Raw genomic sequence first — 69,274 nt, 5'->3', positions numbered from 1 at the left:
ATACCAGATCTGGGTTGGCATTTATGGCATAAGTTAAACCTTAACTGTCAAACTAAAATACTAAAACAACCAAAAGATATAAATGTCTCAGTTCCAAAAACAATCACAAAAAAGAAACTGACAGCAACAGAAACCCACATTTGTACACAGATAATAAATAGTAATGTAATCAGATAAATCTATCAATCGTGATCAACAAAAATGACCCAATAAACCAAAAAAATAAAATAAAAAAAAAAGCATACCCCACTAGCAATCACAACCCCAGTAACAACTGGCACAAGAGCAGCGTAGGTGACCCAAGCCTCCCTCTTAAGGGTCAGCAAAAACGCAAACAGCGCCGTGAAAAACGGCGTCGTGGCGCCGACAGCCTGGTTGAACGACACCGCAAGGTACCTGAGGGAGATGTTCCCACCCACCACCGACGCACAAAAGACAATGCTCAAAGTCGCAATCTTGAGGAACTGGGAGCGAGATTTGATGGCCTGGAGGGGTACGAGCTTGAGGAAGGCAATGGAAATGTAGCTGAGGATGGCGCAGGCTGCCATGTGGCACATTGTGAGGAAGATTGGGAACCTGAAACCATAGTTGGAGAGCAAGAACTTGTTGAGGAGGAGGACGCCAATGTTGGCGGAGTACCAGAGGATGACGAGGGAGGATATGAAAAGCGCTTGCTTATTGGAAGACATTTTTACAAGATTTTTGGCTCAAACTCAAAGGGTGTCTGGATTTGAAGGAGGAGAAGCTCGCATTTGAGCTTCGACGGAAAATGCGTAATGGCTTTTCTTTTCTTTCTATTTTCCGCTTTTCTATTTTTACTTTGTTAATTTGATTTTGATGGAATGTTTCTGTTGTGACTTGCGAGTGTTGGAGAATTATTGTTGGGATGAGCACAAGACTGATTCGTGTGTTGTGAGTACTTTCTCTCTAAAAGCTTGTGCTTTTTTTCTCTTGGTTGCTTCGATCGATCTACAAATGTTTTTTTTTATTTGTATTTTTGAGTACTGACGTGGATGAAAAATACAATAAAAAAATTATTTCTGTTAAGACTCAAGAGAAATGTGATATAAATGTAAGAAATTCCAGAATTCTTACAATAAATTCTACTTTTTTATTTAACAATTATCCCATATTATTCATGTGACACTCTCCATTATTTTTGTTGTTTTATTTTTTTAAGGGAAAAGTTTACATATATCATCAAAATACCATTGCACTGTCAATATCTTCTCGAACTATCAATTGTGTTAATGTCTTACTTAAATTATCAAAAAAAAAAAAAAAAAAATGCCATTGGATCCCAAAGAGCAAAAAGAAGGAGATCATGATTTTTTTCAAATAAGACAAAAATATCTTTATAAATTCAAAAAAAAAAAAAAAAAATCCCAAAGCGAGCGATAAGGAGGTGCCCAAACCACCCGATTTATATATGTATTGTTGTAATTACGTGAAACATTTTTGGATATTTTTGGCCATGTATGATTTTCATTAAACCCAAATTGCGTCATGCATTTTTTATTGGAAGTACGTTTGAACAAAAGAAAAATGTATTTTGTTAGCAACAGCTCTTTCTCTTAAAGCACTTTATGGAGCCTAAAAACACGTTTTATGCTTTAAAACGCATACTCAAATATGCTCTAAGAGAAAGCTAGATGAACATTCATACTTGTGCTACAACAGACACTCAAACAATGAGGATAATGAGTAATGCTACATATCAACCCCTCTCATCCCTAAATTTATGTGGCGTGGTTCCCCTAGTTTTCATGCACCAATGGTTGATGGAGTATTACTATACATTACTCCATTATCTCATTCCATCCCTCTAAAATTGATGTGGTGTGATCTCCTATAGCGTGTGGTGTGATCTCCCATAACATGTGAGGCATGAAAATGGGTTTGTTGGTTGGGGACCAAGTCACATCAATTTTTGAGGATGGAGGGTGATGTATAGCATTCCTCCAATAATTATCGGTAGGAGTGCAAATAAGATTGGAGGAAGCCCCGAAGGGGTGGTGTTTGGGACAGTAATGTGGCAGAAGCAACACTATTCTTGGCGAGCAATGAGTCCAAGCATGTGAGTGGCCTCCACTTGGTTTTGGATGGGGGTCATAGCATGACCAATTACAAAGCTATTAGGGACAGCAAAGAAATGCATTATTCTTAAAAACCCAATATCATATTAGTTCAATTAATTTGATCATTTGTGCAATTTTTTCAAATTCAATTTGTTTGATTTTATTTGCACTTGTAATGTATCTCATCCAACCAAGCTTCGTGTTGTAACAACAATAAAATAGAAATCTCAAATTGGTTCACGGTAGATTTATGAGTTAACAAAGAAAAATGAGGCCATATCAGAATCCCATGCAATTGGGGCTCATGCAAATTTGAGGGGATGCTCATTCGAAGAGACCACCCACCCTAATTCCACCATCCACCAAACAAATTGCAGCTAAATAATGAATACTAATATATTGTAGTTCGTCACCATAACATTTACAATAAATCAAGAATATGCAAACGTATGAAGTAGTGTAACTAAATTCATTAAGAATCTCTTATGTGTTCATGTGTCTTATCATCATATGTGTGGCATGGCAAGAAGTGAAGGTCCTTATATTCATGCTAATTATGTGGCAAGAAGTAGAGTTACACAATGCTAAACATAAAAACACGACGACTAGCTGACTTATCAATTATTATATTGGGGAAATTAACTCCGTCAAGACTACTACTTGCTCCGATCCATTAGCAATAGTAGCACCACAATCAACACCATCATCCCCACTAGCACCATCAACATCAAGAACAATATATCTATCAGCACGATAAGCAACATCATAAAACATATCACCTTGATGATTATATTTGAAGAAATGAAGTCTATGGTATAGAACATATCCAAGATTCTGAAGTGCTGATTGCAATCTTGTTATTATATTTAGTTGCACTTTCTTCTGAAACTCATAAACCACTTCACCAAACTTTGTCCTATCATTGACATTGTAAAACAATGGATCACACATATGATAACAACTTGCTTTTCTAACATCACTTAAGCCCTTGGAAAAATTTTCCCAAAAAAACTACTTGAAATCAAGTGGAAGATCATTAAAATTAAAGTGATCCCTGATGATCATATATACCATGGCATGGAAATGCTTTGAAATTGTCATACAAATATATGATTTCCTCCAATATCTCTACTTTGTGAGTAAAAAATTTTCCACATTTATTGTTTTTGTTAGATCATGTTGTACACATTTTTTTTTTGACTGCCAAAACTTGTAAACTATGCATAAATAAATTAGAAGAAGCTAATTACGATAGGAATTATTTTTAAAAAATCCCAAATAATATATATTTTTTGTTTTTATTAAAATCTTTGTAACTGATTATGCCTATTTTATTTTTATTTTTGTAACCAATTATGCCTATTAAAAAAAAAGGTAAAGTCCAGATATTCCCTCAAACTACCATCTAATTAACAATGTCCCCCAAAAACTTTCAATTGCGACAATGTCCCCCCAAATATTTGTAAATAAGACAAAAATATTCATCATTACTCATTAAGGAGGACATTGACAATTTTTGGTAGTTTGGAAAAAATTTAGGAATATTGTTAATTGAGTGGTAGTTTAAAGGGATACGTGAACTCTTCCCTTAAAAAAAACTAATCACAAACAAAATTTAACATCACTTTAATTGCAACCTGAATTCGGATTTGTTTTGAAAATTTTGGAATACAAATACGTCTGATATGCTCAAACTTGTCTCTGCATGAACAATTCATATCTTTTCCAAAAACATTTCTTTCACTGATAACCAAAAATTTAAATTGATGCAGCCATTCAGTTCAGACGTGGCATTCTAAAATTTGGTTTAAGAGGATGACGGATGACCCATTTAATTGCAAAGCTATACAATTTCACGTTCATGTCTTGCTTAACAGACACAAAAAATTACAAATATATATATATATATATATATATATATATATATATATATAAGGGTCTCCAGGTTTTTTATTTTTAAATGTTATTATTTTTTTATTTTATTTCTAAGACAGGCAACAAAGACATTTTTTGGACATAAATAAAATACAAGTCTATCTCATAAAGCACCAAGAAAGAATAAATTGTATTTCAACCCACAACAACAACCGGATGAGAAACGACATGGATTACTAAGGGTTTGTTTGAGTTTACGATTTTAGAAAGTGTGATTTTAAAATATGTGAGTTGAAAAAGTAATTTTTAAAAATGCAATTAAGCGTTTAGCAAAATCGCAATCACACACTAAATCTTTTACTAAGAAACGGGTACCAAACTAATGTGAAGTTCATTCATTAAAGATAATCATACCAATTAATCAAGAGAAATGTTATGAGTACAAATAAATGAGTCAGCATAAACTTTTGTCATAAATGATAAAAACATTTGTCACCATTTCTAATGGTGAAGGAAAAACACTACCCACAACTCCGGCCACCCGCTATCACTAAAAAATGACTAATTAACTTGAAATTTTCTTAAAATTTATTATAAAACTCAGTTTCACATAGTAATTAGATAATGTGAGACTTAACACTCATGACTATTTTTATAAATTACTCATTATATGTAAGTTAGTTACTTCTCATATTCTCAATATGAGACCGATGTGTTACATACATTACTAACCTTCCTAAACTCTATGTTTTTCATCTTGGCCCAACTTTAAGCTAAAAATGTGAAGTTAGAAATCATCATCGCTAATCATGAAAGTTATGTTCTACATGCGTGCATTCCGAGTTTGACCTCTCAAACAAGATATTCGAGTCAAGTCTCACCCGTTTAAACTTGGCTCAGCTCGAATATAGTCATTCTTAGGAGTAAATATTTTCTATAGGAATGGAATCAGGGGATTGGGGGGGCCACTTTTGAAATTCTTTCATATATACATAAAAATAAAATTTAACCTCTGACTCATCTTTTGGCCCTCCAATAAATTTTTTTTGAATTGGTCCACCTTGGGCCAAAACAAATCGTTAAGAAAAAAATAAATTAAATTGACCTCAGGTTTGCTAGGACCTGGGATTGCCTCTAAACAAAATGTGTTTGATGCCCAAGATGTGCAGCTTCGCACATGTTGGTCTTTGAAGTAGATTCCCGGAAGTTTTTTTAGTCCCACACCGAAAGAATAGAAGCAGCTAAAAGTGAACACTGACTATAAAAGAGAGACGGAGGCTCCAAACAAAGCATACCTTTCTCGGCCTTTTGGCTAAGATCAAGTGTAGTATCTGTTCTTATCAGTTTAATATCTGATACGTGGCCCATCGGGCCACATGATATTAAATTAATTTTTTTTGGGGGAAGGCCCGTCACAGTAGCTTGCTATTGGGGCCTTCGAGTGTCGCCCATGCGTTGCACTATTGCACGGGCCTGGCGCACCCCACCCAATTCTAGTGCGAACTTTCTTCTACGTTATTTGGGCTGATGAGCACTGAATAATTTCTTGGCACTAAAGGCCCGTATCGTGAGCGAAAAAAGTTAATAAACCCGAAGCACAGCGGTAGGTCTTGCACTGTGTTTTACTTTCTTAAACTGTGTTTTACTTTCTTAAAGATGGTTATAAGTTGTGGATTTAGCTCGGGATCAGAAATCTCTTCAATTCTCTGCAAAAAGTGCCAATTTCTATGCTTCCGATCAATGTAAAGCTTACTTTCCTTGAACTTATTATAAATTTTGGGTAAAGCTTTCTTTCCTTTTCCTCACCAAACTTACTTCGTAGCTATGAAGTTGGGTTACTTAGCCGGTTGTCAAGGGAAATCAGGGTCAGCTGAAGAAAAGGGCAAATAAAGACATGTTAAGGTTTCGAACCCACCACTCTCCCCCTCAAAGTTTAAGAAATCAAAGCTAGTAGAGTTGATATGTTACCTTATATAATATAATATCGCCTAAGGATTTGTTTTGAATTGCGTTTGAAAAATAAAATTTTTAAGTAAAAAAAGGTTTTTGGACAAATTTCATTTTAAAATTTTTGTTAAAAGTATATTTTGGCTATTTTTAGACTTTTGATTTTCAAAAGTACTTTGAATTTTTTTTACCAAATGCGTGTTTTTTTTTTTTTTTTTTCCCTTCAAACGAGTTTTTAAAGTATTAATTGCACTTTTGAGATTCACAAACATAATTTCAAACGGGACCTAAACCAAACATGTTGTCCATCCATTTGAGGCTTTGAGCCATATAAGAGTGGAGTTTTTTTAGCAGCATATTGGTGTCAATAGCAGCGTGAGAGTGGAAGGACGCTTTGCTTCAATTTAGTTTAGGATTGTTGTTGCTAGAAACTAGTAACTCAGCTTCTAAAGGTTATCTGGAGAAAGCAGGTTAACAACAACTATCGTTAATGTAATTTGTTTATAGAAATAGTGGCATAAACTTACGACTCATGTTCTAAATATTCTTCCTTTCACCATTTCTACAAGCATTTTGTTTTTGACAGAAACACAGGGGGCGGGACCCAAAAGTTACCGAGCCGACCCAAGGTTTTGTGTGGTATTCCATCAAGCAATTATGTATTGCCTGCAAAATTCAGGCTGGTCAACATTGCAAAGATGCATTCACTTTCCTTGGATCAAGTGATCCAAAGAAGCTTTTGTGGAGGCTGACGGATCTTCCCTTACAGTAGAAGGACCTAGGGATTTTCTTTTATTATGCTGTTGATACGGCTGTCCTAACTCCTGCACCTCAAACTTGACGCTGGAAACTTTTTTAGTCCCACACCGAAAGAGTAAGAGCAGCTGGAAGTGAACACTGGCTATAAAAAAAAGACGGAGACGTTGACTGAATCATACCTTTTTCGGCCTTTTGGCTAAGATCAAGTGTAGTATCTGTTCTTATCAGTTTAATATCTGATACGTGGTTCATTGGGTCACATGATATTAAATTAATTTTTTATGATGGAGGCCCACCACAGTAGCTTGCTATTGGGGTCTTCGAGCGTAGCCCATGCGTTGCACTATTGCTCGGGCCTGGTGAACACCCCCCTAATTCTAGTTCAAAAGTTTCTCTTAATATTATTTCGACTGCAGAGCGTTGGATAATTTCTGGGCCCGATAAACTGTAGCGGCCCCTTTACGTGGGCCTGGTGTGATTCTCTTCATCTTATTTAATTTGGACCGAAAGGCAATTTTTTATAATTTTTCAACATTAAAGAGAGCAAATTTTAAGACTTGGAGTTGGATGTGTGGACGGTATCGTAAAATGAGCTCAATTTATAGTTGAGGTTCCAAGTCAAAAGAAAAAAAAAAGAAAGAAAGAAAAAGAAGAAGCATGTAGACGTGCCCCAAAAGACTAGCTAGTTGTTAGCTTTTTTTTTTTTTTTTTTTTTTTAATTGAATAAAGAAAGGGTTAAGGGGTTGCGCAAGGCTAGAAGGGACGATACTAAAAACAAAAAAATGGACTCCCTAACAATAGACTCCAAACAAACTAAAGCAGTGCGAAAATAATTACAAAACGAAAGAAATGAGACAAACAAGTGATCCGGTCCTCTCAAAGGGCTGCGCAAGGCATTTTCAGAAGCAAAAGGACATAGATTAAGGCGAACCTATGTGAACCCCCACTTGTAACCAGCAACAACCGTTGGAAGGAGGGTGAAGCGATAGAAGCAATACTAAAGTTCGTAACCAGGACTGTTATAAAGAGATGAACTAACACAAATTAAGTTACAAAAGTCTCTGCTAAAGAAACAAACCAATAAAAAGTTAGGAGACAGTAACCCACAAAATACAAGCAACAAAATACGAAAGTACATAAGAAATACAACATGAAAGCAACAAAAAGACCAGAAAACAGTAGCAACAGCCGGGGAGCGGAGTTTTGCGAACACTGGCAGGCGCGTGGCGCAGACTCATTGGAAGGTGAGATCCATGAGCCGGCACGTGGTGGTCGGATCTGGCAAGAGGAAGTGGCGTTGGGAAGTTGAGAGGCCGAGGAACAAGGTGGACTGATGCATGATGGTGGGAAACCGATCGAAGATGCTAGATTTAGTTTTGAGAAAACTAGATCTAAAAACCCAACCAGTTTCGAGGAGGCGAGTGGCGCTGCATGTATAGTGGTGAATGGACGGCGATGGAGTGAAGGTTGAGCTGAGTGAATGAAGGAGGCCTGAGCTCCTGGTCTTGTCGGATTGCACAACAACAAAAACAACAGGGAAAAAACAACAAAACCGAGAAATATAAATAGAGGAGAATGGAGAAAAACTCCATATCTCCTCCCCAGAAAAATCACACTAAGGAGGCGGCTACTCTCACCAGGGAGATGGAAGAAGAAAAAAACTTAGGTTTTTAAAATTTTTCTAGAGAGGCTTGAATGCTAAACATGATTGATTTGTAAATGTTGTAGAAATTTCTGTGGACATAAAATTTAGACATTTGCAAAATCCTAAGAGTCTACAAGATAGTTTATCAAAGTTAACGTATGACCTTATGAACATAGTTCTTGAGCATGATATACCTCTAATAGGACATGTGCTGCTGTCATCAATTTTTAACCATGCACTAGGAAGAGCTAATTTGATGTACACATAAGAATGACACTGCAGTTAATCATTTGTGTTAAGTGCTAATGGGTGTTAAACTTGCAGGGGCAAGTAAACATGAAGTGCAATTTTGAGCTGAAGTCAAGCAAGAATATGGAGAATGAGCTATCAAGAGGCTAGTAAGTACTTATCATCATTCAAGAAAATTACCAAAAATAGTTCAATCTTTGATTCGACCAAGACTTTACGTGTAATTGATGTGCTATAGCCTAAAAGATGTACATGGGCAAGTAGAAAGCAGGCAAAACTTATTCTGATAACCCAAACAATCTTCTTAATTAGGTCTTACTAGCTAACTTTTCCCTTTCAACATCATTCAAATCAAAATCTCTCTCTCTGACATAAGAAATCAAATTTAGTCTTTGTTTTTAAGTGATTTTAATTTAATCTTTGGATTTTCAATTTCAACAATTAAATTTTTAGGTTTTTCTATGATTTATGCTAATTTACTGTTCAATTTTTTTTTTTTTTTTTTTAAAAAAGAGAATTCATATCAGTCTCATTCATAAAAATCATTATGAACATAAAGTTTTTACAAGCAACCATAACCAAAGCTATAAGGTTATAAACTTCACAGATGACGTATTACATTCCAGACCCAAAATCAATCCACTAACCTATGACTAATCTACATATTAATTTACTGTCCAATTAATTAATGGCACGCCATATCAAACTAATCAATTAATGCTATGTAGCCCTCATCTGACATGTCATGTGTCAATATGTGCCACAAGTTCGTGCCTTGTGGCACAATTGGTTGGCCACATCTTTTTTTTAAATGTTTTTAACTTTTTATTTTGGGTATATTTATTACTTGGGAAAATTATAGTTTACCCCATCAAAGTTGGCAGTGTTTTTCAATTCGAACATCAAAGTTTCAATTTTTGCAATCCACCCCCACAAAGTTTCAATTTTTTTTTTTTTCAATTTGACTAATATTATCTCAAAATTCTCATATTGCCCATGATTTTTATTTTTATTTTTTATGAAAAAAAAAAATTTTGGGGTGCAAAAATGGCTAGATGGGCAAAGGGGTGGCTACGGCCACCCTGAATTTTTTTTTTTAAAATAAAAAAAAAATAAAAATTAGGGGCAATATGAGAAGTTTTGAATACAATTGGTCAAATTGCAAAAATTTAGAACTTTAGGAGGGTGGATTGCAAAAATTGAAACTTTGGTATTCGAATTGAAAAACGCTGTCAACTTTAGGGGGTAAACTGTAATTTTCCCTTATTACTTAAAAGCAACTATGAGTCTATGCCACATAACATGTATAGTTGGCATATGATATATCAAACGAGAGTTATGTGGTATTAATTAATTGGTATAACACAACATACAATTTAACTTCTTTTTTTATGATGAGGATCCCCTCTAAGGTAGTGCCATTTAGAGTACCAATTTAATTACAATTACACTTAGTTTATTTGTATATTATATGTATCATAACATGTAATTAAACTAAGGGACCTGTTTAAAGCTAAATGAAAACTTAAGGCCTAATTATCGAAATTTAAAACTTGAAAAACTTTAAAAAAAAAAAAATTACGGAACTTATAAATTTAATGTTTTGCATATAATTATTCATGTAGCTCAGATAAAGCAAACATTAGGGTGTGTGTGTGGTTTTATTTTATTTATTTTATTTATTTTTTTCAATACGTGGGAAGGTTGTTTGCAAAGTCAATGTTCTAAAAATGAACCACCAGTAAGAGCATCCACATCAAGTTCTCTATTTCTAACATTTCTCTAAAATTTTAACAAAATCTAGGAAAGTCTCATTTATCAAACTCTTTATCAAGAGTTAAATTTAATTAGGGAAACTTCAGTTTAGCCCATTGAACTTCCACGGGATTTGATAAACCCCCAAACTTTCAAATCTCTCAATTTGAACCACTGAACTTTCAATTACTCCCAATGTGAACCCCTTCATCAAAATTTAAACGTTACATGATGTTTATAGCCTTGACGTTTGTATAAAATTTCAACTTTACCATAAATTTCAAAACATTTTTTTATTTTTTTTAAAAAAAAACAAAAATCTGGGATATTTTGGTATTTTTAATGAATAAAATTGACGGAGGAGTCCACATTGAGAGTAATTGAAAGTTTAAGGGTCCAAATTGAAAAATTTGAAAGTTTAAGGGGTTTATCAAATCACATGGAAGTTCAGGAGGTTAAAGTGAAGTTTCCTCAATTTAATTTATGTCATACCCCTCTTCAAATTTAAAGAGACCAAAAAACAAATGTCTTATTATTTTATTTGACCGACACCACTTTTCGTTTTGCTTCCCTCTCCTTTTCTATTTATTTCCCTCCAGAGTTTCATCCCCTCCCCTTTTACTTTTAGTTTTTCTCCCAGTCCATTTTTCTTTTCGTCACACAGCCACAGAACATTTCTCTATCGTCCCCTCTCTCCTCCGCGAGCGGGGATTAGTGCAATGCAGATCTGCACACCATCGTCTTCAAGGTCAGCCAATGCCCATTTCTCTCATCAATCGTTATTGTTTATTCATTATACTGTATTTTGGCTCCTTTTTTGTTATGGTTTCAATGGTTGAATGTTATGTTTGGGGACCGAGAATCCTTGTAGGAAAATAGAAGAAATGAAGAAAAAGATATCTTTTTGAACCTCTGAGCTTATCGTTATCTGGGTCCTGAGTAAAATTGTTCTAGTCCTATTACTTGCTTTGGGTCCATTTAATTCATAGTTAGGATTTCATTTTCTAGTAGTTTCTTACCAAATAGGTTCTATACCTGTTTTCTAAAGTCGAGAAAGATAAGTGATAATGTATGTCTTGTTGTTACAGAGATGTATGTATGCATGCCCTGTTTTCTACATTTATCAATGAAATCTTTTGAATTCAAGATGCAGATGGGTAAAAAAAAATAATTCCATGTATGTGAGCATTCCTCAACGTGAGTTTCATGGTGGTTAGTTTTACCAATAAAAAATAATATGTAGTTAAAGTAGAAAAATATTTAGAGAGTTTGATATTTGGTAGTCTTAGAGCATCTCATAGCTACTGAAAAAGTACCATTTTTTACTTTACCTACTCATTTTTTCGTACATACTCCAACAAATTTTTTATTTTACTATTTATTTTCTTTAAATACTATTTTGTGTGGGAAAGAGTGTGAAAGAACGAGGAGAGAGAGAGAGTAAAAGGAATAAAGGGAGAGAAAAATAATAATAAACAAAGTTTACGGTGTGAATAGTAAATAGGCTAATCAGCCTATTTACTATTCATACTAGAAGGAAAAAAAATGCAAAATAGCTATTCTGCTGGATATGAAAAAAAGGCAATAATAGTCAAATCTGACTATTATAAAGGATTTGTCTAATTTCTTGAAAATGCTCTAAAGTGAATAACTATATCTAAAAAAATACATTTTAAAAGTTAAATTTAACTAAATTTTCAAGAGCTTGATGTAGATGCCCTAAAGAAACAAGTATGAAAAGTGAAAAATAGCTCCTCATTAAGGGAACACATTAAGAAAGGTTGAAACAAAGCCTTTAAATTTGTGATTTCAAAATCTGAAATACTCAATTCCAAAATGATTTATTTTTTAAAATTTGATTGAAAATAACATTTTTTTTTTTTAGTCTTTGAAATCATAATCAAAAGAGAATAATTTCTATAGGATCTTAGCACAAACCAAGGCTTTTGTGCCCTCCAATAAGAAGGCGACACATCAGCGTGGAACACTATAACAAAAATAAGGTGTTCCACATATTTTTTTTTTTTTTAGAATACCTAAAATAAAACACCTTCTAGAATAAACTTTTAATATTTTTCTCCAAAACCACCCCAGCTACCAACTTGCCGCAGGAGACAACGCCAGAGACGACGCCGGATGGTACAGAGAAAGCTGGAGATGACGCCGTCTGGTACAGAAAACGCCGGGTAAGAACAGTGCTCCTCCTCCCTCTCTCCGGTGCCCCTCTCTCTCACCGGCGGCAACAGAGAAAAAAAATCTTCTCTGGTACCGGCGGTGCTCCCTCTCCCTCTCCCTCTCTCTCACACACACTGGCAACAGAGAAAAAATTTCTCTACTGCCGGTGCTCCCTCTCCCTCTCACTCTCTCTCTCTCTCACACACAATGGCAACAGAGAAAAAATTTCTCTACTGCCGGTGCTCCCTCTCCCTCTCCCTCTCTCTCTCTCTCACCGGTGTGTGAGAGAGAGGGAGCAGAAGAGAAAAAATCTCTGTTGCCGCCGGATAGAGAGAGAGTGGCATCAGATGGCGTCATCTTCGGCTTTCTCTGTACCGGCTGGTGTCATCTCCAGTGGCGTCTCCGGCGGTAGGTTGGTGGCTGGGGTGGGTTTGGAGAAAAATATGAAAAGTTTATTCTAAAAGATATTTTGTTTTAGATATTCTAGAAAAAAGATTAGGTGGGACACCATATTTTTGTTATAGTATTCCATGTTGATGTGTCGCATTCTTATTAGAGGGCACCAAAGCTTTGGTTTGTGCTAAGACCCTATAAAATTTATTCTTGGGGAAAATGCAGTTTACCCCCCTGAAGTTTCAGGGGTTTTTCAATTTTAACCCAAAAGTTTAAAAATTGGCAATCTACCCCCCTGAAGTTTCAAAAATTGGCAATTTAAACCCTCCGTTTAATTTTTCCGTCTAAATGGACGGAAATCTGTGAAATTACATCACTACCCTCAGTCTTTTTTAAAAAAATTTCCGTCCAATTTAACGGAAAAATTAAACGGAAGGTTTAAATTGCCAATTTTTGAAACTTCAGGGGGGTAGATTGCTAATTTTTGAACTTTGAGATTAAAATTGAAAAACTCCTGAAACTTCAGGGGGGTAAACTGCATATTCCCCTTTATTCTCTAATCGAAAATACACTCTACCACCATTTTGTTGTTGTTGTTGTTATTACACTCTACCTACCCGTTAACTATAACGAGTGGATGCTATCACTGCTGCTTCTTCATAATGCGAGTGCGAAGGTGTGAGTTGATCGAGGAGGCAAATGGCGAGGCAAGAGTGGGACAAGCTAGCGGGAAAAGTGGTGATGGTGACAGGGGCTTCCTCGGGTCTCGGCCTCGAATTTTGTCTTGACCTCGCCAAGGCCGGCTGCAGAATTGTGGCAGCCGCTCGCCGTGTGGATCGCCTCGTCTCCCTCTGCCACCAGATCAATCACCTCCCTCTACCTCCTTCTTCTTCGGCTTCCGAGCCCAGAAGCCCTCGAGCCGTGGCTGTGGAGCTCGACGTTTGTGCTGATGCTCCCACCATCGAGACCGCTGTATACAAGGCTTGGGACGCCTTTGGCCATATCGACGCCTTGGTCAACAACGCCGGAGTTAGAGGTTTTTTCTTCTTCTTCATCTTGTTTTTTTTTTTGGCTGCCTTTTTGCTTTCTGTTTGGTTGTAAAATAAAATAAAATAAAAAAAGAAATTAAGTTTGCGTTTGGTGGGTACTTTAGGTAATGTGAAATCTCCATTGGATTTGTCCGAGGAGGAATGGAACAACGTTTTGAAAACAAACTTAACAGGAGCCTGGTTGGTATCAAAATACGTCTGCATTCGCATGCGTGATGCAGAGAGGGGAGGAGCAATCATCAATATCTCTTCTATTGCTGGCATTAACCGTGGCCAAGTTTCTGGAGCCGTCGCATATGGTTCTTCAAAGGCAGGCCTAGACGCCGTCACAAAGGTAACATCATTCGACTTTCAATTCTTAATAATTGTTTGGAACAAAAATGGTTACTTGTTTGGGCCGGGTTCCAAGAAGTTGGGGTTGAAGGGGCAAAGAAAAGCCTCACCTCTCGAATTAACTTTTTGTAACTCGGGGAGGCTGTTTTGGTACTGCAGGCTGAGGTCTTTTTGGCTCCAGCCAAGGTAGTAGCCCCGAAATTCATTTGTATAGTTTTCAGAATTTATATGATATTATTATATTTACATTTATGATTGCTAAGTGATCTGTCATAACAGGCCATGGCCTTGGAATTGGGGGTACACAAAATTAGAGTGAATTCGATAGCACCTGGGATTTTCAAATCTGAGATTACTGAGGGTCTTATGCAAAAAGCTTGGCTGCCAAACGTTGTCAGCAAAACTGTCCCTTTAAGAACCTATGGCACCTCAGATCCAGCATTAACATCAATGGTTCGATACTTGATTCATGACTCTTCTGAATATGTCTCCGGCAACATTTTCATTGTTGATGCAGGTAACTCGTTACCAGGTGTCCCCATTTTCTCTTCCCTTTGAAATTCATCTTGTCTAAGGAAGTTCAACTTTGTATTAATTAATGAGATAATTCAGTAGTAATTCTTGCCAAAATTTGTTTTGTTCATTTCCTTTGTAGAACATTCTCTCAAATACCTTAGTGGCTTCTGAGTTACGAACATATATAGCACAAACAAGCTATTTAAAACTTACTCTCATGACACAAACAAGCTTCTTAATTTTTAATTTTTTTTTTTTTTTTATGTGTGCATTAACGAAAAAATTATTACAAAGAACAACAAAATGTTGGACAACTCAATAATAAGTTTCAACACAACCTCAAGTGTGGTGAGCAAAAATTTAAAAAGAATGCATCAAATAAATGATGCAACCTATAGATTCTTAGCACAAAGATCAAGATACTTGGCTATCAATTAAGGTGATTTGATAAGGCGTACCAGAGATGGCACAACCAAGAGGCATAAAAAGGACCGCATAACCTCATAGGTCCAACAACCCATTATGAAGCTCGACACAAAAGTTGCAGCTGCACTCCTAAAGGAAGACCACAACAACATAAAAGATACCGATGAAGGTCGAATAAAAGCCAACAAAATAAGATATCAACACGGGGTCCAAAAAACACCATAAATCGATTTGCAACCACATCCAGAGAGCACCATAAAAGGTCTTAAGGGCATCTAATGCCCTAAAACTACAATAATAATAATAATAAATAACAATATAAAAAGTAAAACAACGCGGTATGACATTTATAGTTGGCATATAACATGTCAAATGAAAATCATGTGGTATTAATTGATTGGCCTGTCATAACATATTTATTAAGAGCAATGCTAAAAACCGGACTAAATTTAAGAACTAAATTGAAATATCATAAAATTTTAGGACTAAATTTAATGTTTCCCATATCATTATTATTATTCATGTAGCTCAGATAATGCACACAGAAGGTTGTTTGTTTTGGCCATTAAATGGCTAAAAATAGAAGCTAATGAATTGGCGGGCTTTAGGGACTAACGACCGCCGACCGGCATTAATAGCGACAGCGATGTTGTGTTAACAAACGTGATTTCTGAGTCATCATTCATTAAGATGAATTTGGGGCAGTTGGGAAATGCGTCAAAGTTGCACCTATCTTTTCTTGCTTGTTAAGTTGGCAACTTGGCAAAGTTGTATTCGGATTTTTATTTTATTTTTTATTATTTTTCAAATTTCTAATAATTTATAGAAGGGTTAAATACTAAATACTCTTATAGGGTTTTACAACTTTTTTTTTTTTTTTTTTTTTTTTTTTCCCCTAGGCTTTGATTTTTATCTCAGGAGGTCCCTGTGATTTTAATAATAGACCAAATTAGTTATTCTGTTAGTTGACTTAACAGAATTTCACATAGACCAATCAGATGTTGACACGTGACACCTCATTAATTTTTTTAAATTAAAAAATGTTTAAAAAAAAAAAACAAAAAGAAAAGGAAAAAAAATTGGGGGTGGCCATCTGGCCGGATGGGGGTGGTTTCAGTGGGTACTGGGGGTGGCCGAAACCCACCCCCAGTGGGTACTGGGGGTGGCTCGGCCACCCCCTTGGGCACCAACGTGGTGGCTCGGCCACTCCCTTGGAGCCAAGGCCACCCCCAAATGGCCAAGGGAGCCACCCCCAATTTTTTTTCCTTTTCTTTTTGTTTTGTTTTGTTTTTTTTTTTAAATACATTTTTTTTTAAATTTTTTTAAAAAAATTAAGTAGGTGTCACATGTCAACATCTGATTGGTCCACGTGAAATTCTATTAAGTCAACTAACGGTCAACTGACAGAATGATTAATTTGCTCTATTATCAAAACCACAGGGACTTCCTATTATAAAAATCAAACTCTAAGGGGATAAAAAATAAAGTTGTGAAACCCCATGAGAGTATTTAGTATTTAACCCTTTATAGAATCTATTTGTCCTAATAAGTGCTCAGACACGTAAATTTCATTGAAGTTTTCTCACATCTACTCTTTGAATTATTAATAATTCAAATAATAAAATTACTAAAAATCTGTATCCAACAAAATATATCCTAATCCATATACCTTCGGACAACTAATTGTCGAGAGTTTGTACGTTTAAGTGACCGCATACTTTCATTGCAATAAAAATAGGATAAGGTTTTTCTTAAAATTTGGTGGGAAAAAATTCTTCAATTGATATATATTCTTACAATATGTAATTTTCACATCTTTAAGAACAGGAGTGATTGATTTTGTAAACACAGATATGGATAAATTTTTTTCCAAATTAGGTTGGAATAATTTCTTTTAATCCCGTCTAAAAAAATGTCACGTGTTTATTTGCACGTGAGATGCCCATGCATTTTTAAATTATATGTGAGAGTCACATTTTTTATTTTTAATAAATTTTCTGGTAAATTTGTCTTCTTAACTACTAAAAATACATGTTACTTATACGCTAAAGGGTACCATTTTACTGGAAATGACAAACTTCTTTCTTCATCTTCTCCAACGTGTTTGTTACGTTTTCTTCTTTTAACTTTTTCTTTCTGCCATCGTTTTGAGTATAATAGACTAACGTGTGGAAAAGAGTGGCTAGTCAATCATGAATCTCTTTAAGCTCCTTTATTTTTCTTTTTAATTTGGACACTATTGCTAAAAGGAATTCATCTTTTCCCATTATAAGATCCCAACAAAAATTACATTTTTTTTCTTCTGAAATACCGACAAAATTTGCTTGAACTATGGTACAATCCTATAATGGAACTTTGTTCTGCAGAAGTGTGCAATTGTATTGTCTTTGCTTGTCCATACAATACATAAAGGGGAAAAGAATATCACCTTTTGGATTAGCACTAACACATGGTGTGCATCCAAGTATAATAGAATGCTGTTTAATTGTATTCATTTTCCACCTAATCACAGTGTTTAAAATGGTAAAAGAAATCGGATTGGATTCCTTGTTAATCTAAAATTCGAACAGCCTAAAAAAAGGGTGACAGAATTTACATGTCTTGATAAGTAAATTTTACATCTTAAGCTGTCCGAAATAGTCCGATCCCAATCCTCATCCAAAGAAATCACCACATTAATAGAAACATAGGAAGTGATACCTATCATCCCGTGACCATAAACTATATGAAGTTAAAGCATTACCAGTGGTGTCTTTATAATTCTTTTATTTTCTTTTCTTATATATAAAGGAAATATCAAAATAAATAAATAAATAAATAAATACCCACAACAAATACTATGTCGGTTCCTTAAGTATTATGAATACTACAATTTTACCCAACGTGTATGAAACCAAAAAAACTTTGGATTATCAATCTAATATTTTAATATAAAATATTTTTACTTTTTTATTAACTTAAACTTTTGAAAATAACATGTCATTATCATTATAGAAAAAGTAAAACAGCAACACAGCTAAAAAAAAAAAAAAAAAAAAAAAATTAAAAAAAGAAATAGTTGGTCCTTCGGGAAAACCTGGATGCCACGTTGCATATACATCGTTTCGACACGTGCCAAGAAAAGGACAAAATACATTAGTACGAGTGTACGACCTATGGTGTCCAGAAAGCGGGAGCGAAGATTCGTACATCACAAATGCACGTAGTTTCTGTTTTTATTTACCATCTTACCCCATCCCCACGAAAAGACGGATCAGGATCCCCGGCAATACATACAAAATTGCCCATCAGTTTTTTGTTTAAATCCTGACCGTTCTTTACATCTAAGGGTGCAAAACATGACAGCTGTCTTTTGTCTTCTGGAGGAACGCGTTCAAACTTTAAAACAAAAGAAAAACACTTCACGTTCAAATTTCAAAACCCAAAAAAAACCCCACCTCTGCCGCTCCCTTCTTCTTCCTCAGGCCAAGCTAAAAAAAATCCCAGCTTCACCGACCCAGACGACGGTGAGAGAAGCACGTCGTCGAATGGGTTTCCGAAGGGGGCCGTGGTCTACCTGGAGAGGGAGAGAGAAATCAGTGTGAAATAAGAGAAAGGAGGAGAATTAAGAAAAAGTAAAGGTACGTACACGGCACATCTCTTTCCCTCTCGTTCCTCCAAGTTTGGGTGGATTTATGGAAATTTTGGGTGTAATCAAAACCCTTTTTCTTTCGTGATTTGTCAAAAGATCTCCTGTTGTTTTTGGCTGGTTGTGTTTTGTATTCGTAGGTAAGATGTTTGTCAAAATGCCTGAGTGAGATACAGTTTTGTTTTAGTCATATAAAGTTTCTGTAGATTCTATTATTTGAATTAATTTTACTGTTCTCTTGTTAATATTCGCAGGAATTCCATCTTGAAGTCTTTTAGGGTTCAATTTGTCACGAGCGTCTTTCTTGTGTTGGATGTACCAGTGTTCTATCCCATGCTACTAGATTCAAGAAAAAGAAGAAATGGAAAGCTAAAGACCTGTATATCGTTCAAGGAGAAATGTGAAATTTTAGGCAGAATGTTCACTGCTAACTTTCGTTTTGTTTGTAGTTGAGCAAAACCCCATCTTGTGATAGAGTTTTTCCTAAGCGTAAAGGCATGTTGAATTAAGATAAGCACAAGTATTTGGTCATTGATTCATTGCAACTATTTGTTATGTTTTGATCGGTGAATCTTGTAATAAGAGTTTTTTCAAAGTGTAAATGCATGTTGAATTAAGATTTGTACAAGTATTTGGGCATTGATTCATTGCAACTATTTGATATGTTTTGACCGGTGAGCAGATAAATATTTTGCATTTTAGAATTGAGATGACGGAGTGCAGCGGGGAACACGTAATCTCAATTGACAATTTGCGAGGGAACTAAGGTAGCAGTTACGAATTTTCCAAAGTCTCCTTATTCTACAAGAAGTTGTGCAAGAGAGCCTTAGCAAATTGACTATTGATTCAATTATATTAGTAGTAGTTTTCTTATTTATTTCAATAAGTGGATCCTTATTATAAAATTTGCATTCTATATAAAGTTTCCACTCGTGATGCACGCCCGTGTTCTCTCTATCATCACTCAAAACCTAGTTAGCATGAGAAACATCATTTTGATGCACGCTTGTGTTTTTAATATTTTTTAATATTAAAATAATATATTTTAATATTATAATTAAAAATATATATATTAAAAAATATTAAAAAACACAGGCATAATGCACGCTCGTGTTCTTTCTATCATCACTCAAAACCTAGCTAGTATGAGAAACATCATTTTGATGCATGCCCGTGTTTTTTAATATTAAAATAATATATTTAAAAAAAATATATATTAAAAAATACGGGCGTGATGATTAAAAAAATATTAAAAAACACGGGCGTGATGATTAAAAAAATATATATTAAAAAATATTAAAAAACAAAGGCGTGATGCATGCCCGTATTCTCTCTATTATCACTCAAAACCTAGCTAGCATGAGAAACATCATTTTAATGCACGCCTGTGTTTTTTAATATTTTTTAATATTAAAAAAATATATTTTAATATTATAATTAAAAAAATATTAAAAAACACACGCCCGTGTTCTCTCTATCGTCACTCAAAACCTAACTAGCATGAGAAACATTATTTTGATGTACGCCTGTGTTTTTTAATATTTTTTAATATTAAAATAATATATTTTTAAAAAATATATATTAAAAAATATTAATCATCACTTAAAACCTACCTAGCATGAGAAACATCATTTTGCATGCATGGTTATATCCTACGTACAATAAGTAATTAATAGATATAAAAAAATAAATAAATAAATAAAACAAAGAATTATGAAGGTATATTAGACTCTTGGCTATAACTCATGGATCTCCTGCTGTGTGTGTTTCCTTGTGTGATTACTAGAAGCTTCTGGTGCAATAACTTTGAGTCCTTCTTGACAGATGTGGTCTTGAGTGTACGTAGGAGAGGATTGTGGCACAATATCTTCTAGTGTGAATTCCGGCTACCCCGGCTACCGGAAGCGTATTCCGGCTCCCTGAAGCAGATTCTGGCGGAAGGCGGTGGGTTCCGGCAACTCTGACGGCGTCCGCTCCGGCGAACTTTGCCGGTTAAAACTTTTTGCAACTTTTTTGTTTTTTTGTTTTTGTTTTTTAGATTTTTGTTTAGGTTTGAGAAAAAGTAAAAAATATTGTGGCTTTGATTTAGAAAATATAGAGGAATATTCCGAGAAATGACTATTTTAAAGCTTGAGAACTGAAACTCTAAATAATGTCTTTCAGATCTCTCTCAGCGACAAAAATGGACGATTCTCAAGCTGCTGTGAAGTTGCAGAGCTCGTACCGGAGCTTTAGGCACCGGCGCATGTTAGCGGACGCCATTATAATGAAGCACTGGTATTATATATAGTTTGTGTTTTTTTTTTTCCTTGAATGTTAACTGAAAAAAAATGATGATGATGATGATGATGATTAGGAGGCGCCTGGTTCGATTCGCGTCACAGAACAGCAGTACGACTTTCTTCGACGAGAGTTCGAATACTCGGTGGACTCAGATCGGCTTTAATGCTTCTCTGGTCGGCTTTATTTTATGTACTGAAATTCATTTTGTAATCTATATAAAGCAAATGTTATATAAATGGAATAAATAGCATGAAATTCTTTTTCTTTTTTAAACGGAAACTGGCTAACTTGTGGAACCAACCCTGAACTTTTTGAGTAGGTGGGCAGTGAATCGTTTGAAGACGACGAAGCACAAATATTGGCTTTTCGGCATTGGATTGAAGCGGTAATATATAGTCTCTTCCATCTCTTATAAGCCCTCTTTACTTAGTTTATCTCCTCCGTTTCAAATTTATGCAAATTTTGAACTGTACCCTATTTCCTGATTTCATACAAATCTTCAAATATACATATTTTGAACCGAAGATTGATCCACGGCATCGTTATGGGCATTGCTTATATTTGTACTTCAAACATTGGTTGAAGTCCACTGATGATCAGCAATTTTTCTACTGGTAAGGATATTTCATGCTTAAGGGAATTAATGTTCATATCTAATGCTTTGTCAGCTATTTTGTTGATTTAGAGTGTGAAAATATTAATTAAATAATTCAATTTATTATTTTTTTACCGGCTTAAGTTTTTAAGATAGTGATGATTTAATATGGTATCAGAGCAAAAAATCATGAATTTGAATATTGATTTCACAATTTACCCTCAATTTCAGTAAGGGTTAAATACTCCAGACCCCCCTAAGGTTTTTCAACTTTATTTTTTCTCCTCTGGGGTTTCATTTTTATCACAGGAGGTCCCTGTGGTTTTGATAAGTGACCAAATTAGTCCATCCGTTAGTTGACCGTTAGGACTGACACGTAGACCAATCAGACGTCGACACGTGACACATTTTTAATTTTTTTAAAAAATGTATATATATTTTTTTAGGTCCATGTGGTTTTGATAAGTGACCAAATTAGTCCATCCATTAGTTGACCGTTAGGACTGACACGTAGACCAATCAAACGTCGACACGTGACACATTTTTAATTTTTTTTAAAAATGTATATATATTTTTTTAATTAAAAAAATGTATTTTTTTTAATATATATATATATATATATATATATATATATATATATTTTAAAAAAAAATTAAAAAATTAAAAATGTGCCACGTGTAGACGTCTGATTGGTCCACGTGTTAGTCCTAACGATTAACTAACGGATGAACTAACTTGGTCACTTATCAAAACCACAGGGACCTCTTGTGATAAAAATAAAACCTCAGAAGAGAAAAAATAAAATTGAAAAACCCTAGGGGGTCTAGAGTATTTAACCATTTCAGTAAATTCATCCATTCTTATATATTAATATATTAATTTGGAATCCTCATGTGGACCTTCATGTCATCATATATGACCTATATCAAATAATTTGGAATCCTCCCTCATCGGTCTTTGTGGCCTTTATAGTAGTACTAGAGACAAAAGTAAAAAGTTGCTTCCTCGTTTAGAATATGAGCCAACATTGCTAATCGCTAATACTTGCGCTAGTAATTAACTAGTAAGGATTGAGGCAGTTTGTTGCTTGATTACTCCACAGGTTGGATCAAGGAGCTGGGAAAAATATCGATCTGAGTGAATGCCCAAGATCAGAACTCCGAGAACAATGCGTCAAGTACATTAGACCTGTATGTGCTTCCATAGATCAAATTTAATGCTTTTATTTAATGAAATTGACTATCTTTATTCTTTGAAATGAATTTTGTTGCATGATAAATGAATTTTCAAAGGCCCAATTGTTTTAGTGATGACTGTTTGTTTAATGGAATTAGCTAGAGAGGATCCAATATGAATACATCGTTGCTGAGGGGAGAATTATTCACGAGCAAAGTAGACATCACCTTCATACACTAGGAGAGAAGTGGATATTCGTTAGGTGCACCAAGGGGAAAATCTATGTGGGTAAGGTGAGAGATTGAAAAAGCGGGAAAATGTTTTTGTTTCTGTTTTTGTTTGTTGGGACAAGTTTCTCATGTTCCTATTTTTGCAGACAATTAACACATTCTTAATTTGGGTTTGGCGTAGGTTCAGTTTCAATTGAAATTATATCTGTTGAGATTGGGACTCGTGTCTTATGACATGACACAAGAAACACATGTCACAATCTCAACGGGTCTAATTTCAATTAAAATTGGATCCGAGCCAAATCCCATTCTTAATACCTTAAAGAAAGAGAAAGGAAGGTTCCATCATTCTAGCTTCTTGGCTGGAGGTGCTACGACAGTTGCAGGAAGCCTAGAGGCAGAGCATGGAGTTCTCAAGGTACAGTTCTTAGGGAATCATGCATGAGAAAGTTATTGGCAGTGCCAGTAAGTTGCCCGGATCTGAATTCTTAGCTATTTGTTGTCTGAATTGCTTGCAATTCGAATAGTAAATGTAAAAGAGCTCTTATAGAGTCCTCTTACCCAAACATAAACGAGTAGACCTTATAAGACTTACATTTTTTTTGTAAAAATTGCTAATAATTTGAACAACAAAATTATTAGCATTTCTATCCTACTTTGCCCAAGCGGAATCAAATATTTGTTATATAATCTATGGCATCTGATCCTTGAATATTGCTTTGACGTCTCAGTTCATCTCTAATAATAGTGGACATTACCGGCTTGGAAGAAAGACCCTTAACCGCTTTTTATCCTATCTAGAAGAAAAAGGAGTAAACCTTGATGGAGTTCAGGTAACTGTTCCCTCTCATTAGTTTGTCTTTGAAATTTGGAATTGAATGGTCCTGAAAAGCTTGACCAGTTGGAGACCATGATTGTTTGCATTGCTTGTTTTCAGATAGAAACGGTTGAGCTTGTAATTACTTGACGGTATGGTCTGCATTGTTCGAAGGGGAAAACGGCCGGTTGTTGTAGAGGTTTACAGATAAGGGGCAATCAGATTGCAGATATAACGTTGTTAAGCTCAAACCACTTTGAAGACTCACCAGATATTTATCTTCAATAATTATCTTGCTTTTACTACTCTGTTCCATCTTGTTCGTTATGTTATGAGGAACCGCTTGTACCTTGTTTGGGGGGAATAGAAAATTTGACTGCATCTGCATGTTTAGCAAAATTGCCTCTGAAGAAAATTTCTAATTAATGTCGTCATGTGACTTCGGCATTGAACATGTTTAATTCACAAATATTCTCTAGTTTTATACTTGTGACGTTCAAAGAGATTTAAGATACTATAAACAAAATGGAGAGGAGGGTTAATCTACTTCCTAGTTCCTTGGCACTTGCTGTGAAAAGAAGTCCAAAATGTAAGAACCATACACTTCTTCACAAAAAGAAGAAGGAAAATCAACAAATGAAGTACTGAATATAAACGATGATGATAGCCATTGCTCAGAAACTTCATGCTGACCCATCAATATACTTGCTATCTAGTAATTGCTGGTTGGTCGCGAAGGCAGAGATCGCCTTCTCCAGCTGCCCACCAAAGGCCAAAAATGAAACAAATTTAAAAGCTGGTTAGACCAATAATGTGTACCTTTCCGAGAACTTGACATTGAAATGCCAAAAGAGTCACCCTCCAGTATTATGGTATCTAGCTTAAGTTCCAAGGCTGAACAAGCCAACTAAAGAGGATGGATCCCCCGGGGTCGGAGCCCACCATGGCTAAGGCAAAAAATGTCTCTTTGATTGCAACATCAAAATTCACTTTGGCAAAAACCAAAGGAGAGTCGAAAGTCGGATGATATTTTTTATCCAAGTAACAATGGATTGACCTCCGAATTTCAAAGCGTTCATGGGCCAAAGGTAGAGTCTCCAGATGACTCTAGAGAAGTGGCAAAATAGTTTTGGGGCTGAATTGCAAACGGGGGGCAGAGGATTTCTTGATCATCATGCAGAGGAAAAAATCTAGACAGATTGCTATGGGAGGGGATGCTATTCCAATCAGCTTCCACAATAATAGCTTTAGTCTATGGTGGATGTTAAGTTTCTATAAATTCTTCCAATCCTAAACAGAGAGATGATTGTCTAAGGGAGGAGGCTGGAGAGATTTATAGACTGAGCAAGCTAATAAATCCCCATTTTTACTAGGTGTCCAGATAAACTTGTCAACAGCGACAACCTGAGGGGGATGGAACTCATGGTGGAAGCAGTAATAATGATGTAAGATGGAAGAGCAACTGCAACAGATCGATTTGATGATTATGGTGCGGCCAGCTTGGGAAAACAACTTAGCTTTCCAACCATTTATTCTTTAATTCACAATGGAGATAAGGTCTTCAAAGGATTTTTCTTAAACCTCTTGAGAAGGATGAGAAGCTGGAGCCTCTTGAGGTTAAATATTTCCTCAACCGAATGGATAGCCTGAGGTTTGGTGTTTTTGTTGAATAAAATTGAGGATTTGGAAGAATTCACCTTTTGAACAGACCAAAGACAATAGAGATCCAAACAGCTTTTGATAGCAGAAGTTTCAACAGAATTAGCTCTACAAAACACAATCAAGCTACCTGCAAAGAGAAGATGGGAAATCAATGGAGAGTGAGATTTTGATGTCCCTAAGGTTACCCTAGACCTTCTCCATTTCAAGCTTGTTTGCCATTAAACCACAATTTCTCTTCATTGTATGGAAGAGCCCATGAACCAAGATGGAGTTCCTTCTGAATCAGATAATAGATGGTTGGAAACCTAAGTTGCTTTCCTAAGCTAGCCGCACTACTCTTTTGAAATCTGTTTGGCTTTCCAACCATCTAAACAAAGATTCTCATTTGTTTTCCAAGGATAGAGGAAATAGAATTAACTGAGAATTTTGTAACATTCGATCACCAATGATTACAAAGAATAAATTGTACCCACCTCTCTCAAGATTTGGCAAAATGTCAAAGACTTACCTTCTACGTTTAGAAACGGTGCTATGTTCCTTGAAGTTTGATGGTTAATTTCGGTTCGGTCGACATTGGTAGGCGGTCGGTAATCGGTAGGCAGCTAATTTGCCCACCCCTACTCGCGATGATGAGATCAGAATCCTTTTAAAATCCACCTTTCTTTGAGGGGTGTGGATATGGCTAAAGAAGCCTACATGTTTTTCTTTTTGAGAAATTCATTTTTATAGTTTTATGAATTAATATGATATTATTATATTTACATTCACGATTGCTAAGTGTTCTGTCATAACAGGCCATGGCCCTGGAATTGGGGGTACACAAAATTAGAGTGAATTCGATAGCACCTGGGATTTTCAAATCTGAGATTACTGAGGGTCTTATGCAAAAAGCTTGGCTGCCAAACTTTGTCAACAAGACTGTCCCTCTAAGAACCTATGGCACCTCAGATCCAGCATTAACATCAATTGTTCGATTCTTGATTCATGACTCTTCTGAATATGTCTCCGGCAACATTTTCATTGTTGATGCAGGTGCCACGTTACCAGGTGTCCCCATTTTCTCTTCCCTTTGAAATTCATCTTGTCTAAGGAAGTTCAACTTTGTATTAATTAATGAGATAATTCAGTAGTAATTCTTGCCAAAATTTGTTTTGTTCATTTCCTTTGTAGAACATTCTCTCAAATACCTTAGTGGCTTCTGAGTTACGAACATAGCACAAACAAGCCATTTAAAACTTATTCTCATGACACAAACAGGCTTCTTAATTTTCATTAATTTTTATATATGTACATTAACAAAAAAATTACTACAAAGAACAACAAAATGTTGGACAACTCAATAATAAGTTTCAACACAACCTCATAAGTGTAGGTGAACAAAAATTTAAAAAGAATGCATCAAATAAATGATGTGACCTATAGATTCTTAGCACAAAGATCAAGATACTTGGCTACTAATTAAGGTGATTTGATAAGGTGCACCAGATATGACACAACCACAAGGCATAAGAAGGACCGCATACCCTGAGAGGTCCAACAACCCATTATGAAGCCCGACACAAAAGTCGCAGCAGCACACCTAAAGGAAGACCAAAGCAACAGAGAAGACACTAATGAAGGTAGAATAAAAGCCAACAAAATGAGATATCAGCACAGAGTCCAAAAAACACCATAGATCAATCTGCAACCATATCGGGAGAGCACCATAGAAGGTCTTAAGGGCATCTAAAGCCCTAAAACTACAAATAAATAAATAAATAAATAACAACATAAAAATTAAAACTACACCATGTGACATTTATAGTTGGCATATAACATGTCAAACGAAAATCATGTGGCATTAATTGATTGGTCTACCATGACATATCTATTAAGAGCAATGCTAAAAACCGCACTAAATTTAAGAACTAAATTGAAATATCATAAAATTTTAGGACTAAATTTAATGTTTCCCACATTATTATTATTATTCATGTAGCTCAGACAATGCAGACAGAAGGTTGTTTGTTTTGGCCATTAAATGGCTACAAATAGAAGCTAATGAATTGGCGGGCTTTAGAGACTAACGACCGGCATTAATAGCGACAGCGATGTCGTGTTAACAAACGTGGTTTCTGAGTCATCATTTATGATTCGTGAAGATGAATTTGGGGCAGTTGGGAAATGCGTCGAAGTTGCACCTATCTTTCTTGCTTGTTAAGTTGGCAAAGTTGTTTTCGGATTTTTATTTTATTTTTTATTATTTTTCAAATTTCTAATAATTTATAGAATCTATTTGTCCTAATAGGTGCTTGGACACGTAAATTTTGAAATTCTCTCACATCTACTCTTTAGATTATTAATAATTCAAATAACAAAATTACTAAAAGTCTATATCCAACAAAATTTATCCTAATCCATATACATTCAGACAACTAATTATAGAGAGTTTGTACATTTAAGTGACCACATACTTTCGTTGCAATAAAATTGGATAAGGTTTTTCTTAAAACTGGGTCGGAACAAAATTATTCAATTTAATTTATTAAAGTGATATATATTCTTTCAATATGTAATTTGGATAAAGTTTTTATCCAAATTAGGTTGGAATGCTACACATTCTAAAATTTCTTCTCAAAAGTTGGTTCCCAATGATGTGTCACCATCCCATGAGTTGGTGATAAACTTTCAAAAATAATAAATCTCATGAGATAGTGACATGTTATTTAGGAAGAAAATTTGGGATGTGTAACACTTATCTTTCTCTTTCTCTTTCTCTTAACCTCATCTAAAAAAATATCATGTGTTTATTTGCAAGTAAGATGCATATGCATTTTTAAATTATATGTGAGAATCATATTTTTTTTATTTTTAATAAATTTTCTTCAAACTTTGTCTTCTTAACTATTAAAATACATGTTACTTATACCCTAAAGGGTACCTTTTTACAGGAAATGACAAACGTTTCTTTCTTCATCTTCTCCAACGTGTTTGTTACGTTTTCTTCTTTTAACTTTTTCTTTTTGCCATCGTTTTAAGTATAATAGACTAACGTATGGAAAAGTGTAGCTAGTCAATCTTGAATCTCTTTAAGCTCCTTTATTTTATTATTTTTTTTTTCTTTTTAATTGGGACATTATTGCTAAAAGGAATTCATCTTTTCCCGTTGTAAGATCCCAACAAAAATTACATTTTTTTTTTCTTTCTGAAATACCAACAAAATTTGCTTGAACTATGGTACAATCCCATAATGGAACTTTGTTTTTCAGAAGTGTGCAATTGTATTGTCTTTGCTTGTCCATACAATACATAAAGGGGAAAAGAATATCACCTTTTGGATTAGCACTAACACATGGTGTGCATCCAAGTATAATAGAATGCTGTTTAATTGTATTCATTTTCCACCTAATCATAGTGTTTAAAATGGTAAAATAAATCGGATTGGATTCCTTGTTAATCTAAAATTTGAACAGCCTAAAAAAAGGGTGACAAAGTTTACATGCCTTGATAAGTAAGTTTTACATCTTAAGCTGCCCGAAACAGTCCGATCCCAATCCTCATCCGAAGAAATCACCACATTAATAGAAGCATCAGAAGTGATACCCATCATCCCATGACTATAAGCTATATGAAGTTAGAGTATTCCCAGCAATTTCTTTGTAACTCTTTTCTTTTCTTATATATAGAGAAAATGTCAACAAAAAAAAAAAATACCCACAACCGATATTATGTCGGTTCCTTAAGTATTGTGAATACTACAATTTTACCCCGATGTGTATGAAACCAAAAACACTTTGGATTCTCTATCTAATATTTCAATACAAAATATTTCAAATTTTTTATTAGAGCATTCCCAATGGAGTCTGTTCCTTAAGTTTATGGAATATGTCTAAAAAATCACAAAAAAACATTTCACAGCATACTTCATAAATAAACCCTAAACATTAAAGTTACTACAGTAGAACCCAATATTTTGGGTTCCACTATTGCAATCCTTATGATTATTAAAAAAAAAAAAAAATTTGATTCTCTCTTCTCTCCTCTCATATCTCACAATTCTCTCTCATATTTCCTCTCATATATATAATATAATTAAAAAAATAAATATTTTAATGATATAAAAATGACTAAGAAAAGTTATTAGGGTGTATTTTATTATAGAAAAGTAAAAAATAGTTTAAATTCTTAAATATAAAAAAAAAAAAAAAAACAAAAAAAATTACTGTGAATGCTTTTAACTTCAACTTTTGAAATGGACATTATCATTATCATTATAGAAAAAGTAAAACAGCAACACAGTAAAAAGAAAAAAAAAAAAACTGGATGCCACGTTGCATATACATCGTTTCGACACGTGCCAAGAAAAGGACAAAATCCATTAGTACGACCTATGGTGTCCAGTAAGCAAGAGCGAAGATTCGTACATCACAAATGCACGTAGTTTTTGTTTTTATTTACCATCTTACCCCTTCCCTATGAAAAGACACGCACATCATTGTCACAAGCAAAACGGCTCTGATTCCAATTTCATAGTACTGCGGCCCCACTTGTGACCCCACCTACAACAAAGATACGTGGACCCTCCACACCACAACTGATTTTCAGCCCTTCATACACCGATTTTTATTTTAAATTTAAAATTATTAAATTATTAAATTTTAATTATTTATTTTATTTATACGTTTAAAATAGACTATTTTACAATTTAATGAAAATTTTAGGGTATCTCCACGGTATACAACCTCTCACAAGCCAATGAGATGGACGGTCTAGAATCACGAGATTATGCATTTAATACGTCCAAAACAATCTCTCTTTCATTGGTGGGGCCATGCACGTTGCCCGGACGCTAAGAAATTTACTATATTGCCCTCTTAGAAATCAATTATTTCCCACTCTCACACTTTTATTCTCTCACTCTCCAAAAGAGGACGGTCATGGCTTTCAGTCAGAGACTCAGAGCACTTCATCACTCATTTTTTCTCTCTAACTTGGAGATTGCGAAACCCTAGAAATTCATTTTCTCTTTCCTTTTGCTGTTTGGTCTCCGAGAAAGAAGGTACATTTTCTACATTTTCTCCACGCTCTGTGACTTGTTCGGTCCCCGAGAAAAGCAGCTCTCTAGTGGATTTTCCCGGTCTTTTTCGACATTGAACAACAGAAGAAGTTCTCTCTTTTCCTTAAGTCCAGTAATTTGTTACTTCTCTTTAGTTTGGATTTTCTTAAATGATAAAAAAAAGCTCGTTTGGCTATATATATATATATATATATATTCTCTAACTTCTTTTGCGTGTTCATTTTCTTTCTTCTTTGGATGAATGTTTTGCTTGTTCTGTTTCTGTGAGCTCGTTTAATAGTTGGATTTATTGGTTGTTGTGTTGTTGCATCTTTTTCGGATTCATCCTGTAATATTATTAATAATATGATGCTGTTTTGGAGATTCTTAGCACCTCGTTGAGGTTGTTATTTTTTCCTGAATATTTCCTATCAATTTTTCTTAAAATCTTTCCTAATCTTGGCTTGCCTGAATAATTTTTCCTAAATATTTGTTAATTTCTGGGGTTTAATCTTGAAATTAACTTTGTGGATTACTCTTTCTGTTTCAGATAATATTTTGTTATTGCTGTGCATTAGTTTAGACAATATGGATTATTCCTTTCTCTTTTCTTTTTTTGTTACCTTCTACTACTTTATTAAAGGTCTACTACTTTATTAAAGGTTTAACTTAATCATAAAGAAAAATGGTGTAATTTTTGCCTAAATCTGTCTAGTTGTGTTGCCCTGCCCCTAATTAATTTGAGTTATTACCTAAAATTTTTTCTACTATCCTGATTGATGCTTGCCCAATACATTGTTACTTGTCAAAGAAGAAAAGTATGCTCAATACATTGTCTAAATTATTCATCTCGAAGGTGTTAAACAAGTGCACCGTCCGTTGAACACACTTTGTCTTCATAACTAAGCTACTGGGTTTCTTGACACGATTGTGGAAATCTTGAAATCTGGGGTTGAACAGCTTTGGTCAACAAGATTTTCATATGAAATATTGTTTTCCATGTGAAATATTGTTTTTGAATGATAATTTTACTGTTTCTGTAAACTATTTTCTTTTTGAAATAATTGAAATTTGTTGAGGTGTTATATTGGCATCTTTACGAAACCTCCATATTTCTCTGTCAAGTACGTGAAATATCCATTTGCTCTCTTATATTGGTGTATGCATCATGATGTTGTCATTTTTGCATCTCAGGATATTTCTTGAAATTCATGGATTTGGATCTATGGGGCTCATCATATCATCAAGGTTTTCAGATCTCCCTTGTCAATTTTGTATTAGCATTGATCCAACTTGAGTTATACATTGTACTAGTTATGTTATCCTTATTGTAATTTATGTTGTATTCGGATTATTACTTTCTAGTTGCACAGGAAAGCAGTTACAGTACGCTTCCTGGATGGGAATGTGACTTCTACATTGGTTATGGATATGGTATATCTATGTTCCTTACCTTCTTGTCTCTGCATTTTTTTGTTCGTGTTGTTCCTTGTTATATCAATGCACTGTTTCCACATTTACTACCCTTTTCTTGTGGTCGCAGATGTGATAGAAGAAGATGCTTTGAATGAGAAATCTTGTATTCAAGTGTTAAAGATATTGATAACAAAGGCAGATACTGAAATTGATGAACTTGAAGAAGATCTTGTATCCCTTCAAAGTCAACTAGCCTGGGCTGAACATGAGGAATGGCCTGAATTATGCTGTAATGCTCTGACAGAAAAGATTAATTGCCTTGATATTTCAATAAGAAATTTGAAGAATACAGATGAGAATGATATTGAGGTTCAGTTACTAATGCATAGAGAACCTGTTGAGAGAGTACATGAAATAGTGAGGGCTCTACTCAGAAATTATATCCAAGAGAAAGATGAGCAGGTTTGAGTCTGGAAGCTTTCTCATTACTTTTGCCTCAATATTCTGACATGTTCTCTTGTCAAAACCTGACATTAAGTTTAATATACTTTCTTTACACTTTGCAATTTTAATATGAACTGGGTTAACTATAGTCTGTAATGTTCTCCTCAAAACTTAAAAAGAAGTAGGTGCTTTTTCCCAACATTCTTTTCAGATCTACCTTTCTTACCCTCTTTCCTTTTATTATTATTATTTTTTTTTTGTTTTGGGTTTTGGGTTTTGTTTTTTGTTTTTATTCTTTGTGCTCAAGTGATTTAGATAGTTTGTATTCATCTACACTGAACAGCCTCTTGATGCCCTTGCCTTGGACTCAAGCTCAAATGTTCCAAAACATGCTGTTAGCTTATTGGATGAGAATGAAATGTCGAGCAATATTGATTCAAGTATCAGCATAAAGGAAGAAACCAAGGAATCCAGTATTACCGGAAAATGTACAGGCTCAAATTTATCTTTGAAGCTTCAAGAGAAGAAATCAAATGATACAGAAACAATTAAGGTCAACTCAATCCCTTTTTGCTCAAATTTACACTAGTGCATGATTCTCTGCAAGTTTGTTCAAAAGTTTAAAAACTCCAGGAAAAGGTTTTCTGGATTTGAAGACATGGATCAAATGGGTGCTAAACTGCACTGCAACCATTGACTCTTGTTCAGCTTTAGTTTTTTAAGTGCTGTGACCTCTGCTAGCTATCTGTACTTTGTTATGTCTGTTATCATTACTTAGTATATTGGGTTACTCCACACTTTTATTTTGGGACATGTGAATCCATAGCAGTTTTGGAATATTTGAAGCAGGATTAGAAAAAAAAAAAAAATTAAGTCATGTGCCCTTTTGAGTCATTTGATTTTGGCTATTTAGGGATTTCTAAATCCTAAGCCTGAAGTCATTGTTTTCATTTCATTTGTTCATCTTTTTAGTTTGCACTGAAACCAAATTTGACGATAGTAATTTGCAGCTTCATTCTTCTTTCCCCCTATGTTGTGTTGATTATTTTCCTGTATAGGTTATTGCATGAACCTGTCTTCCATTTAGATTACAGTATCAATACTTGTTGCATAAATGATATTGATTTGTGGACGCACTGTTTTTGTTGACAATGATCAGCCTAAAGACAGTACCATAGAAAATTCAAGTGAAGATGCTTTGCTGCATGCAATTGACCACTATAACAAGAAGAAAAAGTTGAGCGGTCCTAATCTGAAAATCATGGGTGAGGAGATTGAAGAACATGAATCCACTCCTATGGTGGATGATATTATTTTAGGGTCATCATCCAACTCTGAGGGAAAGAGAAGAGATCATGGTCAAGAGGTCAAGGTACTGCCCACTCTCTCCTGTCCTTAGTTTACCGGTGCCTATATCCTTTCTCTCTGGTCTTTTTATTTTTGGTAGACCTAGGGCCTTCCCACTTGATCAAAGCTTTAGCTTAATGTTGGATTGCTACACTGAAACTCTCAGATTAGGTGTTCCTAGCGATTTATCACTATCAAAGGGGTCCTTAGTAGATGCTAACCTTTTCTATTCCCTCTTCTTTCCGCTTACAATGAATAGCCTGCAAAAACTATCGGGAAAGGTTCCAGCTCTGATGCTATTAGGGACGCAGCTAGCTGCCCCCTTGGCAAATGTTACTTGAATGTGACTTGAATGTTTGTTTTATTCTTTCTGCTCAAGTGATCTAGATAGTTTGTGTTCTTCTACATTGAACAGCCTCTTGATGCCATTGCCTTGGACTCAAGGTCAAATGTTCCAAAACATGCTGCCAGCTTATTGGATGAGAATGAAATGTCAAGCGATATTGATTCAAGTATCAGCTTTAAGGAAGGAACCAAGGAATCCAGTATTACAGGAAAATGTTTGGCACTTCAAGAGAAGAAATCAAATTATCCAGAAACAATTAAGGTCCATTCAATTCCTTTTTGCTTGAATTTACACATTTGCATGATTCTCTGCAAGTTTGTTCAAAAGTTTAAAAACTCCAGGTGAAGGTTTTCTGGATTTGAAGACATGGATCAAATGGGTGCTAAACTGCACTGCAACCATTGACTCCTCTTGTTCAGCTTTAGTTTTTTAAGTGCTGTGACCTCTGCTAGCTATCTGTACTTTGTTATGTCTGTTATCTTTACTTAGTATATTGGGTTACTCCACACTTTTATTTTGGGACATGTGAATCCATAACAGTTTTGGAATATTTGAAGCAGGACTAGAAAAAAAAAAAAAATTAAGTCATGTGCCCTTTTGAGTCATTTGATTTTGGCTATTTAGGGATTTCTAAATCCTAAGCCTGAAGTCATTGTTTTCATTTCATTTGTTCATCTTTTTAGTTTGCACTGAAACCAAATTTGGCGATAGTAATTTGCAGCTTCATTCTTCTTTCCCCCTATGTTGTGTTGATTATTTTCCTGTATAGGTTATTGCATGAACCTGTCTTCCATTTAGATTACAGTATCAATACTTGTTGCATAAACGATATTGATTTGTGGACGCACTGTTTTTGTTGACAATGATCAGCCTAAAGACAGTACCATAGAAAATTCAAGTGAAGATGCTTTGCTGCATGCAATTGACCACTATAACAAGAAGAAAAAGTTGAGCGGTCCTAATCTGAAAATCATGGGTGAGGAGATTGAAGAACACGAATCCACTCCTACGGTGGATGATATTATTTTAGGGTCATCATCCAACTCTGAGAGAGAGAGAAGAGATCATGGTCAAGAGGTCAAGGTACTGCCCACTCTCTCCTGCCCTTAGTTTACCCGTGCCTATATCCTTTCACTCTGGTCTTTTTATTTTTGGTAGACCTAGGGCCTTTCCACTTGATCAAAGCTTTAGCTTAATGTTGGATTGCTACACTGAAACTCTCAGATTAGGTGTTCCCAGCGATTTATCACTATCAAAGGGGTCCTTAGTAGATGCTAACCTTTTCTATTCCCTCTTCTTTCCGCTTACAATGAATAGCCTGCAAAAACTATCGGGAAAGGTTCCAGCTCTGATGCTATTAGGGACGCAGCTAGCTGCCCCCTTGGCAAATGTTACTTGAATGTGACTTGAATGTTTGTTTTATTCTTTCTGCTCAAGTGATCTAGATAGTTTGTGTTCTTCTACATTGAACAGCCTCTTGATGCCATTGCCTTGGACTCAAGGTCAAGTGTTCCAAAACATGCTGCCAGCTTATTGGATGAGAATGAAATGTCAAGCGATATTGATTCAAGTATCAGCTTGAAGGAAGGAACCAAGGAATCCAGTATTACAGGAAAATGTTCTGGCTCAAATTTATCTTTGGCACTTCAAGAGAAGAAATCAAATTATCCAGAAACAATTAAGGTCCATTCAATTCCTTTTTGCTTGAATTTACACATTTGCATGATTCTCTGCAAGTTTGTTTCAAAAGTTTGAAAACTCTAGGTAAAAGTTTTCTGAATTTGAAGACATGGATCAAATGGGTGCTATACTGCACTGCAACCATTGACTCTTGTTCAGCTTTAGCTTTTTAAGTGTTGTGACCTCTGCTAGGTATCTGGACTTTGTTATGTCTGTTTTTGTTACTCAGTGTATCAGGTTACTCCACACGTTTTTTTAGTACATGTGAATCCATCAGTTTTGGAATATTTGAAGCAGGATCAGAAAACAAAAAAATAAAAATGGGGGTCATGTGATTACTGTTAGCATCACTGGAGAACTATGTACACGCTAGGTAGAGCAACACTGTTGTATTTATTTTTAGGGGTTTTTATGCCCTTTTGAGTCATTTGATTTTGGTTATTTAGGGATTTCTAAATCCTAACCCTGAAGTCATTGTTTTTGTTTCATTTCCTTATCTTTTTAGTTTGCACTGAAACCAAATTTGGCAATATAATTTGCAGCTTCTTTCCTTTTTTCCCCAATGTTGTGTTGATTAATTTAATAAATAGGCTATTATATGAACCTGTCTTCCATTTATATTACAGTATCAATACTTGTTGCATAAGAATGTTGATTTGTTGACGCACTGTTTTTGTTGATAATGATCAGCCTGAAGACGGTACAATAAAAAATTCAAGTAAAGATGCTTTTCTGCATACAATTGACTACTCCAACAAGAAAAAGTTGAGCTGTCCTAATATGAAAATCATGGATGTGGAGATTGAAGAACACAATTCCACACCTACATTGGATGATATTATTTTAGGGTCATCATCCAACTCTGAGGGAGAGAGAACAGATCATGGTGGAAAGGTCAAGGTACTGCCTGCTCCCCTCTCTTAGTTTACTGGTGCTTATATCCTCTCTCTCTCTGGTCTTTTTTTTTTTTTTTTTTTCCGTTTGTTTTCTTTTGGTAGACCTAGGACCTTCCCTGACCCCATCCCACCCTTTACCACTTGAGCAAAGCTTTAGCTTAGTTGTTGGATTACTACACTGAAACTCTTGGACTAGGTTATCGCTATCAAAGGGGGCCCTTAGTAGATCCTAACCTTTTCTATTCCCTCTTCTTTCCGCTTACAATGAATAGCCTGCAAAAACTATCGGGAAAGGTTCCAGCTCTGATGCTATTAGGGATGCAGCTGGCCGCCCCCTTGGAAAATGTGACTTGAATGTTAGCAGGAATGAGGAAGTCAGAGAGTACAATTCTGCTGCTACTGATAAAATGAAAATCTTAAATTCATCTTCAAACCCCAAAGGCGTGGGAAATCTGCCGAAGACAGACAAGGTACAAGAAGCTCTTTTCTTCACTTAATTTGAATCAGTTTATTAGTAAATAATTTGAATGTGAGACGTCACTCCCTTGGTCCTTGGCTCGAGTAGTGAAGGGGTTGGGTGAGGTTGGGTCAAGTCTTACCAATAGAAGGAGAAAAAAAGAAAAAGAAAAAGAAAGTGAGATCACATGTTAAAGCTCAACTTACCCTTTTCATTAGCTTATACCGCCTTTTGTATTTTCTTTTTCTTTTTTAAATTCAATGAGCAGCAAGCAAATTCTATTGTTACAAGCAGTAGTGCAGAGGCTCTGAGACATGCAGCTGGCCTCAAGAGGAGGGAAAAAGGTTCTGATTCTGATTTCGGTGCTTTGGGACAGGCAGAAAGTGGAAATTCTGATTTAGAGTTACTAAGGGATTTTGTTGCGAAAATTGCGCGTAAAGAGTGTGTCAAAGGATTAAAGATTGCTCCAACTGATAAGATTGATGCTTTGGGTTCATCTGTGAAGACAGAATGCAAGAGGAAAAATCCTCCACAAAAAGTGGAGGTTCAACAAGCTGGTTTTGCTAAACCTGGCCGCTCCTCCTCAACTTCACTTTTAGAGATGCAAGATCAAAGGGGACGAGAAGCAATCAAGCTGCAGATAATGGAGGATGGAAAGTCACAGGCAGAAGATATTCAAAAGGTTGAAGTTGCTACTATTGCCAAGAAGTCAATTTTGAAGGTATCTCTGAAGCCACAAAAGCACAAGGGAAAGAGGAAAATGGAGTCAGATACACCACAGTTCCAAGAACCAGCTTTCCCCTCTATCAGTGTTGTTTCAGATTCTTCTATTTCAAAATCCAAAAGCAAACAAAAATCTGGAGTCAGCACCGACATTGTCATTTTCAATGAGTCTTCGAGCAGGAAGGTCACGAAGAGACTAGTTCACTCTGGCCAATGTAAATCCAAAGAGCAATGTGTTGCTCATGATGACGGCAAAAGTTCCGTTTCAGGCACACGGAATAAGAAAAGAAAGAGAACAGATTTTCCAAGCACTGTAAAGATCCGAGATTCAGCTGTTCATATGGAACTCTCAAAGTTTCCTGGAAGTAAGGAAAATCTTCAGATCATCAACTTCTACTCCGAAGATGATTCCCAAAGTAAGGCTTTAGTTCTTTATGATGATTCTCAAAGTAAAGCTTTAGCTCCGTATGATGATTCCCAAAGCATGGCTTTAGTTCCGTATTATGATTCCCAAAGTAAAGCTTTAGTTCCGTATGATGATTCCCAAAGTAAAGCTTTAGTTCCGTTACCTTATACAGATATTAACTTGGGGAAATTGAAATTAATTGATCTGAGGGCCATTGCCAGGGAACAGAAAGTGCCCAAGTATAGTAAGCTTCGAAAACAGGCGCTGCTTGAACTATTAGTGGACCATTTGCGCGGACTGAGGTATTTCTGAATTTACAAGTGGATGTACATATTTTCCTGTTCTTTTGTTTTCATAGGCGTTCCTATAGTTGCCTTGTTTCGTAGCCGTCCGGCGGATTTTGAATGGTTCAGTTCTACAGAGGACTTTTGAGGTAAATCTCCATCATCAGTAATGGGAGCTCAACAAAAGGTTGAAAAGAAAAGAAAAAAAATAGGGAAAAAAATTTACAAAGATGTAGTTCTGAAAGGATTTAGAAATTTCATGACATTGTCTTTCATATCTTACAGTGAAGTAGTTACTGATAATTACGAAAGTATTTTCTACTGCCATTGGATGTCAGATGTAGCATCAATCTTTTTGCCCACTAACTTGTCATAGGTTTTAAAACCAAGTACGCGAAGGCCTGGTGATAACATCCTCATTTATTTTGCTATTACATCTTTAATTGAAGGTTGATACTATTTTTCACTAATAGAAACTACAGGATCTTTAATGGAAAGAGAAGGGGACCAAAGAATGTGTTAAAGTTGTACTCTTCCCTAAAACCGACTAAAGAGGTGCCTGGACAAATGGGCTTTACAACTTTTCTTTCTTATGTTGCTTACATTTTTTATGAAATTCAAAGAGGCCAGAATAATGTTTCACACTTTCATTTTTTCACTCACACTTTCAAGTAGGGGTAAAAATGCAGACGTGGATAATAGCAATATTCGCATTTGCAAAATGCGGATAATGATTTTTGATATCCTCATCCGCATTTGTGCGGTTAACGCGGATAATAAATGTGGATATTATCCTCTATCCGCATTTAAGGTAATTAGTGTTTTAGACATTGAAATTTTAATTTAGTAATTATTGCTTCTAGTAAATACAATTTTTTTTTTTTTTTTTCAAAAAAAACATTATTTATAGTTGAACACTATTTTTCATATCACACTTTCTAATCATTTTGCCTATAAAGTTTCATCACATACGTTATCTAATATTTAGCTTTTAGTAAATCTATAGTTGGTAACAAGAAAAAACATATAAAAAATAATAATAATAAAGGAATAACATATAAGGCAATTAATCAAAACAAATTAAAAGAGTTCTATAAAAGTAAAATCCAACAACATTACAAATCTAGCAAATATAAGAAATATAAATTACAAATCCGACTAACATAAAGGAATGCGGATGCGGATAATATCCGCATATGCATACTCTAAAACTGCTATCCGCATCCGCATTTATGGATATTAGTTTTTGCTATCCACATCTGCATATGTGGATAGCGGATGTAGAAGGTTATTATCTGCCCGCATTTTCACCCTTACTTTCAGGCACTCTTAGGTGGCTCTTATTCTCCCATTGAATCAAAATTTAATAATTATTTATCTCAAATCTAATAGTTAAAGTGGGTGCCACCTAAGGGTGTATGAGAGTATGAGTACGAGGAGCATTAACGTCAACAGTTGCAATCCCAAAAAGGAGTCCGTACCACCTAAGAGTATTTGAGGGTATGATAGCAAAAGTAATAAAAGATCAAAGAGCAAGTAAAGTTTTTCCTTTAAACTAATAAACACAAATAAAGAAAAAACAAGCATAAATAGAGACGGTATCAATTGGTATTCAGTCACCCAAATATCTTCTTCAAATTGCCATGAACTTTAGAGAAGCATTCTTCAAATTTGATTTGATTTTCAAAGGCAGGGACCGAGGTATTCCTAATTCCTTTGAAAATCTGAGAACTTTTTATCTGTATAGATTTTTTTGTTCAATTGTGGTGACTTTCTTTTTCTACACAGTTTTTGTTTCTAATGGTTGTTAAAACAAGACTTCGCAACAAAATGGAGAATAAATTTCTTGCAAATAATTTAGTAGTCTATATTGAAGGGAAAATTGCTTAGACACAAACAAAAACCATTGTTAATCTGTGATTTACCTTCCACAATTCGGAGCAGGATCTCTTATTGTATGCCAAAATGAGATTAGAACACATTCAGATAGAAACTAAGTACCATAACTGTTATGCAATTAGGGGAATATGTGGTATATAGAATTACTCCGCCAGGGAGAAAGGGTCGCCATTACCCAAACACATTCCTTCCAGGCATTTTCAAGTACATTAATAAATCTAAGCAACTTGTATTAGATCACAAGGACCATGACAGAAATGCATAATTAGACCACTTCTATGACACGAAAATATAAGAAAATGATGACAAACGAGGGCATCAGCATTAACATTATAAATTATAAAGTACCATCATTGTTATTTGAGCTCACAATCCAATAGTAAAATCACCACCAATTGTGTGTCTCAGCCCATAAGCTCAGTTCAAAGCCTCCCCATCCACTTCACCATCACGACCTAACAAAAAAATTACACAAAGCAGGTCAATTTTGCCAGTTATGATATCATATATTAAACAAAACCACGTAACCCCACAAAGGGTTTACAATATCTAAATTTTGAGATATAATCCCTTCCCATGGAAGTTGCCAAGAAAGGGATTAAGGATAAAGAAGGTGAAAACAATCTAAATAAAAATCAATACAGTTCTTGCCCTTGGAAGTTGAATGTAATTACAAAAGTTCTACCCTCCAAGCTTCAATGATGATGGGCATCCCAACATCAATTTGTAAGTTCATATCTTACATAGTAAAACCTGGTATGGTTTTTTTTTTTTTTTTTTCATTGCAAGTGAGGGAAGTCCCAAAAAGAAAAGTTATACGTGGTTTGTAGCCAAAAAGAACATTAGGCTTTGAAACCTATCTTTCTATCTGTCTACCCAATCCACAAAATGTATATACAAGACAGACCCAAGCAATCCATTTCTTTTTGGGGTCAACAAGTCCAAAAATACTAGTTTCCAATAATTTCGATACACCTATAGACAAGGTACATCTTTTAGGAACTATCCATTCAACATGTGAAAGTAGATTGAGAAATCACTAAAACTCACTTGCTCTCCAACTTGAGATCAGCCTCCTTTGCTGCCCTGACAAGATGGATTATACGATATTGAAGTTTTGCATTTTCCTCAGCAAGCTTTTGTGCCTGCAAGTTGCAAGTAATACTGTTATAACTCTCTTCAATACACTTTTTTTGATTTGGCACTGGGTATCAAGAGCTTCACTTCGACTAGTCTCAGAGGTGCACAGGCACTCGGTAAGGAGTTTCTTGCAAGTGCACCTCGGTTAATTTAAGGGGCGAACCCTTAGTCCGATGGCCCCAAGAAACAGTTTGCACTCAGTGAATTTCGAACCTAAGACCTTGAAGAGCATACTCAAAATCCTAGGCTATCCAACCACTGAGCCAACCCCTTGGGTAGAACCATTTCCCTTTTCTTTAATACACTTATATAAAATAATAATAATAATAATAAAAAGCTCTCTTTAATACTATCTAAATGTCAAATGAAGAAGATATAAATGGGTAGAACCTTTTCTCGTTCTGAAACTAGCTCTGCACTTGCTTCTTGTAGCTGTGACTGAAGTTCACTTATCAATCTCAAGTGGTCCTCATTTCCAACATCTGAACAAGTTTGTATACATAGACAAAACAGTTAGAAGTCAATTTATAGCTGGCAGATACTACTGGTTTAGCAAAGTGCCTTAGTACCTACTCTTCTTACTTGCAAGGACAGCTTCAAGTCTTGATAAGCGTTCCTATTGTATAAACATCTGCCGTTAGCAAATTTCAGCATAAATTTAAAAGGGGAAAGAAAAGATAAATACTGCTCATTGATAATCATTATTGCAGGTTATTTACATTGGAAACATTATAAAGCATCTATAAAGTCTAAAGAAAAAAAGAGCTAACAAAAAGTCAAATTGTCCTTATGGGCATAAATTATAATTTAATAAACAGCAATGTAGTTCTCATCTTATTAGGAAACCCTAAATGGAAAGAAGAAACTTGGAATGAGGATAATTTCCAACAGACATAAAAAAACCAAGCATCCATAAATCATCATATATAGTCACTACTACTACAATGTGGCCAAAAAAACAAAACCAAAATAAAAAATATACTGCCAAACATAAGAAGAGAGCAAATATATAAAAGTTGTATTTGGCACCCCAACAGGACATGAAAGCAACAAAATCCTTTGCTCAGAAACTAAACCCAAAAATATCCACTTCCTTTCCTGATTGTTGTTTTGATAAAAAAATTCCTACATATATATATATATATATACACACACACAATAGTACATATTGTGTAGAGTCATACTTTCTCCCAAAGCCAATAAAGATATGACATTCATAGAATAACACTGAGATATTTGGACCTATAATGGGAAGAAACTACATTTAAAATTTGTGACAAACCTTTTTCTATCCGAAGAAAAAGGACCCTTAATTGGACATGGGACAAAAAGAGGAAATTATGGGTTACTTAAGGAGAGCCACAGAAAGTATGAGTTCTGGTGACAAAAGGATCATTGTAAGTAAATCGTGGAAGTCATTTAACACTTGAGAGAACTTAACTGACGTAGCAGAAGCACTAGAAAAGAGAAGAACATGTTTCTCTTTTGAATCCTTGAATATCACAAAGAAGAAGAACAAACAAGAAACCCTCTTCTTTTCTTTTATTTTCTTTTCTTTTGTGATAAGTAATTCTATCTCATTTTAAGCGCAGAGGGACGCAATCCGAATACAAAGGAGAGAACCCCTATAAGGGAGAAAAATCTCCTTTTCTTAAAACAACTCATAACAAGCTTAATTATAACTCAATCATGAAATTAAGTTCAATACTAGCCTTTACATAGGCCACAAATCTAAAGCCATCGAAATCCTAAAGTTACTATAAGACCCTAAACGGGAATAAAACAAAGCAAAAAAAAAATCCTACTCGTCCCTTGAAATTAGGGTACAACTTGTCCCACATCATTGACAAACACAATATGTCAGCTTAACAGCAGTAGAAAAAACTACAATACCGTGACTAACAAAATGAGAACATAGGAGCAGCCTGTATACCATCCTACCTTTTGAAAAAAAATAAGAACATACCTTCCTAATTGCATCTCTTAACTAAGCATGCCCAAATCTCTTTTGAACCAATAGCTACCCATCTGCTGGCATGAATATCCAGCTGCCATGGAAGTTGTCTTGTCTTGTCAAGTTTAGGGCCATAGTTGCACAAAGATATGCTTTAATAATTGGAAATGGTTTCCCAAGTCTAGTCAATGTTTTTTGAGTCTCTAATCATTTTCAATTCACCTTAAATACCCCAGCTTAACAATAGCTTTAAATCACCAAGATTATTATGGTAAAAGTAAAACAGTTTCAACAGTCTATAATATCATACACAAGAGTTTCAAGAATAAAGTACTCTACAATATGCATTCACATAGGAAAAGCCCAAGGAGACTCCGTCATTGAATTGACCATCTTACATCATATGTTCATAATTCTGGGAACAGAACCTTAGATCACAAGGCGTACACCATAACTAAGGCACCTCTTCACAGAAATAAATTATAATCACTACTCCCATAAAGTCCTGGAAAATTCAAATAAACCCAATTCTGACAAAGACATCTCACCACCTTTTCCAAATCCTTCAATCATACTTTGGCAAAGGAGAGGGCCAGGCTTAATAAACCATAAACATTTCCTGAGAGAAGCCAAATCAAAGTACAAAACCTGCAATTCTGCAAATGAGAGGTGCAGGAATTGCTCCCAAACGAGGGAAGGACTGCTAGTGGCCGCTGTTAAACCAATTCACAGCTAATTAAGAGATGTTTCATCTAAGCCTATGGAACCATACATGGACACTGGTACAAAAGCCTTTGGCTATAAAATTTCAAGGTTAGCCGCATGTTCTGCGACTAACTGATTTTCCATGTCTTTGAAGATGTACAGATTAGAGGAAGGGATCGATAAAGGATGACAGTGCTCACTCATAACCTTATGGTCTGCACAATGCTTAATATCCATAACTGAATTAGAGATGCCAAGACACCAAGTTGAGTTAATTCCAAGAAGGTACAAAACTTCCCAAATCGGACCTAACCCATCAATGGTTTATATTCTAAAATTATCAAGATAATATCTAAAGTACCTGCACGAAATTAAATCATAAGAAATTTGAAACAGTAGGTTCCACTAAATGAGATGCAGAAAACAAACTCCATTTAACCCACATTAGTGGCCCAAGTTTGCGGAAAACGCTGAACTCTATGAAATTAGTTATTTGCCTTCACAGAACCGATAAACCTATACAAGGTCACATACATAGAATCAACTAGGACTTGACATGCCAACCGTATTTTCATTTTAAGCAAATAAAGAACAAGAAAATAGAACAAGATGAGCCCATAAACAAATCATTGGTTACTAACTTACCTCAATGCTCTACTTCTTTACAGAGAAAACAGAAAAGGTAAGAATCAAAGTGAAAAGGAAATAGAGTTTCAATTGATATATTTCCCCATCATCGGGTCATGAGAAAACAACCACTGCCAGTTTTTCTATTGGCATAGTGCATTGTAACTATTATATACCAGTCCAATCGGTATAGAATATAGATATAGATACAGAAACATATATATAAACACCAAGGATTACGAAAACCCTAGACAAAAAACGCGTAACGAACCAGATGGAGCGCAAGACAACACAGTGAAATTCAAGAATAGGAAAAAAAAAAGGAAACGGGAAATAATCAAAACCTCGGATTCAGAAGCTCTTTGGTAGAAGGGCTTCAAAATCTCTTCCAGGTCGCTTCGTTTCACCGATTCTCCCATTTTTCCCCCTTTTCGTTCGTGGACGAACAGAGCTGCGCTCAGGCCTCAGAACGACTTCTTCAACGGTCAACCGCGTCTGCGTGCTGCTGCTGCGTTTTTCTAAGCGAGAGAGAGAGAGTGAGTGTGTCTCAATTTACAGAAATGCCCTTGGCCCGTTACGCCCGTACCACCTTTAAACTTTAAACCCATGGGCCCTTAATAACTTTTTTATTTTTTGTAAATAAATGCCGAGGCTACTTCTTTTTTTTTTTTTTAACTCAACTTGTGGCATAACTTAATAGACTCAAAATCTTCTGTTTAAGAGAGTACAAACTTTTTTATGAGAAAAATTTTATACATTCATCTATTTTACAACTCTTTTTATAATATTTAACACGTGTTAGTATATGATTCGAGGTTTTTGTTCACATGCCGACACGTATTAAAAGTTATAAAAGAATTGTAAAATAGTTACAACCATAGTAGTACTCTTTTTATTATAATCAAATTTATCAAAAACTTCTTATGCAAAAAATTGACTGAGTCCCACACACAAAAAAAAAAAAAAAGAAGGATGGTTGAACACTCCAAGGATAGTTCGATCATCCCTTCGCCCTCAAGGGGTGGTGGGACCCCTCTAACCACCACCTTGAGGATGGTTGACCATTCTAAGAGCATTTCCAGCAGTGTAGTTAAAAGGGAGATATTAACTACATTTAGTTATTTTTGTCATTTTTTCTGCTTAAACAGAATAGCTTCATATTAGCTATTATACCTTAACTGCTAGAGTGAATAACTTTATATTGCTATTCACTGTAGCACACTAGATTGTTAAATATAATATTATTTCCACATTATTTTCTCTCTTCTCTCTCTCCCTCAACCTGTCTCTCTCCTCTCCCCCCCTCAACGTTTCTCACTCTTCTCTCTTCTCTGTTCATGAATTTATGATACAAATTCAAGTCTTTTGAATCACTAAAAACTCCCCCCAAAAAATTGAATAGCACGTATATAATTGACAAACTAAAAATGGAAAAATAAAAATAACACACAGGTATGCTGCGTGAATCAATTCTATTGCAATTTACAAGATGATGCAAAAGCGATCGTGGATAAAAAAATAAAAAAAATTAAAAAAAAAAGATTAAAAAATGATATTTAATAAAATAAAGAATGAAATAACGAATCTGTTGGAGTTGGTATTAAAAAATGAGTAGTTAAAATAGAGAATTGTACTTTTTGACTAGGTAAAATACCTCTTACTGCTGGAAATGCTCTAACTTATCATTTAAGGAATAGTTAAATCACCCTAACCACTACCTCAAAAGTAGCATACTACTATTTGAAAGATGTGGTCAAAGCACTCCATCCATCTCTTAAGTGGGGTGGCCAATTTGGCAACTATCTTAGAAGGTGGTCCGGCTACCTCTTTACCCTTTTTTTTTTTTTTTTTTTTTTTAAGGTGTTTGGCAGACAACAACAACCCTTCACGACATTGTTTGTAGTTAAAAATATAATAATAATAATAATAATAATAATAATTGATATAGGAAAATGAAAAAGTGGTATTGGAAAGAGAAAAAAAATTTGTTTTATAGTGATTTTTTTATTTGAATATTAATAAAAAAATAAATAATGTGATATAAAAGTAAGAATATTTTGACGTTGATTTTTTTTGAAAAAAATGAAGTGAATAGTGTGGGGGGATGTGGTGTAGTTTAACAAACAAGGTTTATAAACAGCTTGAGTTGAAGGAAATTGCAAGCCCGAGAATTCTCTAAATTGCAAGAGACCCCAATCCTTAGGGACTCCATTGAAAGTTTGAAACAAGTCATAACAAGATAATCTACATTTATGAGCTGAAACTTTGTATTGCATGCTTCCTTCTATATGTGCATGTAAGTGTGCAAAAGTTCATGTGTGAGCTCGCTTAACATTTAACAAAAATCACACCAGTAAGCCAAAAAACAAAGGTTAATAAATGCTATTCCTTTCTTTTTACTATTTATTTTTGAGAAAACTGTGTCATTTATGCAGTAATTAGTATTACAGCATCCTACTGTCCTACAGAACAAAGAGCAACACCATGCAGAACTGTAAATGAGTCTTTAAACCTAGCAAGAGTGATTTGAATCTGAGAAAATGCCATTCTGTGTAGTGATTTCACAACTCAACAATATCCCATTGGAAGCTGAAGATAAATCCACTTACTTTAATATATAAAGGTAATTGAATCAGTACACCATGTATTACAATAACCAATATGCTTCTGCTCACCATGTATTCATATAACTTAATGCTTTTTAGATTTATGTCATAATTTTCTTTCCATATGAGAAAAAAAAAAAAAAAAGAAAAAAAAAATCAATGCTGTCCAAGAAGTAAAGGCTTGTAGAAAGCATGGGTTTGTGCAATCTCAATGCGCTCCCGGGGATCATTCAAGTTCTCATCCCTCAGTGCTTGTAGAATAGCTTGTGATGACTGTTCCCTGAAGTTCCATAAAACACACGGGAATTAAATTCAAGAGCTGTGTGGCTTTTGGTCATGGCAGAACTTTATTCAAGAGCTTAGTTTTCGATAAAAAGGAGCAAAAGGAACAAGACCCCTGATTGTTATTGCTCATGCATAGTTTGCTGCACCATTTGAGACAACTAGGGTTCCACAAGGAGTAAATAACAAGTAGAGTATAGGTTAAGATCACAAATGAGATTTATGAGTTGCAGGAAATTTACCTTGTGATCAGTATTTTATATAGTGTCTTTAAGATGGGGCAAAGCTCTACAGGAGCTACAGGCTTGTTTTCTTCAGGATGCAGTACATTTAGGCTAGACTGGCTCAGAAGTTCATAAAATGCCTCCACTGCAGAGACACCCTGGAAAATAACAGGGCAGATAAAGTATTATCATGTGTAAGATGCAAGACAAAATAAGAGAATATTACTAATTATGAATCTAAGAAGGAAAAAAATCATTTTCCTCTGCGAGTCCAGACTTCTTGTCCAACTGATGCACCAGGGGGCACAAAATCTCCAATCATAGGGTATTTATTTCTTGTACTTTCAATGAAGTTGATGATGATCAGATAAATGTGATAGAGACATTTCTTAATGATTTCCTTTGGGGATGCATTTAGTGGGAAAATATCTAAGTATTGCAGCTATTAGTAACAGAATGCAAAACAAAAACTGTATATGTTATATTTGAAAAGGAAGATCCCTCAGATCAAGCTGAGAATGTTATACATGAATAAAACATGATCTGAGTCAGCACAACCACCCAGAAGTAATGCGAATAAAACACAACTAGTTGTGCAAATAAAATTATTAGAAATGTTAATGGTGCCTTCAAAAGAAACTTAGGAACATGTCAATCCCATGGCCAGTAGAATCTGCATGAAATGTTAAAGGTTAAAAATGCCATAGATCTGTTCAAGAATTGAAAGAGAAGTATGCACTGGTTGGTTGGGGAAAATATATCTAGATATCAACATTTTTTTTTTAACTTCTTATAAGATGAAACTTTCATCAACCTGCAAAAGCCAGTTAGTCCTGCTTCAGGTTGCTCCCAAAGTTTCCCTAACGTACTGCCACGGCCTAACATGGTCAATAATTGCAGAATTTGATGCATCTTAAATCGGTTCTGAAGAAAGAAATAAATCAGAATCATTACCTGAATCATTCCTTTGCCACTGATGCTATCACCCATATCCAGGTTTAGTTCACCCTTGGCTAACATCTGGCCATACCATGCATTACGACCTTTTAACAAGGTAACGTAAGTGTCAGCCAGCAAAGGCCCTGCAAGCTTCTCGGGCTCTTCAGCCAACAAATGGGTAATGAATATCATCTCTGACGTACAATGTGCAAAATATACTGATTTGCTGGTAGCACTCTCATTGGTAAGGGCCGCCACCATTCCTGAGAAAACCAAAATGGAAAGTGGCAATGTAAACTCTGGATTATAAACCTAATCTCACTAACAAGAATTTGAAGTTCCCATAACGAGAAAAAGAAAAGGCAAGCATTTGTAGTGATCAAAATATATTATTGCAGAGGTAGCAGCATCTTGTACTAACTAAAAAAATGTCAATATGCATTATCTGTGGATATAACCTTGTCATTTGTGTGATGCTTGTATGATGTATGTGTATGTATATATACACTAAATTGATATGTTTTGGAGAATTCTCAAATAATAAATGTTTGGGTTTAATCAATTCCTTTTTTCTTTTTTTTTTTATGAAATGCAGCAACCTAAAAGGTGGAGGCAAATTTTGTTCACTCAAGGATTTTCTTTTTTCTTCTTTTCAATTTTAGATACTGGGTGGAGTCAATCTTTCTTTTATTACTGGGGACACAGGCAAACGTTTTTGAACTTCATCCCATAAAGATAAGACAAAAAAACTGATAAAGGGCATAAAAAAATCACCCCAAGAGGTCATCAAAAATGGTTCTATATCAAAATTGGCATGGAAGTTCCTGTTTGCCCTAAAAAGATTCTGAAATTTACCAGCTCCAATGGCATAAACATTCTTCAGGCCACCCATGACTTCATGTGTGATAAGATCACTGTTATCCCAGACAGTAAAATGGGGTTGCCTTAAAAATTTTGCAAGAGGTTTCCTCCACTTCTCAGCTCCACAAATTCGAGCATTAGCATATTCCTTATTGTAAATTTCTGACGCAATATTTGGCCCACCAAGATAAAGTATATTCTCCATAGGTATTCCAACTGCCAGGTATATATACCAATGATTAGTGAATGAGGGGAAACATAATATTTTATGACTAAGAGTCTGTTTGGCCCAACAATTTCGCAAGTCAAATGTGTGTTTTAAACAAAATCACAAAATGTGTCTCGTTTGGGAGTGCGTTTTTAAAAAATTGTGGCTTGAAAATGTGAAAAAATTAAAAAATAAATAAATTAAAAAAAAAAAAAATTACGTTTTCAAATCGCAAGCAAATGAAATATGTTTTTAAAAACGCACAATTTTAAAGGTTATAGTATGATTTTAAAAGCCAAACCACAATTTTACCAATTGAGTAAATGCGTTTTTAAAAATTGTGTTTTCAAATCACACATTTTGAAATCAGTATTTTTTAAATCGCAAACACAAACAGACCTCAAGTCAAAATTGAAAAGGAGAAAGATAACCACACAAGTGAAAAAAAGAAAGTACAAGAACAACATTGAGAAGAAAGAAGAAAGGTAAATAGTAATATAGAATTAGCATAGCCATAAACAACATAAATTATAAATATCTTATAGCGCACACCCCACCCCCTCACCCCCCCCAACCCAAAAAAATAGGAGGAAAAAAAAGACAGAAAACCTAAAAGGTGTAGGATGAAGCTCCACAAATTCACAGAGCAGACTATAATTGTGCTCTTATTGATCAGAGAGAGAATTTTGTGAGGTGTTCATGAGAGCTTATCCTTCCAAAATTGTTAAAACTAGAGAAACTTTGTGTTTTCAAGCATGCCAATTCCACTGCTCGACATGCACCAAGAGTTCTGCTTTTCACTCCCATCACTCCTACGCAGACTTGGCAAAACAGGTATTTGATATGACCCGTTTATAACCCGTTTATCCTATGCATGTTTTTTTATACTAAGGTTCATCTAGGTATCATAAAGAATAATTGCATGCATAGGATAAACGGGTACCTGTTTATTTGCCAGGTACCTATTTTGCTAGCCCGTCCTACGAACTCCTGAAGCTCGTATCAGTAGTACACTACCTGATTCTACCATTTTCCAAGTAAGAAAGCTCTTAACAAATTCATGTAAAAACGGTAGTTCTTGATGTACTTCTTAGTTTCATGAAAATAATTGTTTATGTTAGTGATACTACTTCAAAAGATCTTGCTCTTTCAATATATATATCAACCCTGACCACCACTGCATGTATATGATATAGCCAAACTAACAAACATTTAAAACTTTTCTTTCCTTGCAAAAAGATGCCAAAAAATCTGCTCACTTTTATCTATAATAAGCAGATAAAGGTAAGAAGTGTCACAACAAGAAGACTTGCAAAGCAGAGAGCGAGAGAGAGAGAGAGAGAGAATTCTTACTTGCCCGTTTAATCATTTGCGTGGGAGTTATTATGTGGGGAACAGGATCCAACGCAGCCTCTATTCCCTTTGCCAAAGAGATGATGATAGGCACCGTGATTCTCTCCTTCCAATAATTACTAATCTCTTCAAACACCTCACGAGTTTCAGTGGAAGGCAAGCCATTGACCACAATATCAGCATCCCAAACAGCCTCCTGCAGATTAGTCACAACCTTCAAAGGACAAAGTGGTGTATCAATCATGTTCAAGCAAAATCCATCTTTCAAAATCTCATCTGCATAGAGAGTCCGATCACCTAGCCTCGCCTCAACATACTTCAAATATGCACAGCGCCGGATCAACCTCCTCAACACATCCTCCCTAGAATTGATCACTTCAAAAAGATGTTCAGCAGTGGCTCTATCCACAGCTCTTCCAGGCCTTCTCCATATCCTTATTTGTACCTTCTCTCTGTATGGACCATAATTATCTTGAAGCAATGCTGCAAAAACACTCCCCCAAGCACCTGCCCCAACACCAACAATCCTTAATGGATCGCCATCCGCCTTGCCAAGAAGGCGGCGAAACTCATCAAGCTTCTCTTCCAACCCATTACCGTGCTGAATAGACCCGTTTGAGTATAAATTACCACCCACTCTCTCAATGCTTCCCACCATCTTCTTCACAGTAAAATGAATATACACCAAGAAATCAGTAAATGAACACCAGCATAGAAGACCCGAATCTTTATTTATGTCAATCAAGTGTCCCTTTTCTGAGTTTTCTTTGATTTGAAGCTCCTAGCTCCGATTGATGAATGATGATAGAACTTTCTCAAGTACTATACCAGAATTATAAGGACAACCCAATAAACGGCAAATCCCACTTCTCAAGTTACCATATGCATCGAAAGAAACAAACTTATTGGTAGATTTCTTTCACCAAAACATTCCCACTAAGATATTCAGGCTTACCAATCAAGATTTTTTCTTCTACCCCAAATTCAGCAGAAACAGAACAACCCAAGAAAAGGACCAGTCTGTTTATTCCCTCAAGACTTTCTAGACAGCCCATAATAAAAGCGAAACGCACATACAAATTCAAATACAGCTTTGTTTTCTCCGTCCGAGTTTGTTCATCTACCAAAACTACAAACTAAAAACAAGAAATTAAAAAAAAAAAAAAAAAAAAGTAAAGCTTTAAAGATTCAAAGTCAAAAAAGTCCAACCTTTCAGACGTGTCGGTAACGACAAAGCTTGGGATTCAATGAATGGGCGGCCGTTCACTTGTTGAATTCCTATCAGTCCAGACCGGCATTGTTGGAGGGAAAGCAAAACATACCGCATACAAGATAAAGCCAAAAATGCGTGAAAAGGGTGAAACCACAGCTCGCTAGCTGTCTCTCTGTTCACATTTGCCGTGTTCGATCGGAGAGAGAGAGAGGCATTGATGGGGTGCAGTTGGGTTGCCATTAAGCATTAATAGTTTCTGGGCGCTGCCAACTTCCCCAACGGTCATTAATATCCGATGACTTCCTTTTGGTGAAACTATTCACGTAATCCCGCACTGTTGTATCTTCTATTCCAGACCAATAATGTTAAGCCACCTCACCGATGTTAGAATTTTTTTCAATTATAATCTCAAACTTTTAATTTTTGTAAGGTCATTATCCTAATAATTTTTGCCTTTCAATTTCTTTTTTTTTTTTTTTTTAAATGAAAATTATCCAGATCTACAGCTAGCCATGGGCCAATTTTGGATATTTTGACAAAAAAAAAAATTAAAAAGGAAAAATAAAATTCTTGAGATACCAATCTTGAAAAAATTAAAAGTCGGAGGTTATAATTTTAAAAACACTGATATTTTCAAGAGAATAAGTGAGGTTTCCAAAAAACAAAAAAAAGAAAAAAAAAAGGTTATATTAATAGCATATTTGAGATTGTCGTAGACAAATAGAGCTTTTAAGTCAAAAGTATTTTGGCTATTTTTAGGCTTTTTGAACCCTTAAAAGCGCTTTCATTTTTTTTTACCAAACATGTATTTTTTTTTTTTTTTTTTTCAAACGGACTTTTTGAGTGTTAAACGCACTTTTAAGCCACGCACACCCAAATAAGCCCTAAGAGCATGTTTAAGATTATGTTTGAGAAATATAGCTTTTAAGTTTTTTTTTTTAAAAAAAAAAAAAAAACTTTTTGACAAAAGTTTCATTTTTAAGCTTTTGCAAAAAGTACGTTTCAGCTATTTTTTGCTTTTTGACCCTTAAAAGCATTTTTTTTTTTTTACCAAACAGATACTTTTTTTCTTTAAACAGATTTTTTAAGTGTTAAACGCACTATTAAGCTTATTAGACGCATACCCAAATAGGCCCTATGCGGGTGTGTTAGAATGGAAAGAGTTTAACTTATATTATGATAAGCCTTAAAACCCCACTTTTACAGCCTTCAATCAACAACTAACACATAAGCAAAAACATAAAAGGTGCACAAAAATAACCTATATTCGGATACACTAGATTTGAACTCAAAGAAAAAGAAAAAATGCTGAAACTCAATACCCACGGCCAAAAATGCTGGCCATAACTAGCAACATCCACGGTTGGGTCTGGCCGTTACCCAGTTGTGGGTCACCCTCTCTCGTGCCGTGAATCACCTTTTCCTGTTTTTAGGGTGATAAAATTTCTAAAAGGTTAACCTTTCCCCTCTAAGTTTTAGTTTTGAATCTAAAAATAAGTTTTGAGACATTATAAGCGGGTTTTGAGGCTGGTCACAGTCAGCCAGACGAATTTTGAGGCTGGTCACGGCGTCGTGGGTCTAGCCCGACTAGGTCTAGCTGGCACTGGGTGTTTTTTTTTTCTCTTTCTCATTTTGATTTGGTGTGTTTGTTCCCACTTTCATTTTTTGCATTTTTCTTAAATTAACCATATGTCACATGTGATTGAATGCTATAAAATGGTTAGTTTATACCAGGACCAGATAATAGGGGCTCTCTAAAGGAAAATGTTTGGGCACTCGACCTTTTACTCTAATCTCTTTTTTAAAATAAATAAATTGTTTTATAAACTTTAACAACTAAATTTAATTTTTTCGTGTCCCTATATATTGTTTAAAAAAAAAAAAAAAAAGTGATTATTTAGTTATTTGACATAATAAAATATCCTGCAAACAATCATGTAAAAAACTTTTAATGAAGGTTGTAGTAGCCCTAGTAGCATCTTATTGAGTTTTTCTTATTAATATATTTAATTTAATTCCTGATCATATAATTTAAACAATTAATGTACTTTAATTTCATAGTCGACTATAATTATCGGTCCACCATAAATTATATATAGGAAAAATACATTTTACCCTCCAAACTATCTACCCATTTATACTTTGATCTCCAATGTTTAAAAAATGACACTTAACCCCCCAAACTTTTAAATTGTTGCAATTCGACTATTTTAACTTTTTTTTGTTTTTTTTTTTTTTTTTCCAAAATGCCCCCATCCCAAGTTAAAAAAAAATAATAATAATAAATAAAAATTAAGGGGTGTTCGGTCTGGGGTGGCCGAAGCCACCCCTAAGCCCAACTGGGGTGGCCGGCCACCCCTTAATTTTTAATTTTTTTTTTTTTTTTTAACTTGGGATGAGAGCATTTTGGAAAAAAAAATAAAATTAGAATGGTCGAATTGCAACAATTTGAAAGTTTGGGATGAAAGTTAAGTGTCACTTTTTAAACATTGAGGACCAAAATGTAGGGAATAAAATGTATTTTCCCCTTATATACATATATAGGTTCATTTATAATGTCTCATTCAAATTATAAATTTATGTATCAATATCATCGACTCCAACATCCAAATCAATATCAAAATTAATACATGAGTTGATAATGGAATGGTGTTGTGTGCTGATTTGTTTGGTGACATTAATTTGCAGTACCTACCTCGCCCCATTCCGTTGATTATTTTATTAATTTTCACATTAATTTAATTTGCATAGTGAAGTTGACATTATAATTTTTTTTTTTTTTTTTTTTAAGTTGACATTATAAATTAGTCTCACGTAAGGATGCTTATAGTTCAAGAAGGACCAAATAATTCAATGATTTGTGCTATAAAACTACAGCTAAACTTATTTTCTTTTTCTTTTCTTTTTTTGTCATCTCAAAACATAAATACATGTGTCTAAATTGAAGAAATTGCCATTGAGAGGATTTTTTGCTCTCATATATTTTCGTTACTAAAATAAAACCCACTCATGAACATGAAAATGTTATAGAGGACGATAAGGTAAATCAGTAGTGTTAAATACCCAACTTTCATCACATTTTCGTATAAGTTATAACTGTTCAACTGAGTTGATGTGACAGTGCCAATCAATTTTTAAATTTTTATTTTGTTAATAAAGGTTGATCCAGGGGCTTAATTTATGGAGCACAAACATCTTCAAGTATATTAACCAATGGCCATTTGGTAAAATTAAGTCTATTTTGAAACGTGCGATTTGAAAAGAAATAGTGATTTCATAACGCAGTTAATAAAAATGCGATTTTTAAAAATACAATTAAAAATTTAATAAAATCGCGGTTCGACCTTCAAAATTGTGCATTTTTAAAAATACATTCCCGTGCCTATGGTTTGGAAATTTTTCTTCACATTTTCAAATCGTTATTTTTTTTGTTTTTCAAATGTACACCTAAATGAGAAACATTTTACAATTCTGTTTTAAAACAAGTGTTTGGTCTAAAAAATAGCAAGGAAATACACGCGACATGTCACCATGTGAGTTTTGACAAGTGGTGCAATGAATGTTTGAGGGTTTTAAATAGAAGGAGAAGATTGAGATCTTAAATCAAAGTTATATGGTTGGTTTTGGTCAGAAAAATCGACCTCTAAATAGTAGACCAAGTTGGCAAGCATTGATTTCCTTAAAACACATTGTCAACACCTTAAAGAAGCTTAGAAATAATCAATCTTTTGTCTATTTCATGCAAGAGAGGAGTAAGAAGGATGAAAAGGGAAATAGGTTGCATAATTATTTCTGGGAAACCAAAACATAAATCTAAACAGCATCTCTAATGATCATGTGTTTTCTAGTTTTTATAATGCATTAGAAAACATCATTTAACAATATGAGATGAAGAGAATAATTGATTGGCTACTGTATTTAAATTATATTGTTTATCAATTTTATTTTATTATTTTTTAAAAAAAAAAACTCTTTTCTCTATGTTGTAATTTATTGAGTGTACTTTACCAAAAAAAATATAATTATCACCCCTCGGACTTTAATGTAAATGTCAATATAATCTATACATTTTCAATTTAAACAATTTAGTCTTTGTAGATTGGATTTATGACAAATCAAACATTCTCTTAAAATTTACATTTTGTTCACTATGGAATCATAATTTTAAAAGGTACATCAAAAAATATGGGAATAATAGTATGGAAATAAGAGCGTGTATAACGTTTTTCTAGTTGGATCATTCCACTTATAATTCTAACTTGTCTTGTTTGTTGCTTCTAGTTCTCCATTATTTATTCATTATAAGCAACATTGTGGTATTTATAAACGAAAAGATCCATGGCTGCATTATCCATTATGTAACACGTCATCTCAATGAGACACAATATTGTTCGTTTTTTGCTCTCATAATCCAGACTTCACAGGAGGTCACTCATCCTGACACTACTTTCGTAGAAGCACGCTTAACTGTGGAGTTCTGATGGGATCATGACCATCACTATTTTAAAACGCGTTGTTGTCATTAAGGGTGTAAGTATACATTTAACTATATCTCCATCTCTATACCCAAGCGATGTGGGACGCCACACATTAGGCTGAAAATTATGAAGGATCAACTTACTTGACAACAAAATTAATTATAATTAACATAAAATTTTAATGGAGGGGTTGATTTGTTACAAATGCAGAGACTAAATTGTTCAAATTAAAAGTATACGGACTATTTTGTTATCATTTTTATTTATTTTTATATGTGTTGTGATTCAAATTAGAACCTTCCAAATACTAGAGACAAGAATAACTATTCACCTAAAGGCTGAAGGGATATCGACACTAACAAGTTGCAAGACTGTCCACATATTTGTGGATCAAGATCAAAAATCAGGATTGCAATAATTGAGACCAACTTAGGATGCAAGTTGAATAATGTTATTTTTTACGTTTATTTATTATATTTATGATATATTTATTGACATAATTTGTTTTAAATGGTATATATATTTTAATTAAATGACTTAGAAAAATTACTTCATCAGCTAATATAATATGACTTTGAATTTTGATCGAATAGTAATTTTAATAGTCACATCATTATTAGTAGAACACAAGTAGACTACTTAAAATTACTTAATATAATGTAAGTGTAAAGAATATTATTATTGTTCCTGTACACAATCCCACACTCTAATCCACAAATAAACCTATGAATTATTTTAAGATGAAGATTAAATTTTACAGATGTAATAATATAAATTTTTACATAATGAATTATTTTACAACAAAAATAAAATCTAAAAATAAGGGATAAAATGAATCTACCTATTTTACCTATTGTAGTGCCTGTCAACATAGCAATATATATTTTATGTGAACTGATATGAGGAAAAATAATAATAATAATAATAATAAAAGTAACTTTACTATCTTATATTCTTATTATCTTAGAAATCAGAATGGAGCTATAAAAGCCTTGTAGAGAGATCACTGAATACTTGCTGAGATACCCAGAGAGGCAGAGAGAGACCGCACCGCAAGGAAGATGGAGACCAAACCAGCAGAGATCAGTAGCTCAAAGATGTTTGGAGGGTACAACAAGAGGTACAAGCATTTCAGCCCCACGCTCGGCTGCTCCATGACCTTCCATATCTACTTCCCTCCTTCTCCTTCCCATTCCCACAAATTCCCTGTAAGTCATCATCTTTTTGACCATTTCCATTTTCTTTTACGGACTTTTTTTTTTACCCAGATTCATTTACTTGGTTTTCCCTCTAATTTCATACAATATTCATTTCCTGGGGTTTTAGTGTTCATGCAAATGTTGCATTGTATCATGTGATGAGATTTTTGTGTCTGGTAAATTGTACATGTCAAATGGTACACGATATTATCTGGGTGATTGCATACAGTGAGATTGCTAGATGATAATAAATTTTGCTTTATATCTTGGGTCATAGTCTTTAAAGATTTTGGCTAGGGTTTTCTCTGGCTATGTTCTAGCTTTCAAGTTTAGAATGTTAACTCCGTTTGCTGCATATTCTGATGGTGGAATATATTATTAAATTTATTTACATTCTAATTGATGACATATGGAACTGAAATTATTGTTTTTGATTCCAAATTAATCAGTGAATATCTTCCCCAGCCTGAACCCAATGTCATTTGAGTTGCTAAAATTCTGGCCAACTTTTAGGGACCTTATGATTTAGAAAAAGAGAAATAACTAAAACAGATTGTGAAAAAGAAAAAAGAAAGAAAGACAAAAACTGATATGATCATATTTACCTCAATTCAGTTGGGGCGTGTGCCCAAAATCTTGATCGGAGCAACTAGTTTCCAAATCCAAAAAAACCGTGATTTGGCCTCTGATAACGCCCTACACACCACTGTGTATGCATCGTTGGTCATCTCTCCAAGGGTTATTCTTGACAAGAAATTTAAAATTGTGGTAGGAACTTCTGAGTGTGCCTTGCAATGAAATGTGAAAGTTATGTGAGATGGATGAAGAAAGCAAAAAAGTTCTCCAATCACTACATTGTAATTTGGCCAAGGTTCACGGAAGTGAAAACAAACACTACATTGTAATTTCAATGCCAAATATGAGAGCTCCACAGGAAAAAAGTTGCATGTGCCTGCTTTAGTTTCAATTTTATATCATCATTCAATTTGCAAAATCATGCCTGCAAGGCAGCAAATATCAATCAATATTTAGGTGTGTAGTTGCATTGTTACATAACAATTTTTTTTTTTTTTTTTTTCTTTCTAAAGGAGTTTCAAAACACCAAACTACTGCACCTAAACATATTCATTAATTGATTTGTTGGTGTTGTTACTCTAATATTAATGTAGTATGTGGTGCATTAGAATGCATGATGGTCACAGTTCCGAGGTCTTACTTTCATCAATGAGCAGGTACTTTACTGGCTCTCTGGCCTTACCTGCACAGATGAGAACTTTATAATCAAGTCAGGAGCCCAACGTACTGCTTCGAGTGAAGGTGTTGCTTTGATTACCCTTGATACATCTCCAAGTAAGTCAGGGACCAATCTAGCATTAATTTTGACGTTTTAACCCTTACATGTCACTTTAACTACACTACACACTTAGAATTTATACCAATGTAGTATTTGCTTAGCTTGATGCCATGGAAGTCACATGCAACTAAGTAAAGACCAATTTAAAAAACCAGAGTGGGTTAAGTGTATGCTTTGCCAAGCAGTGAAACTGTGTTTCACATTATTGTTACAAGATATATATATATATATATATATATATCATTTCATGACTGCTGAGTTGAATCTATAAAGATTATTGAATTCTGAATTTTTATTTTTATTTTATTTATTTATTTATTTTTCTGGTTATAGCTCTGCAATACAGGATCATGTTTCCATTTTCATCCACTCAGAAAAAAAAGTTGTTACCATTTTTATCCGGAATAGCTCAATTTTGTTGTGTTTTTGGCTTATCATGCCAGCTCGCCTTAGGCTCTATCTTCCATTATTCTCTTTGCTGGGGGCAGAACAGGGAAAGCTTTTGGACTTGTTAGCATGCCATGGATAATGATAATATATATACATATAGTAAATTTGTGGGGAAACATATGCTAAAGTAATACTAGACCTATTGACCATGACCTCATTTATTTGTTGTTAGTAGCTAGGCATTAGCAGTATTTTCTTTTCTTAAAATGACTGGCACTGCTGTTTCTTATTGTTAAGATGTCGTCGTACATATAATTCCAAACTTATATTTAACTCACGTTCCAGGATGTTAAATGCTGATTATCTCTTAAATGAAATTTCTTTACAGGAGGCCTGAATGTGGAAGGAGAGGCAGACAGCTGGGATTTTGGTGTAGGTATGCAACATTGAGCCATTTAAGTTTTGTTTTGTCAATAGCTTCTTACCTATTTTACCATCTTAATTGTCAGAGAGTGAGCCCAGTGTGAATATGCAATTTTCTAGTACCGTATTATGAACTTTAGGATAGTTCTTTTTTTTTTTTTTGGTTAGTAATGCATATCAAAAAGTGTAGAAGGGTGCAACCTTAGTACACATGAAGTATATAAGAGAGCGCTTAAATAGAAAAAGAAGAAAAAAAAGCACAAGAAATCATTAAAACTAAATTATTTTAAGGAGTAATAGTATGACAACTATGATTTAATTGTCCCTAGTTACGTGGCATGTATTGTTTCCTACTATTTAGTTACATGGCATGTATTGTTTCCTACTATTCTTTAACTACTCAATACTTCAGTTTTCTTGTGTAATAACTAGAACAAATCACTGTATAACTACTTGTAATTTTTTTGTTCATAATAGTGTGCATATAAACTTGAATAATGTGCCACAACTATTGTTCTTCAAGGATGTGAGAAATTTTGTTTATTTTACCATGCTTGTGAACAATAGTGCATGCTGAAGCATCCCTTTAGGAATCATTATTGTTATTACTGGTGTTATTATTATAATTATTGTTCATTCATGTTCTTCAGGACAGCTTGGTATGGTTTTGATAACGTTTTTTGTTTTGAACAGGTGCTGGATTTTATCTGAATGCTACACAAGAGAAGTGGAAGAACTGGCGTATGTATGACTATGTTGTCAAGGAAGTGCCAAAACTTCTAAGTGAAAATTTTCCACAGCTTGATATTTCACGGGCATCTATATTTGGTCATTCCATGGGTGGGCATGGTGCTTTAACAATCTACCTTAAGAACCTGGACAAGTATAAGGTAATGATGACAAAGTTTACTTCCTATGAACTTGAAGGTGTAATATTTCAACAAATAAACAGAGTTACTGAATTTGTTTTGTAAATTTGAACTCTTACCTTCTATGGAAATCTATCCAAATGTTATATGAAACGCTTAGGAACTCTTGGGATATTTATATGTTTTCTCTGTTTTAACACACAATGATTGGCTGTTCCCTTTCACCATAGGAACTCCTGTAATTACTTTGGCTCTTAATAACTTTCTTTCACTCATTTTTCAGTCAGTATCCGCTTTCGCACCCATTGTGAATCCTATAAACTGTGCCTGGGGTCAGAAGGCTTTAACAAATTATCTAGGTGGCAACAAAGCTGATTGGGAGGTAGTTTCTAAACAATTTACTAAAATCACTGTCAAGTTATAACCTTAAGGTACATTAGTCATAACAAATGAATCTACAATAATGCAGGAATATGATGCAACTTGCCTGATTTCAAAGTTTCGTGATGTGTCTGCTACCATTCTGATTGATCAGGTAAAAGGTTATATCCTTAAATTAATTTCTCCAGGCATGTATTTTTTTTTCTTTTTTGCGAGTTAAGTTGACAAATCAAATTAATAGGTGATTGCAGCAGGTGATGTTTATCACTAGATGAGAATGATAAAAGTTTCTCTCTTACGGTGACTATTTTAGTGCGGTGTGGGTTACTTATGCATTGTTGCTTACTTTGATTCCATGAATTAGAGGATGGTTTCTGGCAGGTGCCTTCTATGTAATGTAATCTTGGTGATGAAAAGAATTTCATCCAAGTTTAATACCATATATTTCTAAGCTTAGAAAAATAATCTCCCAAGTAATAATTTGTGGTAACTGGAACCTGGCAATTTATACTATAGGATAAATAAATGCTCTTGATAATTGTTATCTATCTATTTCTTTGTTCTCATGGGTCTTATCGATAATGCTCGTAACATTCTAATATAAATCTTGAATTGGTGAGGAGGGTTTGATATTTTCAACTTTATGGCTTGAGATATCTTTGGTCAATGGAAGTGTAGTTTTAAATTTGCCAACCATTCAGCAGAGCCAAGATTAAATTTTACAAGTGGGGAAATTCCAGATTTGAACTCTTCTAATTTACTGCCAAATTTGTGCAGGGGGAGGATGATAAATTTTTGCATGAGCTGCTGCCCCACAAGTTTGAAGAGGCATGCAAAAATGCTAATGTTCCACTCATTCTGAGATTGCAACCTGGTTATGATCACTCTTACTATTTTATTGCCACCTTCATTGATGATCACATCCGCCACCATGCTCAAGCTTTAAGCTTGTCGAAAATCTAGAACTCTAGAAAATGCCTTCCTGAACTATGGACCACTTGTGCATTTGTTTAAATAATTTCGGTTTTCCCATGTGAATATTATTATGTTCAGAATGCTGCCATGCACTACTAAACATGCTGGCAGTTAAAGGTGTCTACTTATGTGCTAAACTTGGTGTGAGTGCCTTGCCAATAATACTATGGCGAAATGGTCAATATCCAGAGACTCATAAGTGATTCAACCCCCTACAATTTATTGCTAGGACAAAAATTTCCTCCAAGATTGGTTGAAAGTTTTTCAATCCAGTTTATCAAACAATCGCATGCATTTTGAATAGTCATTTTAATAGACTAGATTGAAAATTCTTTCGACTCAATTTGAAGGAAAACTTTGTTATTATTATGTTGTTTGTCATCTGTATTTCTTAAATGACAAACGTGGATTTATAGTTCTTTAATGTAGGTAAAACATTATTCTTTTTTAGATTTTGAGAAATGCTATTTGCTGTACTCCATCCCATCTACATCTTCTTGGGCTGCTGTGGCGGTGTCCAATTAGATTGGGCATTGCCATATTAAACCAATGTGATAGGGTTCGCTAAATAGCATATTTCTTAGAGGACAGTTTTCTTCCAAATTAGGTTAGATGAATTTTCTTCAACTTAGTTTATAAAAGTAACGTGTCCATTTTTTAATAACATGTGAGGTGCACATGAGTTTTTAATAAAATGTATTTCAACTGTCTTTGTTATTAAAAAAACATGTGTTTTTCACATGTTTAAGGGATACATGTTACTTTTATAGACTAAGTTGAAGGAAATTCCTCCAACTTAGTTTGGAGGAAAATTTTGTTCTTTCTTAGATTTGTTGTATTTCCATCTTTTTGGATTGATATGATAGTGTTCATTTTCATTTTTTTTTTTTTCAAATTTTCTTAAATAACAAGTTGTTACGGTATGTCAAATAGGAACTATCATATTAGGCATTGTTATATTAGTCAAGTGAGATGAGGGTACGACAAATACCACAACCCGTTAGATTTTATTTCTCATGAAAAAAAAAATGATGCTAAGAGAGATGAGTATGTGCTAAAAGATCTTTATTAGTATTGTTGTTCAGAGTGAACAATCGGGAACAAGTAAAATTCTGGAGATGAAACGTTTACCTTGTAACCTATTTAGGTAGTTGAGTTTTAAGATAATGCGAACATAATTGCGAAGGTTGAACATGCTTGAGCATCCTTTCCGTCTATCTACTAATAGAAGTGTTAAACTGGAGCGTGGAGGTCTTCCTCTTAATCCTTACGAGGTTTGATTTGGGTTTACAATTTTAAAATATACAATTTGATAATGTAATTTTTTAGAACGCCGTTCGACGAAAGTATAATTTGGTCTTTAAAAGAAATTATGGATTTTCAAAAAAGAACTTCTTTCCTTGCAGTTTAAAAATGTAGATTTCTACGTTTCTAATTTTTATAAAACACAATTCCAAGCGGTCCATTTTTTATTACTTACATTAAAATTGCACTTTTAATGCACCCTATGTTGATACCATTTGCATATTACAATTTTTTTTTTTTGCAAGTGTTTGAATATTATTTAGTAATTGGCCCATCAGTTTGAAGTCACTTAATGTCAATGAGGAGTCACTTAAAGTCAATGAGTTTATACTGGTAGAGAGAGAGAGAGAGAGAGAAAAGGCTATGAGATTTCGGCCATTAAAAACAAGTTGGCAATCTACAACATTTTGTAAAAGGGCTGACTACAAAATCAAGAATATATATAGAGCCGGTGCAGCCAAAATAATGAGGGAGAGAGAGAGAGAGAGAGCTCATCTGTACAGTACATACCCAAATCCTCTTGTGGACAGGCAGTGGATCTAGAACCTAATTCCGTACAATATATACAAACTATTGTGTGGCTCAACTTGCTTTCCCAGTGTCTGGCCTGGCCGCCATAACACAGCCAGGAAAAGAGAATTCCACATTGCTGGTTTGCAATTATCCATCCAACACCCCCACAGCTTGATCAATACACTGTAAATCTGGTATACTTTTATTCAACTATCAAGTGCTTCTGCTCCGAAACCAGTAGAGCCTAACTCACTCAGAGGAAGATAATGTGCCTGCTCTGGAGCAGTTGCGACGGTGCCGGTAAATGCCGGTTCAAGATTTTCATTTACGCTCTTTGTTGGCCTCTTTGGTCTCTTTGGCCTTTGTGCTTGTGAATCAGAATTTTGAAGGGAATCATCCAATTCGTAGTCCATCGGGGAAGCCATCTTTTGATGGTTCCTTTGCTTTGGGGGAGCTTGTTTGTCGGGAGCAGCCTTCCTCTGCACATAACATCATTATCGTAAACAAAACTGAAAAAAGCACCAAGTTCAGAAGAAAAAAAAAAAAAAAAATTTGCCATAAGTATACCCTAAGATGTCAAATGAATCAAGAATAATCTAATGAGCAACTAAAGTTCATAGGATCCGGCTTACATGTTGTTATTAAAATAACAGTATGTATGCTATAGTTTAATCAACAGTTAAAATTGAATTTTAAAGTTGACCTACTTTTAGAAGCATTTAATAGGAGAGAGAAAATGAAAAGAGATTTTAAGAAATTCAATCTTAACCGTTGATTAAACTACAACATACATACTATTATTTTAATAACAGCATGTAAACCAAATCCAAGTTTTCATAATGCTACTCACTGTAAATGCTCTTGCTCACTATAAAAAAAACCTAGCAAGACTACAATTTTGCATGGTTTTACAAGAAAATTATTTAACTTTTTTTATGCAACTTATAGCAAGTAAGAGGACAACATGAAGTGGTTATATAAATATCAAGATTAATCTTCATTCAAGGCGATAAAATATTGGCAGAAAAATTGGAAGACTAAAATTCCCCTTTGAATATTATGAAGACAATAATTCTAACTGTTAGACTGAATCGCTCATCACTTTATCTGGGGTAAATGTCACTGACATGCCAGGCCATGACCATTTGGGTTAAAGAGAAGTTGGGTATTTTCAACATGAATAGCTTACAACAAAAAGGCAGAAACAGCTTGAGATCTGCTCTAGGTGTGGACATATCTAGTAGAATACAAAGCAACACATAATATGCAAGCAATCCTCAATAGTGCTGTCATTATCTCTTGCACAAAAACCTATTACTGACTTGACTCGTTGACACATTGTCTTATCCAAGATAGTTCATACTTATAAAACTGAGTTCGACTTTAAAAACCCAAACTAGAATGTTGACAAGTGTTATCCTTCACTGGGTTCGTCTTCACATGGGATCCTTCTAGTAGCAAAATATGTAAACCTATCAAGACTTTCAAACTGCTTCCAAAAGGTTTCTTATCATGAAACAAGTAAAAACTATCAAGATCCTATTTTTAGCAATAATAACTCCGAAAGTAATTCAGTACCTTTTTGCTACTAGATTTTGCTTTCTCCAGATCAGTAGAGGGCTCATTTCCTGTACCCTGAGATCCAGCATTTGTTAGATCTTCCAAAGATGCATCGCCTTCCGCATCTACCCGTATACCCTTTGTCGATTGTTTTCTCTTTTGTCTATCCTTAGCCTGGGACAACAAAATGATAATCAGAAAGTACTGAAAACAGTTGAAGTACCAGTTTGATTTTGTTCTTGAGAATTAAGAGCCGGGAACAGAAGAAATGTGAAAACATGTTTGGAAACTATTTTCGGAAAATAGTTTTCAGAATAGCCAATTCTCAGGGAAAATCAAAATAATGTTCTTTATTGTTGTTGTTGTTGTTGTTGTTGTTGTTGTTTTTTTTTTTTTTTGGGGGGGGGGAGTGTTAAGGAAGACTGAGTTCTTGTACTACAAAATAATCAAAAAAGAAATTAATCTCTTGGAAAATGAACTTCACTTTGGAACAATAGATAGATAACCGGAATTTGACTCAACCTGTGATGGAATTTCTCTGAGTTTCTGCTCCAACTGGGCATCATCCAGAAGTAAAGACACAACATCTTCAGGGGCCAAGAGATCACCCTGAACATGACCACCCGTCATAACAAGCTGCTGCACAGTGTTTTTCTGACTTGCTCTCTGAAGAATCTTCTCTTCAACTGTCTCTTTACAAATAAGTCGGTAGACAGTAACCTACACCATGGAACGTAAGCATTACAATTAAAATTGAATAATCCAAAAAAAAAAATCCAATTTAGAGAAACCTAAATGTTTTACAAGATCCAAAAGCTCGAGTGTTCTAGTACGGCCATGTGGAGTGTGTGTGCGTGCGAGAGAGAGAGAGAGAGAGAGAGAGAGTTGGATAGAGAGGCCACATAAGGAAGCAAGATATCTCCCGAAAGCCAAGAAAAAAATGGATTCCCTTGGAGACTCTGAAAACCACCAAAACGCCTGTAGCCTTCCAAAAAGAAAAAATCAGACTTGAAGTGATATAAAGAAACTAACGTCTTTTGTCTGACCCAAGCGGTGAGCTCTATCCATTGCTTGTAAATCCAAAGTTGGATTCCAATCGCTTTCATAAAATATGACAGTGTCAGCAGCTGTCAAGTTAATTCCCAGCCCACCAGCTCTTGTACTCAACAAAAACACAAAAATATCACTCCTGCAACAACGAAAAATATAAATCTTGGTAACGGACTCGTACAATTCACATGTTTATCATAGAGGGTAAGAACAAGAAAAAAAGTGTACTTCAACTGTAAAAAACTGTTAAAAAAATCACTGCATGTTTATGAACTCCTACCGATGCTGGAAGTCTCTGACCATGTCTCGCCGATCAGTTATAGTGGAGGATCCATCGAGCCTAAGATATCTATATTTCCTATAGTTCATGTAATCCTGCGCGTGTATGAAAGAGTTGTGAACAGAAAAACAATTAACCAGATAAAGTGGCTAAGCCATAAAAAACGACAAATGAATTAGTACAGTGCTATTGCAGTAAAATTTCCAATCTGTCACCTAGCTTGCAAAATCAACTCATGACTTGAGACTCATTTGAAATTTGCTTCTCAATTAAGGGGCTCTATAAAGATTATTTCTCTCAACCAACCAATAGCAACCTATGGGAACTCACACCCAGGCTCCTACGACCTTATGGCATCATTGAATTATATCAATCATGAAAAAAAAAAAAATTTGAATTATTTCATCTTCATATCATCTAAAGCGTTCAATCCATATCACCAACGCCAATTTGTATCAGGACCTGCCAGTACCATGATTGTGACAAAATCTAAACTTATGGTAACAGGATTGATCAAAAAGTATTGATTCAACTTAACTTGGATAGCTCCATGTTAACAGCAAAAGAATATTCAAAAATATAAAACTAAAAATACCTCGAGAATATTCAGCATCTTCGTCATTTGGGCAAACAAGAGAACACGGTGGTTTTTTGCCCGCAAACGTTTCAATAATATATCAAGTGTTTGAAGCTTTCCAGAGTCCTAGTTAGACATGAGAGAGTTTAAACATAAGCTTAAAAAGAAAGAAAACAAAATGGTATCTGAAGAATAAAAAGGACACTAGGAAAGAGATAACTTACTGTGAGCAACTTCGCTGGGTCAAAGCTTTGCATTGGCGGAGAAGACCCAAAAATCTTGTATGTCAATTGAAGAGCAGGCTGTGAAGCTGGTAGTTCGGAATCAATCTCTTGAATTAAATGATGAGGAGGACCATCTGGCTTTCTGGGTCCATTACATTCAGACGTGCGTGCAAACCCAATAAACAACCTCTTCAGCCAGGCATCATGTAGTTCTTCGGTCATTTTGTAAGTGAAGTTTCTATCTGAGCAGTGGGCGCCAATCTATAGAGAAGATAAAAATTAGTGATGATAAAGTTTTGGCAAGGATAAATGACAGTTTATTTAAAAAAAATAAATAAATTAAATGATAAATCAGTAAATGAAAAACATACAGGAGGAGCTCTAATTCGTGGGATAAATTTGTATGCTGAGTGAAGAAGCCTAATATTGGATAGAACCCTGTCCTGATGAGGGACAACTAAAGCCTCAAATGGAGCATCTCCAGGCCCCGTTGCACATTTCCTTCGAAGTAAGTTAGTCTCAGATCTTGATGGCATCAGTAACATCCGTGTAACAGCTCTCACTTTCCCCCTCTCGAGGTAACTGCATTCAGTGTTATCATCCATGGATTCCATGACTGAGTCTAAAATTCCATCCAGGAATTGCCGGTCCCATCTCGTTACAGAAAACAGCAGTCGCTCCATAAAAGAACCAGTAGCCAGAAATGAAACCTCTGATGGGGATAGGTCCATCAAACGTGTAAAACCAAAAGTTCTACTTCCCACAGATAATCCTTCTGAATTGTCCTCTTGCAAGAATATAGATCGATAAACATTTTCAGGGGAGAACACATTGAAGTGTTTCTGATAAGATTCTCTGCAGACACCACGTCCAACTGCTGAGCAAAGAGTCTCAGAACTATGGGCAATTTCTTGATGAACTAGTTTTGGCATCTGGGAAGAAAGGGGAAAATTAGAACACAACAGAATTTATTTATTTATTTATTATTTTTTTTTTTATATAAATAATTAATTCATTAAAAAGAGCATAGGGACACAACCCTAGTACATAGGATGTATAC

The 69,274-nt window shown here is 34.8% G+C and overlaps 8 protein-coding genes, 1 long non-coding RNA gene and 2 other non-coding genes across 16 annotated transcripts in view; 7 read left to right on the top strand and 4 right to left on the bottom strand.

The window, feature by feature from the left end:
• LOC132191997 (UDP-URONIC ACID TRANSPORTER 1) overlaps nt 1-922 on the bottom strand; it is a 7,505-nt gene extending 6,583 nt beyond the window's left edge. Inside the window, exon 1 of the mRNA XM_059607168.1 lies at nt 246-922. Within this exon, the coding sequence (XP_059463151.1) occupies nt 246-689 (444 nt within the window). The 5' untranslated portion in view covers nt 690-922. The remainder of the gene's footprint in view (nt 1-245) is intronic.
• A 4,322-nt stretch (nt 923-5,244) lies between these two features.
• Nucleotides 5,245-5,440, top strand: LOC132162670 (U2 spliceosomal RNA). Its single transcript, XR_009438250.1, has one exon. It is a non-coding gene; the product is annotated as a U2 spliceosomal RNA (small nuclear RNA).
• Nucleotides 5,441-6,834: 1,394 nt separating this feature from the next.
• Nucleotides 6,835-7,029, top strand: LOC132162672 (U2 spliceosomal RNA). The gene has a single exon (XR_009438252.1). It is a non-coding gene; the product is annotated as a U2 spliceosomal RNA (small nuclear RNA).
• A 6,543-nt stretch (nt 7,030-13,572) lies between these two features.
• On the top strand, nt 13,573-14,867 carry LOC132162075 (uncharacterized). Its single transcript, XM_059572323.1, has 3 exons — nt 13,573-13,912; nt 14,030-14,259; nt 14,538-14,867. The coding sequence occupies exons 1-3, from the start codon at nt 13,576-13,578 to the stop codon at nt 14,814-14,816; spliced, it is 846 nt and encodes a 281-aa protein (XP_059428306.1). The 5' UTR covers nt 13,573-13,575; the 3' UTR covers nt 14,817-14,867.
• A 3,731-nt stretch (nt 14,868-18,598) lies between these two features.
• On the top strand, nt 18,599-19,497 carry LOC132162083 (uncharacterized). The gene is made up of 2 exons (XR_009438200.1): nt 18,599-18,820; nt 19,083-19,497. It is a non-coding gene; the product is annotated as an uncharacterized LOC132162083 (long non-coding RNA).
• Nucleotides 19,498-23,347: 3,850 nt separating this feature from the next.
• On the top strand, nt 23,348-26,664 carry LOC132191755 (uncharacterized). Its single transcript, XM_059606844.1, has 4 exons — nt 23,348-23,530; nt 23,844-23,945; nt 24,050-24,067; nt 26,386-26,664. The coding sequence occupies exons 1-4, from the start codon at nt 23,348-23,350 to the stop codon at nt 26,662-26,664; spliced, it is 582 nt and encodes a 193-aa protein (XP_059462827.1).
• A 3,846-nt stretch (nt 26,665-30,510) lies between these two features.
• Nucleotides 30,511-39,355, top strand: LOC132162086 (uncharacterized). Its single transcript, XM_059572334.1, has 12 exons — nt 30,511-30,629; nt 31,821-31,874; nt 31,992-32,060; nt 32,170-32,504; nt 32,830-33,039; nt 33,646-33,858; nt 34,249-34,440; nt 35,050-35,262; nt 35,629-35,862; nt 36,550-36,759; nt 37,028-37,225; nt 37,481-39,355. Exons 2-12 carry the CDS (start codon nt 31,838-31,840, stop codon nt 38,651-38,653), a joined length of 3,084 nt encoding a protein of 1,027 aa, XP_059428317.1. The 5' UTR covers nt 30,511-30,629; nt 31,821-31,837; the 3' UTR covers nt 38,654-39,355.
• A 1,287-nt stretch (nt 39,356-40,642) lies between these two features.
• LOC132161821 (uncharacterized) lies at nt 40,643-45,508 on the bottom strand. Of its 3 annotated transcripts, none has more exons than XR_009438181.1 (5): nt 45,295-45,508; nt 42,234-42,280; nt 42,055-42,146; nt 41,575-41,669; nt 40,643-40,979 (listed from the first exon to the last, which is right to left on the bottom strand). XR_009438181.1 is itself a non-coding variant. In XM_059572018.1 (5 exons), exons 1-5 carry the CDS (start codon nt 45,367-45,369, stop codon nt 40,973-40,975), a joined length of 303 nt encoding a protein of 100 aa, XP_059428001.1. In that variant the 5' UTR covers nt 45,370-45,506; the 3' UTR covers nt 40,643-40,972. The 3 variants fall into 3 exon arrangements, 2 of the variants coding, with proteins under 2 accessions (XP_059428001.1, XP_059428000.1); XM_059572018.1 differs by having other exon boundaries at nt 42,247-42,280; nt 45,295-45,506; XM_059572017.1 differs by having other exon boundaries at nt 42,238-42,280; nt 45,295-45,504.
• A 2,032-nt stretch (nt 45,509-47,540) lies between these two features.
• LOC132161673 (glycerol-3-phosphate dehydrogenase [NAD(+)] GPDHC1, cytosolic) lies at nt 47,541-52,854 on the bottom strand. Of its 3 annotated transcripts, none has more exons than XM_059571845.1 (6): nt 52,633-52,852; nt 51,424-52,559; nt 49,857-50,078; nt 49,017-49,264; nt 48,081-48,220; nt 47,541-47,836 (listed from the first exon to the last, which is right to left on the bottom strand). In XM_059571845.1, the coding sequence occupies exons 2-6, from the start codon at nt 52,079-52,081 to the stop codon at nt 47,713-47,715; spliced, it is 1,392 nt and encodes a 463-aa protein (XP_059427828.1). In that variant the 5' UTR covers nt 52,082-52,559; nt 52,633-52,852; the 3' UTR covers nt 47,541-47,712. The 3 variants fall into 3 exon arrangements, with proteins under 3 accessions (XP_059427828.1, XP_059427829.1, XP_059427830.1); XM_059571846.1 differs by having other exon boundaries at nt 51,424-52,552; XM_059571847.1 differs by lacking the exon at nt 49,857-50,078 and having other exon boundaries at nt 52,633-52,854.
• A 5,229-nt stretch (nt 52,855-58,083) lies between these two features.
• LOC132192100 (S-formylglutathione hydrolase) lies at nt 58,084-62,887 on the top strand. Its single transcript, XM_059607316.1, has 7 exons — nt 58,084-58,322; nt 59,546-59,663; nt 60,446-60,493; nt 61,174-61,370; nt 61,633-61,731; nt 61,819-61,884; nt 62,508-62,887. Exons 1-7 carry the CDS (start codon nt 58,176-58,178, stop codon nt 62,691-62,693), a joined length of 861 nt encoding a protein of 286 aa, XP_059463299.1. The 5' UTR covers nt 58,084-58,175; the 3' UTR covers nt 62,694-62,887.
• Nucleotides 62,888-64,360: 1,473 nt separating this feature from the next.
• LOC132191386 (chromatin-remodeling ATPase INO80) overlaps nt 64,361-69,274 on the bottom strand; it is a 13,193-nt gene continuing 8,279 nt past the window's right edge. For both annotated transcript variants that reach the window (XM_059606372.1, XM_059606373.1), the window contains 8 exons: nt 68,586-69,146; nt 68,215-68,475; nt 68,009-68,116; nt 67,414-67,508; nt 67,116-67,272; nt 66,606-66,803; nt 66,102-66,257; nt 64,361-65,002 (listed from right to left, as the gene is read on the bottom strand). In XM_059606372.1, the coding sequence (XP_059462355.1) occupies nt 64,730-65,002; nt 66,102-66,257; nt 66,606-66,803; nt 67,116-67,272; nt 67,414-67,508; nt 68,009-68,116; nt 68,215-68,475; nt 68,586-69,146 (1,809 nt within the window). In that variant the 3' untranslated portion in view covers nt 64,361-64,729. The remainder of the gene's footprint in view (nt 65,003-66,101; nt 66,258-66,605; nt 66,804-67,115; nt 67,273-67,413; nt 67,509-68,008; nt 68,117-68,214; nt 68,476-68,585; nt 69,147-69,274) is intronic.

Source organism: Corylus avellana, chromosome ca9 (assembly GCF_901000735.1).
Source record: "Corylus avellana chromosome ca9, CavTom2PMs-1.0".
Lineage (NCBI taxonomy): Eukaryota > Viridiplantae > Streptophyta > Magnoliopsida > Fagales > Betulaceae > Corylus > Corylus avellana.
The sequence above is the reverse complement of the archived record's forward strand: the minus strand, read 5'-3'. Positions and strand labels throughout refer to the sequence as shown.

Bases quoted from the DNA above. Each gene is read 5' to 3' on its own strand.
- LOC132162075 (XM_059572323.1), top strand. From the start codon at position 13,576: ATGGCGAGGCAAGAGTGGGACAAGCTAGCGGGAAAAGTGGTGATGGTG. The intron at 13,913-14,029 runs GTTTTTTCTTCT...TGGGTACTTTAG, and splicing joins CAACAACGCCGGAGTTAGAG to GTAATGTGAAATCTCCATTG. The intron at 14,260-14,537 runs GTAACATCATTC...CTGTCATAACAG, and splicing joins GCCTAGACGCCGTCACAAAG to GCCATGGCCTTGGAATTGGG.
- LOC132191755 (XM_059606844.1), top strand. From the start codon at position 23,348: ATGACACAAGAAACACATGTCACAATCTCAACGGGTCTAATTTCAATT. The intron at 23,531-23,843 runs GTACAGTTCTTA...TTGACGTCTCAG, and splicing joins CAGAGCATGGAGTTCTCAAG to TTCATCTCTAATAATAGTGG.
- LOC132162086 (XM_059572334.1), top strand. From the start codon at position 31,838: ATGGATTTGGATCTATGGGGCTCATCATATCATCAAG. The intron at 33,040-33,645 runs GTCAACTCAATC...GACAATGATCAG, and splicing joins ATGATACAGAAACAATTAAG to CCTAAAGACAGTACCATAGA. The intron at 37,226-37,480 runs GTACAAGAAGCT...TTCAATGAGCAG, and splicing joins ATCTGCCGAAGACAGACAAG to CAAGCAAATTCTATTGTTAC.
- LOC132192100 (XM_059607316.1), top strand. From the start codon at position 58,176: ATGGAGACCAAACCAGCAGAGATCAGTAGCTCAAAGATGTTTGGAGGG. The intron at 59,664-60,445 runs GTAAGTCAGGGA...ATTTCTTTACAG, and splicing joins TACCCTTGATACATCTCCAA to GAGGCCTGAATGTGGAAGGA. The intron at 61,371-61,632 runs GTAATGATGACA...CTCATTTTTCAG, and splicing joins AGAACCTGGACAAGTATAAG to TCAGTATCCGCTTTCGCACC.
- LOC132161821 (XM_059572017.1), bottom strand. From the start codon at position 45,369: ATGGGAGAATCGGTGAAACGAAGCGACCTGGAAGAGATTTTGAAGCCC. The intron at 42,281-45,294 runs GTTTTGATTATT...TTTATACAATAG, and splicing joins AAAGAGCTTCTGAATCCGAG to GAACGCTTATCAAGACTTGA. The intron at 42,147-42,237 runs GTAGGTACTAAG...AAACTTGTTCAG, and splicing joins TGTCCTTGCAAGTAAGAAGA to ATGTTGGAAATGAGGACCAC.
- LOC132161673 (XM_059571845.1), bottom strand. From the start codon at position 52,081: ATGGTGGGAAGCATTGAGAGAGTGGGTGGTAATTTATACTCAAACGGG. The intron at 49,265-49,856 runs GTAAATTTCAGA...TGGTTTTCTCAG, and splicing joins TGTTTATGCCATTGGAGCTG to GAATGGTGGCGGCCCTTACC. The intron at 47,837-48,080 runs GTAAATTTCCTG...ATGGAACTTCAG, and splicing joins TATAAAATACTGATCACAAG to GGAACAGTCATCACAAGCTA.